The sequence below is a fragment of the Chlorocebus sabaeus genome, chromosome 2, assembly GCF_047675955.1.
Source record: "Chlorocebus sabaeus isolate Y175 chromosome 2, mChlSab1.0.hap1, whole genome shotgun sequence".
NCBI lineage: Eukaryota > Metazoa > Chordata > Mammalia > Primates > Cercopithecidae > Chlorocebus > Chlorocebus sabaeus.
This window is the reverse complement of record NC_132905.1, coordinates 97,108,880-97,178,986: the sequence shown is the minus strand read 5'-3', so window position 1 is coordinate 97,178,986 and position 70,107 is coordinate 97,108,880. Positions and strand designations below refer to the sequence as shown.

Sequence of the window (70,107 nt, the reverse complement as noted above, 5' to 3'; positions counted from 1 at the left end):
CTGCTCAGACCCCAGCCCAGACACCCGCCTCCCCCGGCCTACCCCGCACACCTCCTGTCTGCCCTGACACAAATGCACCTCCCCACTTCCCCTTCGGAGATAACAGGGATTTGACAGCATGACGACCACAGTATTCCTGAGCTTCCAGTTAAAGTCTGTTGTCGCCACTGCTGACTGCTCGATCTGCCCCTATGTCTGCAGCTGTTCCACCCGCTTTCCTTCCTTCATGCATGAAGGTCAAACCCAGGCTTGGCCCTGCGTGAACCCAGAAGAGAAGATTCCAGAGCTGTCTCCCCAGAGCCCTTCCCAGCAGAGACCCTGACTCACCCCAGGACAGGAGAGCTGAGGCCAAGAGCTCCCCTTCCAGATGCTTCCTCTGCATTCAGCTTCCAACGTCTGCCCTGCCAAGGTGCCCCTTGCAGGAGCCCATCCCGGGGGACATGTCCCCCGCTCTCCCCTGAAACCACAGGGTTGCTGATATGAAGAAGGAATGGGAACAGCACGAAGGCACAGCAGCTGCGAGCTCGAGGTCAGACACAGAGGAAGAGCCACCTACAAACAGTCACCAGAGCCAAGTCCTGGTCTCAGCCAGGAGCGGTGCCCCACATATGAACGCACCCATGGGTGGAGCGGGTGACGTGCCCCCTCCGCAGAAAGCACCTGAGCAGCAGCTAAAATAGGCTGAGCCAGGGTCCCAGACCTCAGACTCCAGCCTGCACCTGCAATCTGGCCCTCGGTTTGGCCTGACCCTGCCTCTGTTTGCAAAGGGCCAGCTGGGGCCCCTGGATGGGTTTCTGTTCTCCTTTCACCCTCTCTGTACTCCCCTGAAATTTCCCCACAGGCCATCAGCCTCAGGCTCTGAGACCAGAATGTCACCTTCCTGTCACATGCAGTGTGGCAACGTCTCTAGTTATTTCCCTCCCCAGAGCACAAAGGGTGGAGGGGGCCTGAGAAATGAGGAGGTGGGAGGTGCGTCCGGGGTGAGGCAGAGTCACTCTCGCCTCCGGGGTCCGGCTGCAGCCTGGAGGTCAAGGTCCGCAAGAACGTCCTCTTTCCCCACTGCAGCAGGCGGCCAGCACCACATAACCGTTCTGGGAAACAGCAGTTCCTGTCCCCTCCCCCTTGCTTCTAAATGCACGGGCACACATCCGTCCCCCAACTCCTTCAGGTGGCCCAGGTGATCAAATCGGCCAGTTCCAGAGAAGGGTCAACTTTGACAGCCCTGGGTAGGTGACCCAGACGCCCTTTGATGGGGGTCAAATGAAACAAATCTGCACATAGGCCAGGGGCTTTATTGGAAAGAACACTGAGAGGGAGGATGCTCCATCCGAGAGCCCCACAAGCCTCCGGAAGGCCAGACAAGGACGGCTCCTCACATGGGAGGGGAAGGAGGGAGCAGGCTTGGCAGGGTTGTTGGCGGGGATGGATAGGCCCAGGCGGCAGCAGCGTCCAGAGGTTCCTGGGGCTGAATCACCCTGTGGTTTGCTACCGGGAGGGAGGGAAGCTGATTCGATTCTGAGACATCTGGGGAAGCCCAGAGGCCCCACGACCCACACCAGGAAGCAGCCAGAGGGATGCAGAGCAGGGCCCAGAGGCCACGGCTGCAGGGCAGGTGGTCGCGTCACCAGAACCCTGCTGGCAGCCCTTCCTCCCCGGGGAGCTGTGTCTGGAGAGGGGGCTGTGGAGAAGCACTAGGGTGAGACCCAGTCATGCAGTGGTCCTGAGCCCGCGGGGTGGGTGCCCTGCTAAGGTGAGGAAGGGACAGGAGAGCCAGCCCCTGCTCTGAGGACCCTGTGGGAGCCAGGGGGAGCCTCGCCAGGCCCAAGCCTCTGCCCCGGCTGTGGGATGCCCAGCCCCAAAGCAATGAGGAATCCAAATTGCTGCTGAAGGCCTGGGCCATGGTGCTGAGTTCTGGCTGCCCCAGCTCACCAGCACTGTGGGGGTGGCGGCCAGGAGGACAGAGCTCAGACACCTGGCCCCACATGCGGCCATGCAGCCCAGGCTCACGAGGCCACCATCCTACAGGCAGGCCCCCAGACAGAGGGGCACGGGCACAGGCACAGGCCCCAGGTCCCCTGGCCATGGAGAAGGCATCATGCGAGTGTGTATGTGAGTGTGTGTGTTATGAGGTGTGTGCAGTGTGTGTGGTGTCTGTGTGATGTGTGCAGTGTGTGTGATGTGTGCAGTGTGTGTGTGTCTCTGGGTGTGTGATGTGTGCAGTGTGTGTGTGTCTGTGTGTTTCTGGGTGTGTGATGTGTGCAATGTGTGTGTGTGATGTTTGCAGAGTGTGTGTTTGTGTGTCTGGGTGTGTGTAATGTGTCCAGTGTGTGTGTGTGTGTGCGTGCATGTGTGTGTAGCCCCAGGCCCTGGGTTGTCCCCTCTTGTCCTCTGGAAAGTAAGCACAGCCCAGCCTGGCCATCCCCTCAGAGTCGCAGCTGGAACGAATGTCGCCTACAGAGCAGTTCATCCCTTTCTGGAGACTTAGCTGCAAGCGGTGGGTTAGTGGAAGCTCACGGTAGGTGGAAGCTCTGGGTTGGTGGAACCTCTGGGTTGGCGGAAGCTCTGGGTTGGTGCAAGCTCTGGGTTGGTGGAAACTCTGAGTTGGCAGCAGCTCTGGGTTGGTGCAAGCTCTGGGTTGATGGAAGCTCTGGGTTGGTGGAAGCTATAGGTTGGTGCAGGCTCTGGGTTGGCAGAAGCTCTGGGCTGGCGGAAGCTCTGGGCAGAAGCTCTGGGTTGGCAAAAGCTCTGGGTTGGTGGAAGCTCTGGTTTGATGGAAGCCCTGGGCAGAAGCTCTGGGTTGGCAGAAGCTCTAGATTGGTGGAAGCCCTGGGTTGATGGAAGCTCTGGGTTGGCAGAAGCTCTGGGTTGGTGCATGCTCTAGGTTGGCAGAAGCTTGGGGCTGGCGGAAGCTCTGGGTTGGCAGAAGCTCTGGGTTGGTGGAAGCTCTGGGTTGGCGGAAGCTCTGGGTTGGCAGAAGCTCTGGGCTGGCAGAAGATCTGGATTGGTGGAATCTCTGGGTTGGCAGAAGCTCTGGGTTGGCAGAAGCTCTGGGCTGGCAGAAGATCGGATTGGTGGAAGCTCTTGGTTGGCAGAAGCTCTGGACTGGTGGAAGCTCTGGGTTGGTGGAAGCTCTGGGTTGGCAGAAGCTCTGGATGGAAGCCCTGGATTGGTGAAAGCGCTGGGTTGACGGAAGCTCTGGGTTGGTGGAAGCTCTGGATTGGCGGAAGCTCTGGATTGGTGGAAGCGCTGGGTTGGTGGAAGCTCTGGATTGGCTGGTGGAAGCTCTGAATTGGTGGAAGCTCTGGGTTGACAGAAGCTCTGGGTTGGTGGAAGCTCTGGATTGGTGCAAGCTCTGGATTGGTGGAAGCTCTAGGTTGGCAGCAGCTCTGGATTGGTGGAAGCTCTGGGTTGGTGGAAGCTCTGGGTTGGTGGAAGCTCTGGATTGGTGCAAGCTCTGGATTGGTGCAAGCTCTGGGTCATGTAAGCTCTGGATTGGTGGAAGCTCTGGATTGTTGCACGTTCTGGATTGGTGGAAGCCCTGGCTTGGCGGAAGCTCTGGGTGGAAGCTCTGGGTTGGTGGAAGCTCTGGGTTGGTGGAAGCTCTGGGTTGGTGGAAGCTCTGGATTGGTGCAAGCTCTGGGTCATGTAAGCTCTGGATTGGTGGAAGCTCTGGATTGTTGCAAGTTCTGGATTGGTGGAAGCCCTGACTTGGTGGAAACTCTGGCTTGGTGGAAGCTCTGGGTTGGTGCAAGCTCTGGGTTGGTGCAAGCTCCGGGTTAATGGAGCTACTGGAGTCCACTCAGGTCCAAAGCTCCTGTACTGGTACACCTGAGTATCTGGTGAGAGAAGTCTCCAGCAGGAGGACTCACTCCAGAAAAAAAAGAGGAGGCTCAGGGTGAGCCTGTCTGGTTTGACTCATTTGTACCAGATCGCACTGGGCGGCAGTTTTATCTGGCACGAAACTGAGCACGTCACATCAGTACTAATTGTTGTGGGGAGGAAACAAATAGCTAATGACTAAAGGTGCCGAGGAATGCCCGAGGCACTGCTGCCATTTCACACCCATACAGTGCACCGTGCCCTGGCCAGCTGCCTTTGCTGCTAATTATGGGATGGAGCCCAGGAGGTGGGGGGGTCTCCTCTAATGGAGATGGGTCACCCCCTCCAGGCACTGGAAGTCCTCCCTTTCCTCTCCCTGTGCTGGCCACCCCCCTCCCTCCCACCGGACGCCCTGCTCCTTCTGCCCGTCCCCTTCACGCGTCACACCTCTCCTTGGAGTTGAAATGGTTGTTCCTGCCGTGTATTCTTTCTCTCATCCTTCAGTGGCCCTGAGCAGTCTACAGTAAGCAAAATGACATCAGAAAACCCATGTTTTAAAGAAAAATCCTTCCATTTACCAGAAGGCCCAGTGAGGATGCTGCTGAGTGCTGAGCCCCATGTCTTACTTCCAATAGGTTTCGATTGACAGGAATGGGTTGGGGCTGTGGCTTTCCAGGTGGCATCTCTAAATCAAGGGTTTGTGCACCCTGTCCTGGGGGCTGGGTAGCACCAGGAGTGCCTGTCGTGTTTTATGGGGCACCCACTGTGTGCATGTGAGGGGTGTGTGTGCCAGCACGGTCAAAACTCACAGCCCCTTGGGAGTGGCCTTGGCAGCCCACAGGTGTGCCAGTATTCCTGGAAGGCCAACGTGACCTTTAGTCCAAGACGCTGCCAGCCCTCTTCCAGGAGGTGGGCACGGTGGGTTGAGGTGGGGGCAGCACTGGCTTCTGGGTAGTGTGGCCTGGGTGGGCACTCACTGCCTTGAGGAAGGGAGGGAAAACACTGCAGCTCCTAGACCCAAGCAGGCTGAGCTGTTGCAGGGTAGGGGGATGACAGCGACAGGGACCCCAGAAACAAGCAGTGAACCCCAGCCCCACCTTCTGCAGTTGTGGCTAAGAGCCCAGCACACTTCCTCTATCAGGAAAGGGCAAGGAGGAGGGTTCAGACTGTGGATGACCAGGGTTAGCAGCATGACGTGGACGTACACAGGGAAGGGCTGGGGCTCACATGGCGTCCACACCTAGGGGACAATCGCTGGGCACGTGAGTGTTCACAGGGGCTGCAGCCTGAGAGCCCCGCCAGCGGGGACTGGGAGGCAAAGTCATCCCAGCAGAGAACCATCGCTATAAAAAATGTCTGCAAATAAAAAAAAGTCAAAATATGAAAGTCATGGGCAAAAGACTTCATAAAAGAAGAAACTAAAAAAACAAAAAGATACTAAACCCACGAAAGATGATCAGGTGCGATGGCTCATGCCGGTAATCCCAGCACTTTGGGAGACCAAGCCAGGAGGATCAGTTGAAGCAAGGAATTCAAGACTAGCCTGGGCAACATAGCAAGACCCCGTCTCTACAAAAGAGCAAAAAGAAAAGATGTGTAGCCTTATTAATAATCAGGGAAATGCAAATTAGTAGACAGTAACTCAGACGAACTGCAATTGGAGCTCCATGTGGAAAAACCATTTGCCATGATCTGGTAGAGCTGAGCACAGGTACACCCCATGACACCGATTCCACCCCTAGGACCCGGAGAGACTTGTGGAATAACGCTTGCAGCAGCATTTTCTGTAATAGCCAAAAATCAGAAGCAACCCTGATGTCCACCAGCAACAGAATATGGATACACAGATAAACAGTGGAACACTATATACCGGCATGAAAACAAACGACCCACGGCCACGCACAGCTGTGGGGTGAATCTCACACGTGAGGCAAGACCAAGGGAGAGAAGCAATCCCAGCCGGGTCCATGCAGTATCGTCTTGTTTACCTCAAGTTCCAAAACCACAAAACGAAGCTTGATGTTGTTTAGGGATGCATGCTCACATGGAAACCCTAAGACAAAACAAAGGAATGCACATCACGAAAAGTCACAATGTCTCTTGCCTGCAGGGTAAGATGCAGAGCCACAGAGGCAGGGGTTTTCATCTGTTTTGTCTGCAGCTATATCCCAAATGCTTAGCACAAAGCTTAGCACGTAGCAGGGATTCAATAAAGACTTGCTGCATGAATGAATGAATGAATGAATGAATGAATGAATGAATGAATGAACGAACGAATGAGATGCAACCCCAGAGGGTGCACAGGCCGCTTCTAAGGTTCTGGTTAAGGTTCTATTTCTTAATTTCTTAATCTGGGAAGAGGTTCCCCATTTTGTTTTTGAGATAGATAGGGTCTCACTCTGTCACCCAGGCTGGAGTATAGTGGGACGACCGCAGCTCACAGCCTCCACCTCCCAGGCTCAAGCAATCCTTCCACCTCAGCCTCCCAAATAGCTAGGACCACAGGCATGCACCACCATGCCCGGCTCACTTTTGTATTTTTTGTAGAGACGGGTTTCACCATATTGCCCAGGCTGGTCTCAAACTCCTGAGTTCAAGCGATCCTCCTGCTTCAGCCTCCCAAAGTGCAGGGATCACAGGCACGAGCCACTGCACCCAGGAGGCTACCCACTCTTTAAAACATGTTTCTGTATTGGATGTACTCTTCTGCAGTAGTATATTTTTCACAATAAAGATAAAATTGTTTTAAATCACAAAAATGTTTGAAAAAACAGTAGTCTGGGGACAACTTGTATTTATACACGAAAGACGTCAAATAACGAACGCCCTGTGATTTTAGAGCAAAAAATAGACAAATAGAAGAAAATAATGAGTACAGAAAGTTCAGGGAAAGGATGTGGAGTCATTATGTTTCCTTTCCTGCGTCCCCGAAGAGCCCAGGAAACTGAGTTGGGTTTTGCTCCATTTCTTGGCAAACGCAGAGAAACACCACGAGCTTGCCAAGGGAGGCTGGCATGGGCGCTCTGTAAAACCGAGATCCTCCCAGACCCGGTGGGGGCCAGGAGGGAGCTCTGCCACGCCAAAGAGCTCCTGGCCGAGCCACCTTCCCACAGGGACGCAGAAGCAAGGCTGCCAACTAGTACAATTACCAAAGGGGCGGGAGGGCATCGGGCTATTGTTTCTGCATACAGAAAAGAGAGAAGAGGAGCTAAGAAGGGGAAGGGAGGGGAAGAGAAGAGAAGAAGAGACGTTCTCAGCCCTGAAGTAGACGATTTAGAAAATCAAATCAAATCAAAAAGGAACCAGGAGAGACCACACCTTAAACATCAGGAAATGGAAGTAACTTTCCTCACACTTGTAATCCCAGCACTTTGGGAGGCCAAGGCGGGCAGATCACCTGAGGTCAGGTGTTGAAGATCAGCCTGACCAATATGACGAAACCCCATCTCTATTAAAAATACAGAAAGTTAGCTGGGCATGGTGGCAGGCCCCTGTAGTCCCAGCTACTCGGGAGGCTGGGACAGGAGAACAGATTGAACCCGGGAGGTGGAGGTTGCAGTGAGCTGAGATCACGCCGCTGCTCTCCAGCCTGGGTGACAGAGCAAGACTCTGTCTCAAAAAAGAACAAAGTAACCTTCCTATGTGTTGGGTTTCCCACCCCAAGTTGTGGGGAGAGCCACCCCACAGCCCACTGCTTAGGTCTGAGGGTGATGAGGAGTGAGGGTGACTAGCCAGCGGCCCCATCGGGGTATGTCCTGGCTCTGTGTTTTCCAGACTCAATGACCATGGGCCACAATAGGAAATAGATTTTCCACCATGATCCAGTGTGTGTCATATGTGTGTACCCGTGTGTGTAGCACTGAAGTAAAGGTTGTGAACCAATGCATACTTCCACTCCACTCTATTCTATTACTTCTTTAAAAATGCTGGTGGAGACCCACGGAATTAATTTCACGAGCCACCCATGGGCTGTGACCACAACTGGGAAAAGATCTAAAGGTTTTGATCCTGGGATCTACGCATGAGCTTGCCCCAGCCCACACACTCCCTGAGTGTATGTGAGTGTGCCTGTGTGTACACATATGTGAGTGTGTTTGTGTGTGCATTGCATGTGTGCATGTGTATGCAAGTATGTGCATTCATATATGTATCTGTGTGTGCTCATGTGTGTGCACTGTGTGTGCATGTTTGTGTTGTGTGCATGTGTGTATGTGTTTGTGCATGTGTGCCCACGTGTGTGCACTGTGTGTGCATGTTTGTGTTGTGTGCATGTGTGTATTGCTTGTGCATGTGTGCTCATGTGTTGTACATGTGCATGTGTATGTGTTCATGTATGTATGCCTGTAGGCATGCATGTGTGCATTGTGTATGCATGCTTGTGTTGTCTGTAGGTTCATGTGTGTGTGCCTAGAAACGAGTCCATGTCTTCCGATCACATTTTCAGAGGTGTCCTTGATCCTCCAAACCCACCCCAGTCCATTATGTCACAGATGAAGAAACCGAGGTCCAGGGAGGCCTCAGTGAGTCAGGGGCTAAGCAGAGGCAGAAATCCCTGTTGACTCCTGCTCCGAGCCGAGCACTTGAGCCTGTGACTCAGGGCCCAGTCCCTGCTGAGGAGCTCCAGCTGCCGCCTCGGGCCCGTCTGCTCCCCAGGAGACCTGCGCTGTATCTGCACGCCGTCTCGCAGTAAAGGTCCCCAGGCACTGATCGCATCAGCACTGCCAGGAATCCTGGGCAGCAGCCCCAGCAGACCCCAGGGCTGGCCTGAGTGTCCTGTGGAGCCAAGCCCTGGGCCCAACACCATCCATGGGGCTTCAGCTGCTCAGCTAGCTATGGTGCACGTGGCACAAGACCCACAACAGCAGGACCCACGACAGCCCTCAGAGCAATGGTCAGGGAATGGGCGGGTGGGAAAATGGAGCCGTGGAAGGATGAGACCAAGGACCAGCCCAGTCAATAAAACCAGAGGCCTGCACAGAGCCAGCACCAGCTGCACCGGAGGCCACAAGAAAAGAGCCCCCGGCACAGGGAGAATTCATGGAGCACATGAATTTTTTAATAGCGCTTCACAGAAAACAGCCCTGGGTACCTGATCCCCAGGTGTCTGATTGCTGGAGTGGCTGCGTGATGACCAGCAGGGTACGGAGACCTGGGGCAGACCCAGTCTTGAAAGAACAGTTGGCTCCTGCTTTGGAAACAGAAGCCTCTGCTGAATTCCACCCTGCCACCGGCCCAGGGGCCTCAGCCTCTGGAGCCCATCTCCTGAGTGTGGAGGGTGACAGTGACACCTGCCTCCTGCTGCTCCATACCTGGCCCCTGGGTGGCGCTCAGGATCAGTGAGTGCTGGGCCCAGTCCCCTTTCCTCTCGCTCCACCTCCTCCTCGCAAGGCACCTGTGAGTGGGGCCGCAGGACCCCTCAGGAGATAGCGGAGGGCTCGGATGCTGAGCAGGCAATCACCTGCCATGTGGCTGATCCAATGCAATCATTCTATCAGAATCACTGGACTACACAGGGCCAGGCCCTCAGCCAACCTGAGGGTGAGCCGTCACAAGCACCTGCTGTTGGGTGACCTGCAACCGGTTACGTCACTCCCGCCCCACCAGGACTAAGTGAGATATATTCAGCTGTGGGTAACAGAAAGGCCAACCCCAACTGGATTTTGCAAAACCAGAAAAATCCAGAGATAGTTGGATGTGGTTCCCTTTCTCAGGGGTTTCCCCAGCTCTGCCATCTTCCTTGCATGGGCTTTGCCTGGAGGCTGCCACAGCCCAGGTCTGTGCATGACCACGTCAGACCAGGAGGGAGAAAGGTCACCTTGCCCACGCTTTCCATGGGAGGGGAAGCCTCTTCCCAGACGTGCACTCACCCTTCCTACAGCTCAGCAGTCTGGACGGATCCCCCAACCTGAGTCAGCCTCCATCTAGGGAAACAGCAGGTGCTGACTGCGGGGAGCACCCATCCCTGAACCCATAGTCAGAACAGACTCAATCCCAAAGCAGCGCAGCTACCCCACAGTGGACAAGATGCTGGAGACAGGAGGCCAGGGACATGATCATGAAGCCCACGTCGGAACAGCGTGGATCAAACGATGGTTTTGGCCACATCCCAGTTCCCAGATGTCCCAGACAACCCTCACATGTGAGACCATCTTGCCTTTGGTGTTCAGATCTCACACATCTGGGTCTACACATTTATAGACGCCCTCCCTGGCCCTTGGGAAAGGCTGGCTCACTCCACAGTGTGCCCCTGGGGTGGTGGCCCCTCCAACCGCCTGGCTTGGGCACTGCTGTCCTCTTTTGCAGGTCGCATCTAAGCCTTTTGAGGTCAGCCTCCTTCTCCTTGCCTTGCCTCTCTGCCCTGTGCCAGGGCACGGAGCCCTCCCTCAGATCCCTCCCAGGAATGTAACAGGTACCAGGCCTTCCTGAAAGTTTGGAGCCCTTGAAGGGAACTTGATGTGAGCAACCCTGCTTTCCACAGGGGCTCAGCCTCCTGCTGCCCCAGGAGTGACCTCGCCCACAGCAGTGAGAGAGCCCCGAGCATGGCTTTCCCACTCCAAGTCCAGGCTTTAACTACTCAACAGACAGCCAACATCTGCCTCTAAGTCTTCATTCCCTGCCCAAAATATACCTCTTTGGAGCACGATTGGTTGGACAAATATTCAAGGACATTTGCAAAACATTCCCATCCACGGCCAGGTGGCCTTTCCCTTTGACCCCCATTAAGAACACAGAATTAGCCAGGCATGGTGTCACATGCCTGTAATCCCAGCTACTCGGGAGGCTGAGGCAGGAGAGTTGCTTGAACCTGAGAGGCAGGAGAGCTGAGATCACACCACTGTACTCCAGCTTGGGTGATAGAGCAAGACTCCGTCTCAAAAACACAAACAAACAAAAACAGAACACAGAACAAGAAAGGCCAGCATTCAGCATTCACACATTTCCCAAGGTCTGTCCTCTTTCTATGCCTTTATTCTCCTCTCCTATGTCACTTTGCATTGATTAAAAGTTTTGTAAAATTCCTTTATTCCATCTATCTTTTTAATATCTTTTTAAAAGTATCTCTTTAATAGTATCTTTTTAAATTTTAGCAGGCATCACTGACTTAAAGTCTAAATATCTCTCCAGAATAGCACAAAATCCTGGTCATCTTTAAATCCTACCTGACCAATGTTTTAGATTGTTTTAAAAGCCATCAAATAGAAGTCCTTTGGTGAGTGTATACTGTTGGTGAACTTCTGGTTTTCGTGTATCTGAAACATCTTTATTTTGCTATCATTCTCAAGTGATAGTTTAGCTGGGTATGTAGGGAACTGATTGTTCTCTAAGCAGTTTGAATATAGTATCCTGTCTTCTGACTATATAATTAACAATGACTTTACTTCAGCACGTAGAATAACTTACTCTATCCCAAGGTTTCTGATGAAAAGCTCAAGGTGCTTACCACTTCCCTCCTCTAATTTGGTGGGACATGAACTCCAAACTTGGTCTTCCTAACACTGGCTAGATTATGAAATGTCTGCCCAGCTCTCAGCCTTCAGCTGTTCCTACTTTCTGAGCTTTCTGGAGTCTTGGCTTGCACATGCAAACTTTAGGGATCAGCCAAGGGTTTTGGGGAAATTTGTGCTAGATTTAGGGGCTCCCCTCTCTGTAGCTCTCTTTTTTTTTTCTTTGGCAGCCCTGAACTCTGGCCTCTGACCTCTCAGCCCAACAAGACTACTGTTCCACTTCAGCTCCATCCCGTGTGGGGCAGTCTGAAGAAGGACTCAGAGCAAAACCCAGATAAGCATGGCTCCCTTTTTTGCAAGGGTCATACCTCTTTCGCTCGGGTTTTTGGTTTTTTTTTTCATGCTCTATGTCACTTTCCAATGCCCTCAAATAATGGTTGTTTCTATTTTGTCCAGAGTTTATAATCAGCAGGAAGGTTAGCAAAACTAGCATTTTCCAGGAAACTGGAAGTCCTTGGTCAAGTTGGTTTAACCTGAAATGGCATCACATGGGGGTTATAAATTCATCAGAGGGGAGACGGTGCCCGCCATGGCACAGCTTCGAGACCAATGGCAGCTTCCCTCCATGGTTTCTCTCCCAGCCTTTTCTTGCTTCCTTCTCATTAACCCATGCTTGGGAAAAACAGGTACCTTTTCCAGGAAGTGAGGAAAGAAACATCTGATTTGAAGAAAACATAACCCACGGAGACACAGATCTGCTAAAACCCATCCCCAGTTTATGCTACTAAAGGCTTCCAGCCGGGGGCGGTGGCTCACGCCTGTAATACCAGCATTTTGGGAGGCGGAGGCAGGTGGATCACCTGAGGTCAAGAGTTTGAAACCAGCCTGACCAATATGGTGAAACCCCATCTCTACTAAAAATACAAAAAATTAGCCAGGCATGGTGGCGTGTGCCTGTAATCCCAGCTACTCAAGAGTTTGAGACAAGAGAATCCCTTGAACCCGGGAGGTAAAGGTTGCAGTGAGCTGAGATTGCACTACTGTACTCCAGCCTAGGTGACGGAGTGAGACTCTGTATCAAATAAATAAATAATATAAAATAATATAACATAACATAACATAACATAACATAAGATAACATAACATAACATAACATAAATCTTCCAGGTCTTCCAAGAACAGAAACACGGCCCCCAGCTGTGCATGTGCAGAACCATGGAGGTCCCAGAGTGAGCAGACAGTCGTCCCCAAATACAAACACGAGTCTGTTCTGTGCAGAAGCTGCCTCCAGCTTTGAAGCAGTGGTTTCTTGTGTCTCCTCATCAAGGATTTGCAGCGACTTGGGGTCCAATCTCCCCCAAGTTCCCATGTTTCCTGAGTTGTCTGTTTTAGCTGTGCTGATGACGATCGACCTCTCCAACCACGGCAGTGGCCTTGGAGGACAATTCAAAACCATGAGGCCCTTAAGGACAGGACGCAGATCTCAGCAGGCCTTGTGTCATTTGTCATCACTGTTGCCATCGTTGTTTTCACCTCTACTTATGTGCTGCAGCATAGTAGACTTGGAAAACAACAGAGATTGTTCCATGTGTTCTTGTTAATCAGCTACACTGATTTTTATGCGATTTTCTTTCCACTTTCAAATTCCATCCTGGGGGAAAAAAGTTTCTTGGATCCAGTCCAGCCCTCCTCTGGCGAGATGGTTAACATCTCCACCCCCACAGCCCTGCTCGTGGCAGGTGCAGCCCAGCCCAGGAGGTCGCTATCTGATGATACCTTCTCAAAGGCCCTTTGAGCCACAGTTGTGCACACCTGCAGGGACTCGGAGAAGAGCAGCTTGTTGGCATCTCTGGAAACAAGTGTAACCACAGAGCTGAGTTCGGTTCTGAAATCAAAGGGCAAACAAATAATGACGCCGTCCCAGGGAGACCGACCATGCTTCAGCCAGGCCTCTGTGCACCAGGGGTACCTTCCTGCCACCCAGTCATTCAAAGAGAGCCTCCAATGCCCCACCCAGGAACCCACCTCCACAGAATCAGGTGAGCCCATCCCTCTAGATGCTGCTGTGTGCCAACAGCGACCTTGAGAGAAAGGGCAGAAGGGGAAGTCAAAGCACAGGATGGCGGAAGACAAAATCCTCGCGGCTGATAGAGTGAAGAAGGATGCACCAAAAACTATGAGAATCGGCAACACCAGGGCCACATCCATGCCGTGAATGAAGTGCCCTGGGCGTGCAGAGGAAGGCGTGAGACTACAGAGGCCGCGGTGGTGTGGGATGGCTCCTCACCTGCTCCAAATGACAAGCACCGCATCCGCTGCTGCCACTGGGTACCCCAGACATGCCTTTGTCTCGGTCATCGCACTCAGCCTGGCCTCATGTGACCGCTGGGTCTTCGCAGCTGGTCCATCCCCATGGTGTGGTCACTCACAACTGGTAACAACTGTAGTCCGTCCAGGTGGAATCTGTGTGTTTAAGACATCACCACGCCCGTGCCACACACAAATGGAGGCCAGTGATTGTTTCTTCAGCACGCATGACCCGAGCCAGGGCCTGACCACTCACCTCCAGCAGGTTTAGCCAAATCAACCCTCCCTCCCAGCTCAAAACAGTTTTGGTTTCTATGTTCCAGTCTACGTTCATCAAAGACTGACCGAGGAGTGTCTGTGGACTCAGCACGAAAACGCTGTCTGACTTTCGCCCATTCAACGGAGAAACAGCAGGGAAGTATCTTTTCTTGTCTTTTTTAGGCAGCCTCGGAAAGCTAGAAAACGTAGCTGAAATAATTCCCCCTTTAAAACCCGCCCTGGTGGCGAGCGCACTGTCTTCATTTGACTGCCTCAATAATTAGTCAAATGATACGGGTGCTCCCCCTTGCCAGCGAGCCTCATCTCCACCCGCTTGCATGCTAATTTGCCAAAAAGCTCCAACTGCATTTGCATATTTTTCCATCTAATTTAGCCTGATCACAATTTAGAGCAGGTGCAGCTCCAGCAGGCAGCTTGAGCAATCAGCCAGGCCCCGGTGGGCTGCGCGGGAACTCATTTAAAGGGCCCCTGCCTGTCGGGGCTGGCACAAACCGTGCTGCAAGCCCATTCCACAGAGTGAGGGGCGAGCTCACGGCCTGGGTTGGTTGTCCCCATCAACCCCGCCACTTAGTGGGCACTGAGCACCCAGGACCCCTGAAGAACTGCAAGGGTGCCAGGGAATGCCCTCTGCCCTTCATAAGCTCAGGCCTGGGACACCTGAGTGGCCACAAGGCCAGAGTATCTATGTGCTGAGCCGTCTAGGGGCCCTGGAGCCACTGCCCAGCCGTGACTAGCAGTAGAGCCTTGGTAGCAGCTGCCAGCCCACCCACATCCCCTCGGCGGCAGCCTGCGCCCAGCAGAGCCCAAGGAGGCCCTGGAGTCAGCACGGGAAGAGAACCTGGTAACTGGAAGTTCAGCAAATGCCTCGAGGCCAGACAGAGGCACAGTGGCACTCAGCACTGGCATCTGTGAGCTGCCTGTGTTCACACGTGTCTTGCATTTAGCTCACGGGCATCACCCAGCTGCCAGAAGAGCCTGCCTGCCGTGCCCCCATCCAGGACCCAGCCCTCCCACTGCTCTGCCCACCTGCCAAAGAAGACAGCCCCTGAGACCCCCTTTCCTGAGGGTATTCTGGACAAGACCCCTCACCCTGGCCACTGTGCACGTCCGGACCTGGGCTAACAGGGACCCACCATGAGCAGCCCCCGAAATACAAAGTCTCCCATCCAGCTCCAGCCACGGCCTGCCCTGGCTAACACTGGACATTTGCCACCAGGGGCCCACAAACATGGGTGAGTTCCCTGCAAAAACCAAGTACCTAGGCTCAGAGCCACTTTCTTTTCAGCAGCCCAACCCACACAGCCCACTCACAGGGACACACACACACTCACACACAGCCACTCACACCACAGTCACACACACTCACACACCTACACACAACCACTCACAGGGACACACACACACTCACACACAGCCACTCACACCACAGTCACACTCACACACCTACACACAACCACTCACAGGGACACACACACACTCACACACAGCCACTCACAGGGACACACATACACACTTACACACAGCCACTCACACCACAGTCACACACACTCACACACCTACACACAACCACTCACAGGGACACACACACACTCACACACAGCCACTCACACTACAGTCACACACACGCACACACCTATACACAACCACTCACAGGGACACACACACCCCCAAACACACCCGTACACAAACACAGAGACCCACACTCACACTCAGGGATAGCCACACACACATACACGGGGACAGACACACACACACGACCACTCAGGGACACTCACCCTCATACCAACTCACTCACAGAGACACTCATACTCGTACACACACACATGCACACATACACATTCACTCACACACACAGGGACTCACACACACATGTTCACATACACCCATTCACAGGGGACTCACAGGGACACACATACATAGGTGGACCCTCATACACACACTCATACACTCACCTCCACTCACAGGGACACCCACACTCTCACACACACACACATTCTCACACATACACACCCACGGGGACACACATACGCGCTCTGCACATATACAGTCATTTGGACACAAACCCAGATTCACAAGCTCAGGGACATGTGTACACACTCACACATCAGTGAACACACACACAAACACACCCCTCTCGCATGCACAATTGTGCATGCACACACACTACTTGAGGTGCACACTAGTCTTCCCCTCACTGTGAGGAGCCCTCGGCCCTCTGGAGGAACAGCGTGAGCGGCAGCCCACAGCAGGCGATCAGTGGGGTGCAGGAGGGTGGCTGAGGGGGACGGTGCCTGCGGCCATGGCGGGCATGAGCAGACCCTCTCGCGTTCTCCTCTGCCGGCAGCCGCCCCCATGGAGGTTCCACCCAGCCTCCTCACTCACCCACCCATGCTCCTGAATGAGCCATCTCCCCAGTCTCTAAGTCACAGGTCCCCCAGCCCCACCCCCCTACAGCTCTGCCCCCCAGGCCTCCTGGCCCCTCCATCCCAGATGAGGACCCCAGCCAGACTCTGGCCACTTCCTGGGAATCAGCCTCAGGGATGACCCACACCTTTCTGTCCTCCCGGCTGCCTCATCCTCCTGTTCTCACCCTTTGGGCTCAACGTGCCACCCCCACCCTCAAAGGCACACACACACCACACAGGTGCACACATATGCATAAATATACACACATCACACACACCACAAATACTACACACAGGTACATGGACCTACCCATGCACATGCATACACAAGCACCCATATACACACAGGCACTCACATAGACACACATGCATGCATACACCACACAAATATGCAAATACACAAACCATAAATACACACACCATACACAGTTACATAGAAATAACCATGCACATCCACACAGGCACCCACAGACACACATGCACTCACACACACCCATCATGCATACACACCATAAACACATGTACTCACCACACAGATTCACAGACACATGCATGCACATACACACGTAGGCACACACAGACACACATATGCACAGACACACACACACAAGGCCACTTCACTGTGCTCTAGGCCTGACCCTCTCTGAACCGAGAAGGTCATCGCAAAGGACTCACAGCTCTTAGAAACCCTCTGTCCCATCCAACACCCAGGGCAGCCCAGCCGCCTCAGACCCTCACTGAACTCACTGTATCCCATCTCAGGGGGTCATGACTCCACTGGGTCTGCCCACCACACTGTCGCCAACAGCCTGACCTTCACAGGGCCCACTGGTCAGCCTGCTGGTGATGTGATTCAGAACCCACCTCACAGGCTGCCTCCACTATCTCTTCCTTCCCCCTCTTCCTCACCCATCCCATGCCCCCCACTCCATGATCAATCCCTGGTCAGACTTTTTAGAGGTGACTATTTGGTCCTATTTACTCTTGCCTCCCCCTTTTTGTACCCTGGATTAGGTCACCAAATGAACAGTAAGATGTAGGGCAATCTGACCTGACAATGATGGTAATGATGGTGGTGACAATGATGGTGATGATGGTGAAGGTGATGGTGATAATGAGGAAGGTGGTGGTGATGATGATGGTAACAATGATGCTGATGATGGTGAAGGTGATGGTGATGATGATGAAGGTGATGGTGATGATGAATGTGATGATGGTGATGATAATGGTAATAATGAAGGTGATGATGGTGATGATGATGGTAATGATGATGGTGATGATGGTGAAGACGATGGTGATGATGACGAAGGTGATGGTGATGATGAATGGGATGATGGTGATGATAATGGTAATGATGAAGGTGATGATGGTGATGATAATGGTAATGATGAAGGTGATGATGGTGATGATAATGGTAATGATGATGGTGATGATATGAAGGCAATGGTGATGATGATGAAGGTGATGGTGATGATGAAGGTGGTGATGATGACTGATGACAGTGATGATGGTGAAGGCGATCATGATAATGGTGATAGTGATGATGATGATGATGGTGAAGGTGATGGTGATGATGGTGAAGGTGATGGTGATGACGATGATAATGGTGAAGGTGATCATGGTGATGGTGATGATGATGGTGAAGGTGATGATGGTGATGATGATGATGGTGAAGGTGATGATGGTGATGTTGATGATGATGATGGTGAAGGTGATGATGGTGATGGTGATGATGGTGATGGTGATGGTGATGGTGATGATGGTGAAGGTGATGGTGATGGTGATGATGGTGATGGTGATGGTGATGATGATGGTGATGGTGATGATGGTGAAGGTGATCATGGTGATTGATAGTGCTGATTGGTGATCTGGTGATCATGATGGTGATGATGTGAAGATGATGATGATGGTGAAGGTGATGATGGTGAAGGTGATGGTGATGATGATGGTGAAGGTGATGGTGATGATGGTGAAGGTGATGGTGATGATGGTGAAGGTGATGGCGATGATGATGGTGATGGTGATGATGGTGAAGGTGATCATGGTGATTGATGGTGATGGTTGGTGATCATGATGGTGATGATGTGAAGATGATGATGATAGTGAAGGTGATGATGGTGAAGGTGATGGTGATGATGATGGTGAAGGTGATGGTGATGATGATGATGGTGATGGTGATGATGGTGAAGGTGAAGGTGATGGTGATGATGGTGATGGTGATGGTGATGATGGTGAAGGTGATCATGGTGATTGATAGTGCTGATTGGTGATCTGGTGATCATGATGGTGATGATGTGAAGATGATGATGATAGTGAAGGTGATGATGGTGAAGGTGATGGTGATGATGGTGATGATGATGGTGATGATGATGATAGTGATGGTGATGATGGTGATGATGGTGAAGGTGATCATGGTGATTGATGGTGATGATTGGTGATCATGATGGTGAGGATGTGAAGATGATGATGGTGATGATAATGGTGATGATGGTGATGGTGATGATGGTGATGGTGGTGGTGATGATGATGGTGATGGTGATGATGGTGATGGTGATGATGGTGATGATGATGATGGTGATGGTGATGATGGTGAAGGTGATGGTGATGATGTTGATGGTGATGATGGTGAAGGTGATCATGGTGATTGATGGTGATGGTTGGTGATCATGATGGTGATGATGTGAAAATGATGATGATAGTGAAGGTGATGGTGGTGAAGGTGATGGTGATGATGATGGTGAAGGTGATGGTGATGATGATGATGGTGATGGTGATGATGGTGATGATGATGATGGTGATGATGTGAAGGTGATCATGGTGATTGATGGTGATGATTGGTGATCATGATGGTGAGGATGTGAAGATGATGATGGTGATGATGATGGTGATGCTGGTGATGGTGGTGATGATGGTGTGGTGATGATGGTGATGGTGATGATGGTGATGATGATGATGGTGATGGTGATGATGTGAAGGTGATCATGGTGATTGATGGTGATGGTTGGTGATCATGATGGTGATGACGTGAAGATGATGATGATGGTGAAGGTAATGATGGTGAAGGTGATGATGGTGATAGTGATGATGGTGAAGGTGATGGTGACGATGATGATGATGGTGAAAGTAATGATGTGAAGATGATGATGGTGATGATGATGGTGATGATGGTGATGGTGGTGATGACGATGATGGTGTTGGTAATGATGCTGATGAGGTTGATGATAATGTTACAATTGATGAAGAACTCACTCTGGGTCAAGTAGTAAGCATGCTAAGTGTCAAACATCTTCTCATCTTCAGAGCAATTCTATAAGATGGGTATTATTAGCTCCACTCTACAGAAAACATCAAGACTTAGTGATGAGAATCTGCCCAAGGTCCCATAACTAACAAAGGTAGGACCCAGGCCTCTCTGCCCCAAAGCACATGTACATCCAGAGCTGTGCTTGGCTGGGATGGAAAGAAGCCCAGCACTGCCTCTAGGACCTGAAGGAGGAGTCTCCCTGAAGCTCCCACCTGGAGCACAGGGGTAGACACCAGGGACTACTGTTTTCAGAGCCCTTCCAGCACCCTGGGGCTTCCAGAGTTCTCTGCAGGGAGACGCCTCGCTTCGGTGCCCAGCCGCCTGTGGAATTGTCTTATCAGGCAAAGATGTCACTGAGAGACCCTGTCCCTCCCACCTTGCCCTGTCCCCATTCTACCATGTGCACAGCTCTCAAAGCTGCTGCTCCGGGGACCCACACCCACCTCTCGGCCATTCAGCTTGCTCTGCTGTCTTCACTTGGAACTGTGGTGAGCTTGGGGCTCTCAAGATATAGCCCGACAACACCACTTTCTCCCTCAGAGGTGGACTCCTGGGCTCCCTCTTCCCTTTTTAATTTCTGTCTGTTCTTTTTATCTAAAGAAAACAGAAGCAGCTTTGAGGTTTTCTGGCCATGTGGCCACATCCCCATCATGCAGTTCTCGGGGTGTCACAGCTGAGGTGCAGAGCTCCACACTCAGCACTCCCTGCCAGGGAAGTTTGCCCACCTGGGAGCACCACGCCCTTCCCCAGGTCCTGGGTCATGAAGGGGCCTGGCTGGTTAGAAGCGGGAGAGATGGGAAGGTCCACTGGGATCTTCCAGTGGCACCTACGGTAAAGGAACCAGCAGGTTCCGGAACCCAAGGGTGCCCTCCCAGCCACACAGCCATCCTGAGCACCAAGGGCCCTCTCAGCCGCACACACAGGGGCAGCCCCACCCTCAGCCCTGCAAGACATTGCATGGGGTGGTCTACATAGTGGGGCAACTCTGGGTGTCTTAGCTAGTTTGGGGGGAGGTGTGCCCCACACCACTTCCTGTGGGGTGCCGTAAGCCCACAGCTTCCACTGGGAAGGGCAGGAACCAAGGGAGCCCATTCGCCTCTCCTCCCCACACACACTCACCTCTGGCCAGGGCAGGGCTCCCCAACAGAGGGAAAGCTGTCCCAGGGCTGCTGAGGATCCCCAAAGTGCCACAGGCCATCAGGACGATGCCCCTGCTTCCACCTCTGCATCTGACTGTGCTTTCCCCCCACCTCATACCCATGTGTGTTGTAAGCACACATCATGGTGGAGAGAATGCATGCAGACCCCTGGCCAGCGGTGACGCTGCCCTGCCAGGACCCTGGGAGCAAGCACCTTCCACCCAATGCACACGGGAGACCGAAGGGGAGACCCACCCCTGTGCTCCCCAAACACACGCACTCCCCTGCTCTCACGACAAGCATGTGCTCAAGCGTGCAGACGGCTTCTCCAGGCTGAGTCCCAGTGGCCTGCGGCAGGCAGAAGTGTCCTGCTCAGTCGGGCCATTGGCTCAGTGCAAAACCAAAGGGACGTGGAGGGGGCCAGCCAGCTCCTCCCAGAGAGAGGTGGGAAGAGCCTGGGGGTCCACCAGGTCCCAGTGTCCTGAGCCCGTCTATGCCCACGCCCTTTGCAGTGACTCTGCTGCTCCTCCACCAAGAGATGGAATCTCTCCCGCCCTTGGATCTAGGCTCATCTTGTGTCTTGTTTGGAGGCAGCTGAAGGGATGGTAGCCAGTTCCAAGCCTAGGACTCCAGAGGCCTGGGGCACTGCACTCTCCCCCAGACCCTTGCCTGGGCCGTGAACACACACCCTGGCCAGCTGCTGGAGGATGCAAGGCCACAGGGCGCAGGACAGGCACCCCAGGAGATGGCCGACCCTGAAGTAGAGAGAGACACCAGCTGACCCAAGGTGAACTCATTCACGAGGAAACCTGGTCGAGACCCGCAGAGCCACCAAGCTGCGTCCAACCTCAACTACTGAGTGCAGAGTCATTTGCTAAATAAACTCTTGTTTTAAGCCACTCAGTTTGGGGGCTGCTTGCTGCCAGCAGTAGCTAATGAAACAAGCAGCTTTCCTGCAGTCAGGGCTGGGACCAGTCACAGAGGACCCGGGAAGGGAGCACACCAGAATGCCAAGGGCTAGAGATGCCGCCTTGCCCCACCAACACTGTCTGCACTTTCCAAGGCTGGGACGTTACACGTACCCTTGCTACGATCTAGCACAGCGGCTCTCATGCCCCTTGTGGCACTGGAGGAATACACAGAGCTGCCGTGGATTGAGCTCTTCCTACGTGCTCAGACCACAAAGGAGCTCGAGGAATGTTTGGGAAGGAAAGGCTGTGAAGAGGGCACATCCGGTGGCTCAGTTCTCAGAGGAAACCCGCTGGGATTTCCAGGACTCCAGAACTGTCCCAAAGAATACTCTTCTGCTTGAATCACTGCAACAACACAATGGTGCAATCGCACAACCACGCAACAACACAGGCTGTGGCGTCTCTTCCTTTGCACCTTGAAGATGAGAAAGGGCCTAATATTTTATGAGTCTCCCATCCCACCCCCAAGTGCCCTGCCCAGTGTGGATGTGGAGCAGTCAGAGGTCCTGCCTGGCCGATTGGCAGGTGCTGACGACCCTCCTGTCACCTTGCCTGCTCTCCTCCTCCTCAGATTACTGCTGTCTCCATGAGTGACAACTTGACTGAGCAGGCCAAAGCCCCCGACAGCAAAGTCCAAGGTCCTCATGGCCGTGGGTGAGAAGAGAGGCTGCTGCTCCCACCCTGTGCTGACACCCAGGCCCTGCCCTCCTCTGAAGACGTTCAGACCACAGCAACGCTGTCCAGAGGAGAACTCCAGTTCCCTGCAGGCCTTGTGTCCTGAGAACTCCTCAATAAACTAACTCTTCTGATGCAGGGCAAGAGAGCCCTAAATTGGGGCTTAGCCTAGGAGGGTTCTTGGCTTCACCCAGGAAAGAACTCAAGGGCTGGCCGGTGGTGTTAGGCAGCAGTTTCATTGAAGCAGTCATGCACAGCCACAGAGCAACAGAGGCGCTGCTGCTTACAGAGCAGGGCTACCCTGTAGGCTGTGCACCCGGAAGAGCAGCCCAGACGCAGTTCTGCAGTCATGTTTATATCCACTTTTAATTATATGCAAATTAAGAGACTGATTATGCCATGATTTCTAGAAAGAGGGTGGTAACTTCCAGGTTGTCAGGTCATTGCCATGGAAAGAATGGTAACTCCTGGTGTTCAATAGCAATGGTAAACTGACATAGCAGCTGGTGGGCATGTCTGATGGGAAGCTGCTTCCCCTCATCCCTGTTTTAGCTGGCCCCCAATTTGGTTCAGTGTCCAAGCCCTGCCTCCAGAGTCAAGTCCCACCTCCTACCTCACTTCCTAGGCACCACTTTTCACTGATAGACTCTAAGAGCTGTCTCTGGGCTTAAGAATTACAGCAAACCAGGCCGGGCGCAGTGGCTCAAGCCTGTAATCCCAGCGCTTTGGGAGGCCGAGACGGGCGGATCACGAGGTCAGGAGATCAAGACCATCCTGGCTAACCCGGTGAAACCCCGTCTCTAGTAAAAAATACAAAAAAATAGCCGGGCGAGGTGGCGAGCATCTGTAGCCCCAGCTACTCGGGAGGCTGAGGCAGGAGAATGGCGTAAACCTGGGAGGCGAAGCTTGCAGTGAGCTGAGATCCGGCCACTGCACTCCAGCCTGGGCGACAGAGCGAGACTCTGTCTCAAAAAAAAAAAAAAAAAAAAGAATTACAGCAAACCAGGTGCTGTCTTCCGGAAGCTTCCTTCACCAGGGAAGCCCTGGCTCAGGCCACAGCCCATGAGGATGGCAGACAAGGTACAGCTGGAGAAGCTTAGCAGGCAAGGCTTAGCTCAGGCAATAGTTTGGAGTCAGGGGTACCCTTAGCCTCCTGGTGCCCACAGCCCCAAGGGCAGCACTCACAGGAACTCAGCCAGGGGACCCAGGTGATGGGAAGGCTTTACAAAGGGGGCCCACAGCCGAGGCTCATAGGAAGGGACCCCTCCAGCCTCAAGCACAACCCCTGTGTCCATCTGTAGCTGTACCATGGAGAGTCTCTGGGAAGCTGGCCAAGCCCAGAGGAGAGGATCCCAGAGGACAAGGGGCTTTCCAATGAGGCCCCAGCCTGGGAGGACAGGTCACCAGCCACAGGCTTGATTCTGCCCAGCGGCCACCCACTGCAACCTCTGAGAAAACCTCAGGGCCACCCACATGTGGAAGTTGGGTCAGATTTCCCTCCACACAGCTCACAGGGGCCCGCTCCACCTCTCAGACAGCCCTCCAAACACGTCCCTCTGCCTCACTTCCCCTCCCTAAAACCATCCCAGTGACACTCCCTCCCAGGGCTGTGTCCTGCACACCACCAGACTGGAGCAGGCACTGAACAGCGGCCAGGGTTCCCCCTTCTTCACTCCCAGAAACACAGGTGTGGCTCCAAGAAGGACCCAGGGGTGTGGACGCTGCCTGTGAAAACCAGTCCACAGCCCCTTTAGGCACGGAGTCCTGGAGGAAATCTGGGTCACTGCCGTGGAGCAAATGCGTTTCTACCTGGGGTGTGCATGGTCACACATGCACCCAAACATGCACACACGGGTGTGCATAAGCGCATAGATGCAAACGGTGCATGCTCACACACACACACAGATGTGCATCCATGCAGGCATATGTGAGTGGAGACATGCAGGCACGTGCTCACAGACACGTGCACACACACGTGCATGCACACTCAGGGCCCCAGTCACCAGGGACTGTACCTCAGTAGACACAGCACACAGCACAGCCCCTCCCTGCTGAATGTCGTGAGTGTTTATGGCCCACGGGCTCCTTCCTCCCCTGCTTTGTTGAGCCAAAAGTGGGTCTGTGACAACTTTGCTGGGCAACAATCAGCGTTGATCTTGGCCACCGGGGCTCAGATGACAGTATCAGGTGACCTGTCTTTCTCTGCGAGAGCCCTCCTCCTTTCCGTTTGCAACATGCAGTGTGCGTAGGGGTGTGTGTGTACACATGCTTGCCTGTGTCTATGGGCTGACGCACTCCCTGTCTGGGTTTTGCTGGCAGGAGGCTGAGGATGGGGCATGAATGGAGGGGTTGGGTTTGCAGGATCTGCTGGAGTGGTGTCCACCCCACTGCACAGCCTCACTGTAGAAGGGATGCCAGCTCCACCCTGGGCTGGGTGAGGGCACAGGGAGCCCCAGGAGTCTGGTCCCCAGAATTTCCTATTGCCTGTGCCTGCCCTTCCCTCCTTTCCTGGCCCTGGGAAGTCACCTCCCACACATAATCGTTAAGGTCACTGTTGACCCACTGAATTTCCCCAGCAGCCCTGTCTGGGTATTGGAGTTCCCTCCAGTCACATGGAGAAACTGAGGCCCAGAACATCTGAATGACCTGGCCTTGGAGCAGCCTGGGGACAGTGAAGGTGATTTCCAGTTTACCCATCTTTGAACCAGGGCCATTCACGTCAGTAGCACAGTGGCATTCTCTAGCACGTGTCTGAGCCACAGGCTGCGCAGGGAAGAGCTGTGGGCGTGGTGGGGGGCCCTTCCTCGGGGTGGGGTCATGACCTTACCCGGCAAGGGGATCAAGTGGAACTGGGAAGGGGCTGTTTCCGGCCTGGCGGTGATGCAGGTGGCTTCCAAAAGGAGTTTCAGGAGATCCGCCAGGGTGGGAGCAGGAACACTGGGGAGGCGCTAGACACAGGACAGGAATCCCGGATGTGGCACTTCCCACCGGGCGGGGTCCCAGCGGCGCCACTGCCATCAGTGCAGGGACCCTGCCCCTCCCCAAGCCCCAGCCCTGTAAGCCCTCCCTGCACAGCCCCACGGCCCTGCAGCCCACGGATGACGGACTTGCGTAAACCCAAGGGGCTGACTCCCTCCCGTCCGTGCAGCTGGCCAGGGAGCAGGGGACCTGGCTCCGGCTGTAGAAGGGGGGAGCGGGAGAGGAGGGTAGAAGGAGCCCCCATTTGGCTGTGCAAAATCGGACAGCAGCGCGCCATCGAGTCGGCCGCGGCAGTGTTCACAGCGCTGGAGCTCAGGCCCCGGCCACTGCCCCGTCCCCTCCAGACTTCCAGGGCTGGGCTCTGGGAAAAGCCAGGCTGAGGCGAGGTGAGAAGATGTAGTGGGCCCCCTCCCCACCCACATGCCCTTCCCACACCCCAACTCGCCTTCCCTTGACTGACACTGCCTGGTTCCCGCTTGGAGCCTCAGTTTCCTGGGCTGCAAAATGGATCCATCAACCTGGCTGCTCAGGGATGTCAAAATGTTCACTGAGATCTGGCATCAACGATCCGGGGCCAGGGGACTGCCAGCATTGTTCCCACCCCGGAACCCGCTTCCCGCTGTGGGCGCAGTCTCTTCTCCCGTCCTGGACCCCAATCTGTCCCAGGCAGGGGCAATTTTATGGCCCACCCCTCTCTGGGACTCCTCACACCCCATCCCAGTAACTGGCCATCCACCCCATCCCCAGGTCCTCCTGGACCCAGCCCTGCCTTCAGCCCTCCTGGACCCAGCCCTGCCTGGAGCCCAGCCCTGCCTTCAGCCCTCCTGGACCCAGCCCTGCCTGGAGCCCAGCCCTGCCTTCAGCCCTCCTGGACCCAGCCCTGCCTGGAGCCCAGCCCTGCCTTCAGCCCTCCTGGACCCAGCCCTGCCTGGAGCCCAGCCCTGCCTTCAGCCCTCCTGGAGCCCAGCCCTGCCTTCAGCCCTCCTGGAGCCCAGTCCTGCCTTCAGCCCTCCTGGACCCCAGCCCTGCCTTCAGCCCTCCTGAGCCCAGCCCTGCCTTCAGCCCTCCTGGACCCAGTCCTGCCGCCAGCTGTGGCGGCCTGAGCACCCTGGGGCCTGCAAGCCCAGCTGCACAGAGGAATTGTGGGCCCTTACAGTCCAGGAGCCCAGGGCCTTTGGGCCCAGAGACAGATACCCCTGCCTGGCATGGGGGACAGGCCTGGGCACTAAGTGGGCCCACGGCAGGAAACTCACTCCTGGCCAGGTCAGAATTCATGTCAGTGGCTCTGGCGAGTAGAGATTGCTTCTCATACCCAGGCCAGTACCCAGGTCAGTGCTCCCCAGTAGGCAGGCTTCTAGCCAGCCCCACCTGTCCCCGAGATAAACGCAGAGGGCCCCGAACTCTGGTAGTTACACGCCACTTGCAAGCGTCTGCTAACACCAAGATAAAGAACACATTAATTAGAGATCATTCTACTGCTTTTTATTTATTTATTTGTTTATTTTTGAGACAGAGTCTCACTCTGTCGCCCAGGCTGGAGCACAATGGTGTGATCTCAGCTCACTGCAACCTCCACCTTCCAGGTTCAAGCAATTCTCCTGCCTCAGTCTCCCAAGTAGCTGGGATTACAGGCACCCACCAGCAAGCCCAGCTAATTTTTGTATTTTTAGTAGAGACAGGGTTTCAACATGTTGGCCAGGCTGGTCTCAAACTCCTGACCACAGGTGATCTGCCCACCTCGGCCTCCCAAAGTGCTGGGATTACAGGCATGAGCCACCACCCGGCCATTGCATTTTAAAATGGTGAAATTCAGTGCACTCGCTGCTTTTGATTCGACACTTGCACAGTGGAGTTCGGCGTTGCTCCCTCGCCCTGGGAAGCATAGATCAGGGTCTGCTCGCTCCTGAGCCGGCTCTTTCCAGGTTCTCGGTGGATCTCAGCTTTGGCCTTCCAGCTGACGGTGACCTTGAGACTTTCCCAAGGTCACTGGCCTCTAAGGGATGGGATCCTGGGGCCCCGGGCTCTCAGGTGGAGGTGTGGCTCGTCGGTCCCTGGGTATCTGGGGGAGGGTTTGCCACAGCAGCAGCCCTGCAGTGACAAAGAGAGCAAGAAACGTCACCGAGCACTCAGGGACCATCGGCCGCGGGGATGTGTCATCTTGAAATCGGGGTAATAATGCCACTTCCCTGGCAGAGTTCAAGGCCACAGGCATCAGAGTCAACGAGAGGGTCTGTTAGCACCCGGCTTACTGGGCCCCACCCAGCAGTTTTGGGCTGGTTCAGATTCAGATGCTGGTGCTGCTCGCGCAGGGATCCCCTTGGAGAACCACTGCTCTAGGTCATCGGGAAGGCAAATCGTGGCCAGAGCAGGCAGTGCAGGCTGGTCGCCGGGGACCCATGGGCCAAAACGAGCCAGCGAGACCCTGTGGTCACCTGACTGTTAGCCCCATCATCAGCCTCCAGTCTCAGGTTCCAGACACGGGGCAGGTTCCAGACATCAGCCTCCAAACTTCAGGTTCCAGACACGGGGCAGGTTCCAGACATCAGCCTCCAAACTTCAGGTTCCAGACACTGGGCAGGTTCCAGACACAGGGCAGGTTCCAGACACTGGGCAGGTTCCAGACACAGGGCAGGTTCCAGGCATCAGCCTCCAAACCTCAGGTTCCAGACACCGGGCAGGACCCTGGAACATCCAGCTCTACCCTTGGTGGTCAGGGGTGGGGCGGTGTCCTAAATCTCGCCTTTCAAGTGAGACTGGCCCTGAGAAACCTCCAGGAATCAGGAGCAGACCCCCTACTTTTCACCTCCTCAGCGTTTCCTCCTTGTCTCCTAACATCCAAGTCCTCAAATCATCCTCCGTTCACTCCTTCACTCACTCACTCACTCACTCATTCACTCACTCACTCACTCATTCACTCACTTACTCATTCACTCACTCACTCACTCATTCACTCACTCATTCACTCACTCACTCACTCACTCACTCATTCACTCACTCACTCACTCACTCACACATTCACTCACTCACTCATTCACTCACTCACTCACTCATTCACTCACTCACTCACTCATTCACTCACTCACTCATTCACTCACTCCTTCACTCACTCATTCACTCACTCACTCACTCATTCACTCATTCACTCACTCACTCACTCACTCACACATTCACTCACTCACTCATTCACTCACTCACTCACTCATTCACTCACTCACTCACTCATTCACTCACTCACTCATTCACTCACTCACTCACTCATTCACTCACTCATTCACTCACTCACTCACTCACTCACTCATTCACTCACTCATTCACTCACTCCTTCACTCACTCATTCACTCACTCACTCACTCACTCACTCACTCATTCACTCACTCATTCACTCACTCACTCACTCACACATTCACTCACTCACTCATTCACTCACTCACTCATTCACTCACTCACTCATTCACTCACTCCTCATTCACTCACTCACTCACTTGCTCCACAGTATTTGTGGAATCCCTGCTTGGTGCCGGGCTCGGTTTGAGGCCCCGAGGAGGCAGGAATAAACCAGACGGAAGCAAAATCTATGCCCTTGCGGGTTTGCCTTTCTGCTGGAAGGGGACTGACAGGCGGATCCGGCTCATGTAAGATCTGTCAGAGCACATGGATGCGGTACAGATGGGGCTGTGCTGGGAGGGTGCTGCCTGAGATGAGGTGCTCCGAGAAGGCCCTTAGGGCAAGGGGGCTAGAGCCTGGCAGCAGGGAGTGAGTTGTGCAGAAAATCACTCTGAGCAGAGGAACCGTGTGCAAAGGCCCTGGGCAGGGCCAGGGTGGCCACGTGTGAATGGTGAGCCGTGGACGGAGGGGAGCGGGGCAGGTCACACTGGCCCTCAGCAGCCCAGCACCAGCTTCTGTTCTGCTCAGAATCAGAGGGGCCATCAGAAGCTGCCGGCATGGGAGAGTTAGCGGGACTTGACGGCTCCCAAAGGAACAAACACTTCTACAGCGCTTGCGTGTTGTGGGAAACCTAGGATCTGGGCTCCAACCTTCTAAGCCCATCTGCTGGGTCTGTTCCCTCCCCGAGTTCTGACAGTGAGTGAGTGGAGGACGAGTTTGGGGGGCGAGTGATACCCCAGGGCAGGCTGAGGTGCCCGAGTGTCTATTTCCCGAGCATGGCCCCTCCAGAGCGCGTGAGGATCCCTCTGGGTTGCTGCGAAGGGGTAGGCCCTGAAGGACCAGCAGACGAGGCTCTTCTAGGGCGAGTCAGTGTCCCATTTCACAGACGTGGAAACAGAGAGAAGCCAGAGCTCCACACTAGAACGTTGCCCAGACCCATGGCCCCCATGGCCAACCCTGGCTCCTCCCCAGAGTGGGGAGCCTTGGAGAAGAAGAAAGTGGTGCCCCCAGGGAGGAGGGGAGGGCGACCCCCAGCCTTGAACCTTCTCACACCTGCCAGCGAGCCTGGCTCCTTGAGTCAAGGTGCCACTATCCACAGCAACAGGGTCTCAAAGCCATCCGCAGAATACAGGCTCCCCTCCCAGGCTGCTAGGGCCAGACCAGAGGCAGGGCTGCCTGTCCCTAGTTCTGCTGCTGAGGGGGTTGTGGCCCCAGGCCCTGACGGAACGCTCTGTCTGCTGCAGCTTGGATCCGTCACCCCCTAGGTGCTCTCACCCCCGAAGCACCCCAGCCCTGCAACACCCAAGGCCTCACGCAGGGGGAGGAGGCAGGTTTCCAAGGGCACATGGGTGCCGGGCTGACAAATACCCCTTCTTCCCCCCTTAACTTCGGACTCCACGTGCATCCACGTGCATGCAGGGCCACATCAGAAACCGCACACCACACACACTGGCTCCCAAACGCCCCTCCTTCCCTGGGCCCTCCCTTCAACATTACTCCTCCTCGTGCCCAGGGCCCAGCCAAGGCCTCCTTTGCACATAGCCTTGGGGGTGCCCTGAGCAAGGTTCCAGGTCCAGGACCATCTTCCTGGAGGGGAGGGGGAGGCCTGACCCTTAATGTCAGAGCCACTGCTCCCCAGGAAGTGGCCACAGCGTTTCTTGGATCCAGGTGAGAGTGCCTAGGGACCTTCAGGTGGTATCGCCTGGGTCATCAGCTGCCCTGGGAGTCTATTAATAGGTGAACCATTGACAGACACTGGGCATCAGGTCATCTGCCAGCAGCCACCAAGGATTGCCATGGAAACATCTAAAACAGAAACACAGGCTTTTCATGTTAGGATAGAGGCTGGGCTCTCGGAGTCAGAAGAGGGGGCCCCTCCCTGACCACCCCAAATGGATGTGTCCAAACCCAACTCCTAAAAGCGGAGGATGGCCAGGCATGGTGGCTCACACCTGCAATCCCAGCACTTTGCAAGGCCAAGGCAGGCGGATTGCCTGAGCTCAGGAGTTTGAGACCAGCCTGGGCAGCATAATGAGACCCCGTCTCTACTAAAAAACAAACAAACAAAAATGAGCCAGGCATGGTGGCACGCCCCTGTAGTCCCAGCTACTCGGGAGGCCAAGGTGGGAGGATCACCTAAGCCTGGGAAGTCAAGGTTGCAGTGAGCTAAGATCGCGCCACTGCAGCCTGGGTGACACAGCAAGATCCTGTCTCAAAAAAAAAAAAAAAAGGAAGGAGCATATGGGCTTTGGGGTAATTTTTGCAGGTTTCTTCAACAAATGCAATTACAGGGCACTCACTTTACCAAAAAATCAACGATTCACAGAATTTTCCCACAAAGGACCTACCACTGACTTTGCCCTTCACTCCATGGCCCGTGGTGTCTGACCCCGGCTTGCCTGACCAGTGCATGGCTGTGGCTCCCACCCCAAACCTCCTTCCTTTTAGCCCAGCGCATTTCTGGGCCTCAGTTTCTTCATCTTCAAAATGGGCTGGTATCTGTCCTGCCAACCTCAGAGGCTTCCTGAGAGGAATGTGTACAATGGCGTATGTGAAGCGTCCCCAAATGCAAGGGCACAGGAACTCAGGGACGTCATCCATACTTGTCATGGGTGCAACAGTGTCCCCCAAAACATGCGTCTAAGTTCCAAACCCCAGAACGTGGGCTGTTGACCTTATTTGGAAACAGAGTCTTTGCAGATGTAATTCAGCGAAGCTTCAAGGTGAGATCGTTCTGGATGAGAGCGGGTCCTAAACCCAGTGACCAATGACTGATGTCCTTTAAGGAGGGGAGAGGACACAGATGGGAGGGGAAGGCGGAGGCGGAGACTGGAGCTCACAGGTTTCCACCCACCGGGAAAGCTGGAGGAGGTAAGAAGATTCACCCCAGAGCCTCCAGAGGGAACATGGCCCGGTAGATACCTTGATTTTGGACTTCGTGCCTCAGAGTGGATTTCTGTTGTTTTAAGCCAACCAGCTTGTGGTCATTTGTCACAGCAGCTGTGGGAAATTCCCCACAGCACTGCTGGATTCCAGCTGGCGCACTGCAGAAACACCCTTTCCGACAGCCACAGGCAGGGGCAGGCAGGAAGAGTGAGCGAGGGGGCTCAGGGGGAGAGCCTGGGCTCCCCGCCTGGCTCCTGGCACAGGCCACACGGCCACAGGCCACTTACTTAATTGGGTTTCTCATTACCGAGCAGGTAAGAGCACCACGGCTGCCAGCAGGACCCCTGAGCCAGCTCCTGTGTGGAGTGCAGCCCAGCCCCGCACACCCAAAGGCCCAACACTTGGCCATTACCGGCCGTCAGAAATAAGCCGCCAGCTCCTCCGAGGGCAGCCGCTGCCTTTTATCACCACCAGAAAGCCACCACCAGGGTCATCGCGGGGTCTCAGTGTTCCTGCGAAGGGCAGACGGGATTTGGGGTGTCCTGCCTTCCCACCCCCGTCCTCTAGGTCTGACGTGTCTTCCCCAGGGGGCCCTCTGTCCCCTCAACAGTCAGCCATCCGCAATTCCGCGTCAGGGCCGTCGGGAGCCCTGCTTGGAGGCCCGCACTGCTCTGGAAAGCAACGTTTTCCAGCCAGGATGCTTTTGAAATTGATTTCTCTCACTCCTGGCGGAGGTAAAGGCACAGCACTCACAGGCTCCCGGGGGGCAGACAGCTCCGCAGAATAACGAGCCACCCCCTCTCTTCACCGCTCCTCCCTCCCGGTGCCCTTGGGGTGTCCTTGAGCTGCTGCATGGCCCCTCCCTCATATCTGCCGTCTCTGACTTCAGAAGGTAATGAAGGGCTGCAGGTGGCACGAGGAATGCCGGGGCCCGGGCAGCTCGATGTCAAAGGGGCTGCTGAGCGGCACAGGAGGGGGCTCCCCTAAGCTGGAGGGCAGAAAGGGTCTCTCACGGTCAAGCACAAATCAGACACAGAGGGCAGCCGCGCACTGAAGCAACCGCCCGGGGCTGGGCCATGGCCGTGATAGTGGCGTGTGTGCGTTCCCGTGGGCTGTGTGAGTGTACGTTTGTGTAGGTGTGCATGTGGGCAGTTGTGCATGTGTAGGTGTTATGTGCTTCTGTGTGTCCGTATGTGTCCACATGTATTGTGTGACGTGCGTGTGTACATGTGTTTGTATTGTGTGTACATGTGTGTTTGTATGCTGCATGTGTTTGTGTTGTGCATTGGTGTGCACATGTGTGAGGTGTGTGAGCATGTGTTTTGGGTGTTGTGCATGAGTGTGCATGTGTGTTGTGCATGGATGCACACTGTGAACATTGTGTTTCTATATGCATGTGTTGTGCACATGTGCACACTGTGTGTGTGTGTACACGGATGCATGTGTATCTTTCCTGCTGTTCTAACGGCAGCAGCCTGCACAGCAGGTTTGGGGCCCGCCCACCTTTCCTGCCCCTGCAAACTCAGTCCTCAGCCCAGGCTCTCAGAGGAAATGCCACAGAGCAGGGCCTTCCGGCCTCCCCAGCAGCCTGGGAGCCGACACTGACGCAGCCTTCGCCCGGCCCCTGTCAGCCTGTCAGCCTTCGCCCAGCCCCTGTCGCGGGTCCCTCCCCTGAAGGGAGACTCCCTTCCCAGCTCCCATCCTGGAGGCCAAGGGCAGAGCGGGAGGCAGGCGCCTGCCCTGCAGAGAGAAGGCCGCCCTGCCCCCAGCAAGCACCTCCTTGTCCCCCAACCAACCCGCTGCCTCTTCCTCCCAAGCTGGCACTGTCTGGCACCTGTGCCTGCATCTCTGTCTCGGCCCCCCTCAGACAGCCACATGCAGCCTTGGCTGGCAGGACCTCTGACCCTGTGACCCCAACACCGCGTCAGCTGGGGCTGCCTGCCAGGGACACTTCCCGCCCTGCCCCACGCCCAGGCCTCTGCGGATGTGGGCGGGCCCGGGCTGCTCTTCGCAAGAGGCCTTCTAGGAAGCGCTGACCTGGGCCGGAAGCTGGGGGCTGACGTCATTCTGCACGGAGGAGACCCCGCCAGAGCCCCCGGGGACCCCAGCGCAGCCCTGGCCTTCCAGACGGTGACACCCCCTTTTTCAAGTGATTTTACACACAAGCAAATGAAACCCCAAAACTGCTTATGGTAAGGAAACGCCGCTGGCTTCCGGCGCGGCTTTTGTGTCTTCCCATCTCAGTCTCCCCTGCTGGACAGCAGCTCCCTGGGGGTCAGGGTGGGTCTCCCGCAGCTCAGCAGCACGCGGCCCACAGGCTCCCGGAGCCAGGCCCTCTGCGGATGTTTGCTGCCGCCGCTTCCCACTGTCTTGAAGGGTGAAGGTGACCTTTAAGGCTGATGTTCTGCAAGTCTCCTGAGGCCAAGGGCTCGGCGGCCAGGCAAGTCCTCTGCTGCCACCTGGTGGTGAGTGTGAGGCACGCTGCTGGTGATTGAAGGGAACTGGGGGCTGGAGGCTCCCTGCGGGCACTGCGGGAGTCTCCCTGCGTCAGCCAACTGGCAAAGACGGGCATCGAATACTCGGAGGGGTCGGTAGATCTGCTTAAAGTCACCCAGCAGGTCACCAGCAGAAAGGGACCAGTGCCTCAGGCTTCCTCAGCGCCTCCCAATTTTCACATTATGCGTAACTTTGCAGTAATCATCCGCCCAGCGGTGCTAAGTCCTGGCTTTGGAGTCAGACAAGGTGCACCTGGCCCAAGTCCTCACCAGCTGGGAGACACCAGGCAGGTGACTCCATTTCTAAGCCTGGGTGTCCTCAGCGAACAATAGAAGCGGGCTACAGGCTGCTGTGGAGGCTGCGTGGAGATTGCCGTTACCAGCACAGCGGGCACAGGGCCTGGCATACAGCAGGTGCTCCATTAATGCTTTTCCTGCTGCTGCTCATAATGGTGATGACAATGATACTGATGACAGTGATGCCCAAGGTGAAAACAGGAGCAGAGGAGAGCGTCCAGTGTCCGGAGCAGTGGGATGTGAGAGAGCCTCCCTGGAGATCTAGAAGCCGAGCCCCAGACCGGAGAGGTAGCTTCCGGTGAGACTTCTCTCCCCCGCTGCCCCCACCTGAGGATGCGCCGCTGTCCTGCAGCGTCTCCCACCTGCACCTGATCACAGGGCTCACCTGGAGGCACCAAAAGCCCAGCTCCCTGGACTCTGCCCCTCCAGACTCTACGTCAGCGGGTGTGAGCTGGGCCCAGGAGGCTGTATTTGCAACGCGCTGCAGGTGGTTCTCCCGGCCTGGCGGGCTTGAGAAGTACTGGCCAATCCCATCTTTGCACGACGGCCGTGTGCCCTGGAGTGAATGGGGCTGGACACTGGCACGCAGAGCTCTCTGGGGAGCTCTCAACCTGAATGCATACCAGGGAGCAGTGGGGCAGTCAGACCACAGGGGCCTTGGACGCCAGGCCACACAATGGGAAGCAGGGGAGAGGTGATCAGAGCCTCGGCCCTCAGAAGACCAGGCGAGGGGGAGCGAGGCCCAGAGGGCAGAGAGCTGGCAGTGGCGCCCACACGGAAGGCCGATGTGCATCCCAGGCCTGGCACCAGGTAGGCAGAGGTGAGCTTGGAAAGGAGGCAAGGGGAGCAGGCATCCTCCTGGCTTCAGAAGCTCTCCCAGCAGCAGCCCATGGGACCCGTGGGGGTAGGAGCAGCCACCAGGGAGACGTGGCAGCTGCTCAGACTCCAGGCGAGTGGCTGGGCACCACGGCCAGAGCTGCACCCTGCATTAAAGCTCACATCCATGTGGCCTCCTGCCCTGGGGGCTGGGGGGTGAATCTGGCTGACTCACCTGTGACTCTGAAGGGGTCTTGGGTGCAAAGCAGCCCCAGGCCCCAGCGCAGGCAGCTCCTGAGCCTGGGCCCGTTGAGATGACTTCAGGGTGGGAGCCCAGGTCTCCAGGCCTTGCCATTGGCTGGCTGGGGTCTTGCACAAGTCCCCGCTGAGCCTCTATCTCATCTGGACGAGGTGGTGATGAGGCTGCTGTCAGATGACTGTCAGCTTGGTGCCTGCAGGAGTCTATGTGACCTTGACCTCACAGTAGCCATGGTGACAGTGAAATCACCTGGGCAGCCATTGCAAGGAGGGTTGTTCCAGAATAGGCCCCAAGGCGGGAGGCGAGGAGACAAGGGCTGTGGCCAACCTGGGATGGAGCCACGCTCTGGGCCCTGTGTGGACAACCTCTCAGGGGTATCTAGCCTACCCCAGACCAGAGGCGAAGCAGCCCCAGGCCCCAGCCTTCCGTGCCCCTGAGTTTAAGAACCACCCGGGTGGGGAGTGATTGGAGATCCAAGGAAGGATGGCACCAGGTGGCCCCAGGAGGGGAGAGGGGAGGGGTCACACTGCATGTCTTGGAGGCCAGATGAGATGAGAGCCCCCCCTACCCCCTCCAAGTCCTTCCTGAGCCTGTGCTGCTGGAAGATCCAACTGGGGGAGCAGAGATCAGACAGCCCACCAGCCAGGGGGAGTTCTGCCTGGGCGGGCCCTGGTGCTCTGTACGACTCTCCAAGGAGCTTGATCGAGTGTCTGGTGAACTGCCCATGGGCCTTACAGACCCTGCCAAGGCCTAGCCAAAGGCTATTTCTCTGGGCCTGGATGCGTGGGCTCCTGCAGCTGCAACACCACAGCTGTAGCTCCAGTGGCAGACATGGCTTCTGGGTCCTGGAGGCCGGGAGTTCAAGGTCAAGGGCTGGTTCCTCTAGGGCCTCTTCCTTGGCTTGCAGACAGCGTCTCCTCCCTGTGCCCTCACGGAGTTGTCCCTCTGTATGTCTGTGTCCTCATCTCCTCTTCTTACAAGGACACCAGCCAGATTGGGCCAGGGCCCACCCCAGTGACATCACTTCAATTTAATCAAAGCCCCCACCTCCAAACACAATCGCATTCTGAGGCCCTGGGGGTAGAGCCCCATAGGATTTTCAGGGAGTCACCTTCCAGCCCCTAACAAGGTCCGGGCAGGACCTGCAGTCGAGCAAGGCTGCAGGCGTGAGTGACAGCTCCACCCACTGTGCAGGGCTGGGCCCACCCCCCTGCAATGGCTGCCAGCCTGTGCAGAACAAAGGTGTCTGCTCTGCTGGTCCGGGACAGACCCGGGAGGAGCAGGGAGCCCCAGACACCCCGATTTTCAAAAACATCCAGCCCCAGCCCCAAAGCACAGTGGGCCATTGTTGTTGCCAACCACAGGGCACCCCCTTCTGTACAAATGGGGACTCAATGGCACAACAGCCGGGCAGGTCCTGCTGGAGGGAGGGGGAGGGGAGAGTCTAGGGGAGCCACTCCCAGGACTAAGAACACTTCACACCACAGCCCGGCCGGAGGAACAGAGAGAAAAGGGCACAGTGTGCTGAAGGGTGTGTGTGTGTCTGTGGTGTGTGTGGAGTGTGTGGTGTGTGGACTGTGTGGTGGATGTGTGTGGAGTGTGTGTGGTGTGTGTGTAGTGTGTGTGTGGGTGTGTGGTGGGTGTGTGCATGGGGTGTATGGTGTGGTGTGGTGTGTGTGGAGTGTGTGGTGTGTGTGTACAGTGTGTGGTGTGTGTGTGTGGTCTGTGTGGAGTGTGGAGTGTGTGGTGTGTGTAGCATCTGTGGAGTATCAGGTGTGTGTGTGGTGTGTGTGGAGTGTGTGGTGTGTGTAGCATCTGTGGAGTATGAGGTGTGTGTGTGGAGTGTGTGGTGTATGGAGTGTGTGGTGTGTGTGGAGTGTGGGGTGTGTGGTGTGTGATGTGTGTGCAGTGTGTTGTGTATGGAGTGTGTGGTGTGTGGAGTGTGTGGGGTGTATTGTGTGTGGAGTGTGTGGTGTGTGGATTGTGTGTGGAGTGTGTGGGGTGTATTGTGTGTGGAGTGTGTGGTGTGTGGATTGTGTGGTGTGTGGAGTGTGTGGTGTGTGGTGTGTGTGGAGTATGTGTGTTGTGTGTTGTGTGTGGAATGTGTGGTGTGTGTTGTGTGTGTGGAGTGTGTGGAGTATCTGTGGTGTGTGTTGTGTGTGGAGTGTGTGGTGTGTGGAGTGTGTTGTGTGTGTGGAGTGTGTGGAGTATCTGTGGTGTGTGTTGTGTGTGGAGTGTGTGGTATGTGGTGTGTGTGGAGTGTGTAGTGTGTGTAGTTTGTGTGGTGTGAAGTGTGTGGTGTGTGGAGTGTGTGCTGTGTGCGGTATATGGAATGTGTGTTGTGTGGTGTGTGGAGTGTGTGGCATGTGGTGTGTGGATTGTGTGGAGTGTGTGGTGTGTGTGGAGTGCGTGGAGTGTGTGGTGTGTGTGGAGTGCGTGGTGTGTGTGGTGTGTGTGTGGTGTGTGTGTGTGGAGTGTGTGGTGTGTGTGGTGTGTGGATTGTGTGGAGTGTGTGGTGTGTGTGTGGAGTGTGTGGTGTGTGTGGTGTGTGTGGAGTGTGTGGAGTGTGTGGTGTGTGTGTGGAGTGTGTGGTGTGTGGTGTGTGTGTGGAGTGTGTGGATTGTGTGGAGTGTGTGGTGTGAGGTGTGTGGTGTGTGTGGAGTGTGTGGAGTGTGTGAAGTGTGGATTGTGTGGAGTGTGTGGTGTGAGGTGTGCGGTGTGTGTGTGGAGTGTGTGGTGTGTGTGGAGTGTGTGGTGTGTGTGGAGTGTGTGGTGTGTGTGAAGTGTGTGGAGTGTGTGGATTGTGTGGAGTGTGTGGATTGTGTGGAGTGTGTGGTGTGAGGTGTGTGGTGTGTGTGTGGAGTGTGTGGAGTGTGTGGAGTGTGGATTGTGTGGAGTGTGTGGAGTGTGTGGTGTGTGGAGTGTGTGGTGTGTGTGGAGTATGTGGTTTGTGTGGAGTGTGTGGAGTGTGGATTGTGTGGAGTGTGTGGAGTGTGTGGTGTGTGGAGTGTGTGGTTGTGTGGAGTGTGTGGTGTGTGTGGAGTGTGTGGATTGTGTGGAGTGTGTGGTGTGTGTGGTTTGTGTGTGGAGTGTGTGGTGTGTGTGTGGAGTGTGTGGTGTGTGGTGTGTGGAGTGTGTGGTGTGTGTGGAGTGTGTGGTGTGTGGATTGTGTGGAGTGTGTGGTGTGTGTGTGTGGAGTATGTGGTGTGTGTGGAATGTGTGGTGTGTGTGGATTGTGTGGAGTGTGTGGTGTGTGTGTGGTGTGTGTGGAGTGTGGTGTGTGTGGTGTGTGTGGTTTGTATGGAGTGTGTGGTGTGTGTGGAGTATGTGGTGTGTGTGGAATGTGTGGTGTGTGTGGTGTGTGGATTGTGTGGAGTATATGGTGTGTGTGTGTGGAGTGTGTGGATTGTGTGGATTGTGTGGAGTGTGTGCTGTGTGTGTGGAGTTTGTGCTGTGTGGATTGTGTGGAGTGTGTGATGTGTGGTGTGTGTGTGGAATGTGTGGTATGTGTAGAGTATGTGTTGAGTGTGTGGTATTTGTGGAGTGTGTGTTGTGTGTGTGGAGTGTGTGGTATGTGTGGAGTGTGTGTTGTGTGTGTGGAGTGTGTGGTATGTGTGGAGTGTGTGTGGTGTGTGTGGAGTGTGTGTTGTGTGTGTGGAGTGTGGTGTGTGGAGTGTGTGGAGTGTGTGGTGTGTGAGTGGAGTGTGTGGTGTGTGTGTGGAGTGTGTGGAGTGTGGTGTGTGGAGCGTGTGGTGTGTGTGTGGAATGTGTGGTATGTGTGGAGTGTGTGTTGTGTGTGTGGAGTGTGTGGTATGTGTGGAGTGTGTGTTGTGTGTGTGCAGTGTGTGTTGTGTGTGTGGAGTGTGTGGTGTGTGTGGAGTGTGTGTGGTGTGTGTGGAGTGTGTGTTGTGTGTGTGGAGTGTGTGGTATGTGTGGAGTGTGTGTTGTGTGTGTGGAGTGTGTGGTATGTGTGGAGTGTGTGTTGTGTGTGTGGAGTGTGTGGTATGTGTGGAGTGTGTGGTGTGTGTGTGGAGTGTGTGGTGTGTGTGTGGAGTGTGTGGTGGGTGTGTGGAGTGTGTGGTGTGTGTGGAGTGTGTGGTGTGTGTGTGGTGTGTGGAGTATTGTGGTGTATTGTGTGGAGTGTGGTGTGAGGTGTGTGGTGTGAGGTGTGTGGTGTGTGTGTGGAGTGTGTGGTGTGTGGAGTGTGTGGAGTGTGGAGTGTGTGGAGTGTGTGGTTGTGTGCGGTTCGGTGGCTGTGGCACGGGCTGTCACTGGGCGTCACAATGGCCGCCCACTCTGATGCCTGTTGCTGACTTTTGGAAAGCCCGGGGTCGGTGTAGTGTTCTCTGCAGGTTCTCGCCCCAGTGGCGGTAGGTGGTCGTCCTGCTGGTGCCCACAGGGTCCCGGTGCCTTCGGCCTCCAGGGTCGAGGGCGCTTTACTTGGCTGAGGGCGCTGGCAGGGCCCACCCGCCGTGGCATCTGCTGGCACTGGGGTCCCCTCTGGCCCCCCGGATCCCCCTCGGTGAGCGCAGCAGGCAGCCAGGGCCCCCCAGGCCAAGTCTCCCTCCCCGTGATGGGGTCTGGCGGGGTCCGGCGTGGCCGCCCAGTGTCTGGTCCCGGGAGGGGACAGAGCGAGCTTCTGCCTCCAATTCGAGGCCACGATGGGTTGCCCAGGGGAAGCCGCCCAGTTCCAGACCCTCAAGAGCACGAGTGCCCTTAAAGCCCACACCGAAGGCAGCAGGACAGCCCCGCAGACCCCCGAGAGAACAGGACGGCCCCGCAGAAGGAGGCCAGGGCAGGAGTCCGCCCCGGTGCCCGTGCGGACAGGGAAGGGAGCCCAGCCTCCCTCCATTCCCCGCAGCCCCTTCCAGGTCCCTGGCCGCCCCCAGCTCTCGGAAGCCTCCCCAGTCCCTTTCCCATCAGAGGCTCTGCCTCCAAAACCCTCTCCTTCCGGCCCAGTGTGGAGGGAGGCGCTTGAGCTCGGAAGAAGGAAGGGACGCAGGCGACCCCGTCACTCCGAGGCCGCCGGGTCCCACGCGAGCAGGAGACCCGCTGTCCTTGCCTCCGGGCGCCGCCCTCGTGCCCCTCCCGCCCCTCATGGAGACAGCACCAGCAGACGGCGGGTTGCTTGTGTCACCTGCTCTTTATTGACTGCCGCGGGCTGCGCTCTCATGGACGATCCTTGTCCCCAAGAGCGGCACTACATAGAGGGGTTGGAGGAAGATGGTCTGAGAGAAGAGGCCATGAGAGCCCAGACGCACAGAAGCCCCGGGAGGTGTGGGCAGGGCCCGCGGAGGAGGGAGGCTGCAGGTGTGTCGGGAGACACCTGGCCGGAGGTCACCCCCTCCTTCCGGACCCTCAGCAGAGTTGAGGCGCCTGCACCCCAGGGGAGCCAGGCTCTATCTAAAGGAGTGTGAGGTGCGGTCACTTCCGCCACTGGCCGGTGTCGGGGTCTGGGACACCCTGAGACCCTGAGCTCTCCTGGCTGCTCTCTCAAACCCTCATTCCATGTGAGAAGGTGGAAAGGAAAAACAGGGAAGCAAAGGAAGACAGACACCCCGCCCTCAGGGTGCTCCCCGGATGATGGGCTGGGGCTGCAGGGGAGTCAGCCCAGGCGATGCCTGCTTAGGACGAGGGAGCAGAGCTGGGCTTCTCCTCCCGCGCCACGGGAATGGCTCGCTCGTGGGTGGCGTCTAGGCCAGTCTGGATCTTGGGGCCAGAGAAGGTCAGCATGCCGTCGGCCGACAGGGAGCAAGAGAGGGCCGACTGGTCCACGTTGGACGGCAGGCGGTAGCGGCGGTGGAACTCACGGGAAATGTAGCCGTGGTCGTCCTGGAGAGGGTAGGGGGCCACAGTCAGAGGGGCCACTGTGCAGGTGGCTGCCTCGCCCCATGCCAGAGAAGCTGCTCCAGGCCCACCAACCGCAGAAGGTGGCCAGCCTGCAGGGGCTCTCACAGGGGCCGGGTGCAGCCAGCGCAGCCCACGACCAGGTCCCCTGGGATTTATGGATTCACGCCCCTGCTTCTCTGGACCTCAGCCTGGCCTTGTGGCCACTTGCCGGGCTATTCCCTGCATGGGGTTGTCTCTTCACGCTCCGTGGCTTCACTCCAAAATCGCAGGATCATTCCGTACCAGGCCCTGCACCTCAGCCAGGCTTCCCCTTCCAGACCCCGCAGGACTGCTCCAGCCCAGGTCTCTCTGCAGCCCCACCTAATGAGGTCAGACAACCCACGCGCTTCCACGTCCCCTGGACGCCCTAAGCCACAGACTCAGCTCCCTGGGCCGACCTCCTCCTCCACTGAGTGCAAAGACCAAGAGCTGGGAGCTCAGAAGCATTTTCCAGGCTGTGCTGGAGCTAAGTAGGGGCTTTACCCGGCCCAGGCGAGGGAGGGGCAGCACATGAGGAGGTCAGGGTTCACCCCCCAGCACTGCCTTCTCCAGCCATTGAAAGAGGACCCCGGCCAAAAGAAACCCAGACTTTGGCTAAGGGTTCCACCTTCCGGCTCCTCTGCTCTCCAGCCCCCGCAGGACACTGTCCATCTGTGAGAGCCTGTGAGCTCTTCCCGGCTCCGCCAGGAGATGTAGGTCACCAGGGCCTGCATGCCCCGGCTCCCTCCACACCACGGAGACCCGAGGCCTCCACCCAAGCAAGAGCGGGGCATCAGGGTGACTGTGGGGAGAAGCTCCCGTCCCACCTGCCCAGTACTAGCTGTGCGACCCAGCAGGCTGAGGACCCCCTTGTTCCCCAACCGTGTCCTGGAATAATGAAGACACTGGTCCCAAAGGGCTGCTGTGACGTGAGGGTGTCAATGCATGTAGAGCATTCCCAGCGGATGCAGCTATGCCGCTGGGGACTAACCTTCCTCAGGTGGGGCTCATGTGAAGACGTACATTGGCTAGGAGGCAGCCACCAGGGGCACTCCCACTTCCTGGGGTTCTTTCAAAGACCACCCTGGCATCCAGGTGACAGGGATGGAGCTGGTGACGGCTGGGTGCAGCAACCCGGGAAGGGACCCTATCCTAGATCCCTGAGCCACATTCACTCGGAACAGTGACCTCTGTCACTAGGAGGGGCTGGCTGTGCTCAGGTGGGATGGCCCCTCCCTCGGGGAAAAGCCAGGCCTGATTCGGGGGCCCCCGGAGAGTGTCCCTCTCCCAGGGTTGAAGGCCTCGTGCAGGTGCGCAGGCCCGGTTGTGCCTGCCGTGACCCCCTTGTCCCCACACCCACCTCGCCCCCCTCTCCCACCTCTTAGTGCCTGGGCTCACCTGGCGCTCGTTGTGCTTCCCGTGGATCTCCACAAAGTCGTCCTGCACCTTCACAGTGAGGTCCTCCGGGGAGAAGTGCTTCACATCCAGGAAGATGACGAACTTGTCCCGGTCGGATCGAACCTGAAACCCAAACGTGCTATGTGGAGCTACCCAGAGGGTGCCGTCCCTGCTGCGGCTGGCAGAGACAGGGCGGGCCCCGGTTATTGAAACAGAGACGCTTTGATCCCCTGCCGGCCTCTTCTCCCACACACCAAGTGGGGCGGAGCTTTCAGGGGCCTGTGACTGTCTCCTGGACGGACAGGCACAATCCTCGACCTGTCTCCAAACCCTCAGGCCAGCTGAGGGGCTGGGTGCTACTGGTGGGCCGGCTGGTTTGTGCCTATGGTCAGGTGGCTGGTTATAGATCGGTTGGCTGGTTATGTGCTAGTTGGCTACTGGTTATGGTAGGAGGGGTTGTTATGGATTGGTTGGCCCATTAGGGTGAATCGTCTGGTGAGTGATGCTTGGCTGGCTGGCTGGACTCAGCCTGTGGAATGAGGTCACTGCCCTTGGCATCATGCTGTCTATAGAAGCAGCTGGAGCCTGCTGATAGCCTGCACAGCTGCCTCTGCAAAAAGCACTTCCACACACTCCCTCTCACTGCCCTGGCTCAGCCTCGGCTCCCTGAGGCATTTTGCGCCCTGGCATTGATGCCTACTGCAGCAGCCCTGGGGAGGACCCTGTTTCTTAGGTGCTGGGTGGGACTCAGGCTCTCCAGAACTGCAGACTCTGCACCGCTCACCCGTGGCTCAGAGAGGAGGCTGGCGGGGGCCCATTGCCTGTCCTTTTGGCCTTGGCAGGGCACCTGAGTAAACTTGCCACAAGTTTTGCTGGCCGTGGGCAGGCCGAACTCATGGGAGGAGATACTAGGAACCTCCTGTTCTCTGGCTTTCAGGACTATGACCCCCACCTGCTCCCAGGCCTCCAGGACTCAGGAGACCAGCGGAACCCGGGAGCTGGCATTCGCCACCACACATGCCTGGATTCGCCACCACACATGCCTGGATGGGTTGCTCTTGGGGTTTCCAGTATGTGGCTAGGGCCTTACAAAGCACGTGTGGGTCATGAGCTGATGGAGGAAAACAAGGGTGGGTTCAGGCTGCTCCCTTATCCAACCTCTCCCCAGTGCCAGGGGAGGCTCTGCTGCGTGGCTGCAGTGGGGACACAGGCTCTCACCCAGCCTCTGCAAGGGGATGAAGTGGGGCGAGGCCACCTGCCTGATGGAGCAAGACCAGAGTCCAACACTCTCCACCCACCGAGGCCACCACCCTCTGAGCAGCGAGGAGAGGCCAGCGCCACGGGCCACTCTTACCTCAGAGATGCCAGAGTCCAGCACGGTGCGGAAGAGGGACTGGCGGTAGTAGGGGCTGATGGTGGACGACAGGAAGGGCAGCAGGTCGTACTCAAAAAGGCCCTCGCCGAAAAACTGGTCGAAAAGCCGACTGGGGTAGAAGGGCCCCAGAGTGCGCTTGAACCAGGGGTGCTGGATGGTCACGTCCATGTTCAGCTTTGGTACCACGGGGACCTGGAGGCTGGAAGGAGTCAGCGGGGCCTCTGGGCAGCGCAGTGTGGAGCTAGGGCTGAGCCCTCCCTATATATGCCACCAGCAGAATGGAGGCATTAAGGGATTTCTCTGGAAGGGCATGAGCTCATGAAGAAGGCTGCTCAGTCAGCAGAAATGTGGCTGGGACAAGTGCCCGCCCCCAGCCCTGGGAGGGGCTGCACGGACTGTCCCCGAGGCCTGGACTCAGCTGAGGCCCGCCTGGGCACCCTGGGGCTCCCGGGAGGGCAGACAACCCAAGGAGGAGCTCTGTGCCCCATACTCGCCTGGGGCAACAATGGAACTTCTCATCTCCCAGTTTGTGGGCAGGGGCTACGTGCCAGGGACCATGCTAGTTCTCTGCACACCTTGTCCTACCTGGTGGTCCTCATGGTCACCAGAGGAGAGAGAGCCCACACCCCTGTTAGATACAGGGGTTAGACACGTCGTCCTCAGTCTCACTGTGCCCAGGCAAGAATGCACTGTTTTCCAAAGCAGAGTGACTCTGTGAACCTCGTTACGCTCACCACTTATAAAAAGTATGCATGCTTGTAAAAACTCCTGAAGAAGAAGCTGAAAGGTGCCATAATTCCAGCGCCTGGGGGAGCCCTGTTGAGTTTCATGCTTGTCCTCCAGCGGTCTGCGGGCCTCCAGCACGAAGACGGGCTGCGCCGTGTGCAGATGAAAGCGCCAGGTGGTGAGCTTCCCTCTGTGGCCCACCCTGGACGCCCAGCCCCATGGCCATCGTCCCCTGTAATGCCTCGAGCTTCTGTGGCATGACCTGCCATGGCTGTTGGGTTGGGCTGCTCCTGTCAGGGTGGCGACATGTCCCCACGTCCCTGCCACCCATGCTGTCCCGCCACCCACATGATCCTGTTATCCGCACATCCTGGTGATTATTTTGCTCCTCAACCCATGGCCCCTGTCCAGTTCTCACTAAGTGTCCAGGCACTCCCAGTTTTGTTTGTTCGTTTTTGAGATGGAGTCTTGCTCTGTCACCCAGAGTGGCGCCCAGATCTGGCACCCAGACCATGCAGAGGTTTCAGCTCACTGCAACCTCTGCCTCCCAGGTTCAAACAATTCTCCCACCTCAGCCTCCTGAGTAGCTGGGACTACAGGTGCCTGCCACCACACCTGGCTATTTTTTTTTTTTTTTTTTTTTTTTTTTTTTTTTTTTTTTTGTATTTTTAGTAGAGATGGGGTTTCACTATGTGAAAACCCAGGCTGGTCTCAAACTCTTGACCTCAGATGATCCACCTGCCTTGGCCTCTCAAAGTGCTAGGATTACAGTCGTGAGCCACTGCGCCCAGCTCACTCCTAGTTTTAAGTCTTTTGATATTTTGGGGTAAACTTGCCCTGGGGAGCGTGGTCCCCCCCCACATCCCCCCCGCCAGGCTGGGAAGAGGCCGTGCCCCCTCTCCCGGGCTAGCTTTTCTAGTGTTCGGTCCAGGCTGTGGGAAGTTGCTTCGTCCTCTTTGGACCTCCCAGTTCCTCCTCAGCTTCTAACAGATTCATGCGTGTGGAGTAAGCACACAGGACACTCCCGGGCTTTGCAAATTCATCTCCAGCCCATGGGCTCAGAAGGCCACAAAAGGTCAGACGCCCCAGTGTATGAGGATCAGACCTGACACATCCCGGGTGGGATCAGGGCTGAAAGTGGGGCTCCAAGGTGTGCTCCACGGGGCACCTCTGTCGTAAGCAGCACCCAGCACCAGACCCTTCCTCCTACATTTACAGCACTGTCTGGGAACACAGGATCCCAAAAAATCTTGAAATGACAACTTCTGCCCTGCAAGGTTACAACTCCAGAGAAGTGATTCCCTGAGGTGCCAAATTAAGGTGCAGATAGGAAACGCTGGGGGAGTGATGGGTGCCTCCCCCAAAAGCCTACACCAGACCTCTGCCTGTGGGTCCTCAGAGCCACCCTGTGAAGCAGGTCCCAGCATCATTCCTGCTTCATAGACCAGGAAACAGCAGCTTAGAAAGTTAAGCCGCATGCCCAGGTCAGTTGGCTTGGAAGAAGGGAAGGAGGCTTAAAGACACCTTTCCAGGCTGGGGGTCAACATCCAAGCAGTGGCAGGGTCTGGGTGAGGCAGCAGGCAGCCCCGTTGTGCTGGCCGCCTATTCCTGGGGCACAGGGAGGGGGAAGAAGAGGCCGCTGGGATGGAAGCGAGCATGCAGCTTGGCCCCGGGGAGGGTCGAGCCAGGCCAGGCGTGCGGTCAGTGCTGGGCGGAGCCATGCTGGAGTTTGCAGCAAAAGGAGAAGGCCATTGTCCTCATCCTGCCTTTATGTACAATGTTGACAGTTTGTCCACCACAATTTTTTTGCATTCATTTTTATTTATTTATTTATTTATTTATTTTTGAGATGGAGTCTCACTCTGTCGCCCAGGCTGGAATGCAGTGGCACAATCTCGGCTGACTACAACCTCTGCCTCTCAGGCTCAAACAGTTCTCCTGCCTCAGCCTCCCCAGTAGCTGGGATTACAGGCGCACACCACTACGCCCAGCTAATTTGTATATTTTTAGTAGAGATAAGGTTTCACCATGTTGGCCAGGCTGGTCTCGAACTCCTGATCTCTGGTGATCCACCCACTTCGGCCTCCCAAAGTCATGGGATTACAGGCATGAGCCACCACATCCGACCCATTTTGATTTTTTTAAACATTGCATCTAAACATGATTTAAATATCAGAACACTGAGGGCAGTGTTTTTAGTGTCCCTGACATTTGGCAGGGAGGGAGGAGCTGTGCTGTCCTTCACAGCTGGCCCTGCACATGGTCAGTCAAACAGCGGGGACTGCAGGCTGACGAGGTGGCTGAGGCACCAGCCTGGGACTGGGCACCAGTCTGGTCCTACGGACTGCACAGCTCTGGGCGTCTAGGATGGGACAAGGTCCTTCAGACACGGGGCAGAGTGAGGTCCAGGCACTCACACCTGTTGTGCTCCTCACCACATGCCGTAGGGCCTGGCAACTCAGAGGCCGTGGTGGGACGTCAAGGCTTCTGCCACAAGGTTGGCCGGACCTGCAGGGGCCTTCTGAGTGAGCCAGGGCCTAAGCCTGCACAACAGAAGCAGGAAGTCCTGGACCGGGGGGACAGGGAGGGCTCTAGGGTCCTAGGGACCCTTTCAAACCCCGAGTTTAGGCATTGTATTAGTGTCTTGTGGCTGATGTACCAATCACAGATTAGTGGCTTAAAACAACACAAATGTCTTATCTCACAGTTCTGGAGGCCACAAGTCTGAAATGTATCTCATTCAACTTAAAACAAGACACTGGCAGGGCTGGCCTCTCCTGGAGACTCACAGGAATCTGTTTCCTGCCTTCTCCATCGTCTCGAGGCACCTGTGTTTCTTGGCTCGTGGCCCCTCCTCCACCTTCAAAGGCAGTGGTGGGCAGTGAGGTCTCTCCCATCACATCCATCTGGCAATTACTCTCCTGGCCCACCTGGATAATTCAGGATCACCCCCGCCACATCTCAAAGCCTGCTACTTTCAGGCTCCACTCACTGGCCCGGAGCCTGCTGTGCACACATCCTCGCTGAATGTTCCACACTGGTCCAGTCCTATCTCTTAACTCTGCGTTAAACAAAGTCCCTGCTTTTGTGGAGCTGGGTAAAGACAAACAAGAAACAAATAAACAAGTACATGCAGGCTGAGGTCAGCGCATCCGCCGGCCAGAGCCCTGCGCCATTCGCCTGGATTCTGGGCAAACAAGACCCTTTTGCTCTGGACGTGGGCTCCTCCTGAAATTTGTGTTGAAAATGCTGCCTCAAAGCCACAGTGTGCAGGCGGCGAGCAGGGGGAGGTGATGGCCAGAGCACCGAGGGATATGTCTGTGGAAAATGAAAAACCAGAATGAAACCAAAGACAAGTCAGTGTTCTCTTCCTGATTCACTGTCCGTGAAAATCACGTCAGCACAAAATACGCCTCCCCTTTTGCTGGGCTAAGTTCTAGCAATTGCTGCATTCATTGCAGTTGATTCTCGAGGCAGGGACATTCTATAAAGCTGTGGTGAGTACTGAATTAGTGATGCCTGGACTGCTGAGCCATGGCTCCCAGGGGAGACACAGGGTTAGGGTCCTGTGAGCCTCTGGTCCCAATGTTCTCATCAGCCAAGCAATGCATCATCTGTCTTATGAGTGTTTCTGTGTAAAGATGCTTTACTGAGGCCAGGCATGGTGGCTCACGCCTGTAATCCCAGCACTATGGGAGGCCAAGGCCGGTGGATCACCTGAGGTCAGGAGTTCAAGACCAGCCTGGCCAAAATGGTGAAACCCCATCTCTACTAAAAATACTAAAATTGGCCGGGCGCGGTGGCTCAAGCCTATAATCCCAGCACTTTGGGAGGCCGAGACAGGCGGATCATGAGGTCAGGCGATCAAGACCATCCTGGCTAACATGGTGAAACCCCGTCTCTACTAAAAAATACAAAAAACTAGCCGGGCGAGGTGGTAGTCGCCTATAGTCCCAGCTACTCGGGAGGCTGAGGCAGGAGAATGGCGTAAACCCGGGAGGCAGAGCTTGCAGTGAGCCGAGATCCGGCCACTGCACTCCAGCCTGGGTGACAGAGCAAGACTCTGTCTCAAAAAAAAAAAAAAAAACAAACTAAAATTAGCCAGACACGACGGTGTGTGACTGTCATCCCAGCTACTTGGGAGGCTGAGGCAGGAGAAAAGCTTGAACCTGGGAGGCAGAGGTTGCAGTGAGCTGAGCTTGTGCCATTGCACCTCAGACTGGGCAACAGAATGAGACTCCGTTCCAAAAAAAGGAAAAAAAAAAAAAAGATGCTTTACTGAATCTATAAACGTTGATTCACTAACACTGAACTCACGGCCAGCAGCCCTGTAGCTCAGCCTGAAGGAAGCTTCTCTAACACGTGTTTCCTCTGTGAGACGCGCTGCAGCTTTTCTTACTTTTTGCAGTTTTGCGTGTTTTGCTCGTGATTTTGCTGTTAAAATGTCCCCAAGCAGAGCTGGAGAGTAACCAAACAGTAACCAAAACTGTCTTTGGGTTTTCATTTGTATGGCATATTTTTAGAAACCTTTTACTTTCAACCTATTTGTGTCTTTGAATCTAAAGTGTCTGTCGTAGACAGCATATAATTAGATAATGTTTTGAATCTGTTTGGACAATTTCTGCATTTTGACTGAAGTGCTTAATCCACTGACTTAAAAATGCCTCCAAGCCCACAGCTCTTTAGCACTGGGCTTGAGGACGTTTTAAAAAGCAAAATCACAAACAAAACACACGAAATGCAAAAATCGTGGCACTCAATAGACCTCAAAAAGGACACTGGCTGACCGCAGGAGGCTGAAACAAGAGGGCATAGTGTTGCCTTATTCACCCTCAGCCAGGAACATGTGTAAGGAGACAGATGTCTCGGCACTGCATGCATCAGTGAATGACCAGGAAAACTCTGCAAGTATTGATTTGGGGGTCACAAATAAATTTTTTTGGTGATTTTTTTGTAGGGACGGGGTTTTGCTTGCTATGTTGCCCAGGTTGGTCTTGAACTCCTAGGCTCAAGCGATCCTCCCACCTTGGCCTCCAAAGGTGCTGGGATGACATGCGTGAGCCACCGTGCCCAGCCTGCAAATAAACTTGACCAAGTAGGTGTCGTGGACTGAATTGAGTTCCCCCAAAATTCCTATGTTGAAGTAGTAACCCCAGGACCTCAGAATGTGACTGTATTTGGAGATAAGATCTCTCAGGAAATTAAGTTAAAAGGAGGTCATTTGGGTGAGCCCTGATGTGTGTGACTGGCATCCTTATAAGAAGAGGAAATCGGCCGGGCACGGTGGCCCATGCCTGTAATCTCAACACTTTGGGAGGCCGAGGCAGGTGGATCATGAGGTCAGGAGTTCAAGACCAGCCTGAACAACATGGTGAAACCCCGTCTCTACTAAAGTAAATACAAAAAAATAGCCAGGCGTGGTGGCGTGCGCCTGTAGTCCCAGCTACTCGGGAGGCTGAGGCAGGGGAATCACTTGAACCTGGAAGACAGAGGTTGCAGTGAGCCGAGATCTTGCCATTGCACTCCAGCCTGGCGACAGTCTTGTTCTGTCTAAAAAAAAATGGCGGGGGGCGGGGGAGGAGTCTGGACAAATTCCAAAAAGAGACACCAAGAACATATGCACACAGAGGAAAGTCCACATGAGGGCACAGCAAGAAGAGGCCCGTCCGTCCGCAAGCAGAAGAAGGAGCCGGCCCCGCCAACCCCGCGATCTTGGACTCCCAGGCTCCAGGACTGTGAGGCAACAACTGTCCGTTGTTTAAGCCACCCGGTCTGTGGTCCCTGGCACACTGACATCGCAGGGAATTCCCAGATCTGGAACGCACGAGTCATGGGGAGAGACTATATTTCTGGAATCTTCACATTAGCACAGTTTTATTTCCTGTCCTTTTCTAAACATTTACTGAGTGGAAATTGTCCAGTGAACTGCCAGGCATGGGGCCACTCTTGACACTGCAGACGCAGCCACCTGCCTTTGCTTGGAGCGGCTTTGAAGGCCAGGTGCAGGTGCACTGGGGGAGGGGTGCTTATCTCCAGCCCCGTGGTTCAACATATTTCTGTGCCTAAACGAGAAATTTCACATAACAACAACAGCACTCATAGCTGGGCGCGGTGGCTCACGCCTGTAATCCCCGCACTTTGGGAGGCTGAGGCGGGCAGAGGTCAGGAGATTGAGACCATCCTGGCTAACATGGTGAAACTCCGTCTCTACTAAAAAAATACAAAAACTTAGCCAGGTGCAGTGGCGGGCGCCTGTAGTCCCAGCTACTCAGGAGGCTGAGGTAGAAGAATGGCGTAAATCCGGGAGGCGGAACTTGAAGTGAGCCGAGGTCGTGCCACTGCACTCTAGCCCAGGCAACAGAGCGAGACTCTGTCTCAAAAAAAAAAAAAAAAAAAAAGCAACAACAGCAGCACTCACAAAGAAACCGAGCTGGAATTATTTCAGTTCTGTCATTCTACATGACCTCTTGGTGTTTTCATTCTGTGTTTCAAATGGAAGACTGTGAAACCGGAGCACAAACGGAGGTGTAGTGCTGAAGTTGAGATGTTAGCTCATGCATGAAAGAATTGGCTGCATTTGAATATCTTTAACATTGAAATGCATTCTTTTTTCTGTTAATTGCTTTAAAGAATGAATCAAGAAAATCATGATTATCCGTGATTATTACATAACTATCCTGAAAATAATTTTTCAGTATGGAGGATGGAATATTCAAAACCGTGACTCACTCTGGTGTCAAATACCCTGGGGCACCACCGGCCTGGGGAGCCTCGAGCTCCTTGCTGGCGTCCAGCGGCCTCTGGCAGCCCTCCAAGTGTGAGTGGACCGAGGCTGTTTCGGGAGGCCTGGAGCCCTTTGGCTCTGCCCTCAGTCTGCCTCTGAGCCAAAACCTGCAGCCAGCCTTGTCACCAGCAACGCTGGGACCCCAAGGTAGAGAGGATGTAGGAAACAAGGGTCCCCGCCAGGAGGTCTGAAGAGTGAGGTGAGCTTCTTTCTGTGCCTCCCACACCACTGCCCAGTGGCACAGGGCTCCCTGGGGCCTGCCTGGGACAGCCTGCTGGAGCCCGACCCCAGTACACAGGCCCCAGGCTGGTGTGAGCTGGGTCAGGGGAAGGTCCGCCTGGGGACGGGAAGGATCGTGGAGAGAGAGGTCTGCCCAGTAGGCCCTAAGGCCCCCTCCCAGAAGACGCTGACCTCTCCAGGCAGCCTGGCACGGAAGCCAAGGGCTGCGAGTCAAGTGTCTGCCTCCCAGGCCAGGGCTGGAAAGAGTAAGAACAAGGCTGCTCCTGCAGCCTCCCACCTGGGGAGGGCACGGGGGTAGGCAAACAGCTCAGCCCCGCGGGCACACTGGGGTCTGTGCAAACACGGTCACCCTGGGCACGAGCGGCCCTTCCTCACTGGACGTCCCTGGGCATGGGCAGCCCTTCCTCACTGGATGTCTCGTGGTTTTCCTGGCCTCCTGGAGAGTCACCGTCACCCCTGCCTGTGCACTGGACCGAGACCCTGGCGAGCGTGACCAGCCCAGGGCAGGCCCAGCCAGAGCGCCCAGTGGGCCCCAAAGGACCCGCCTTGGGTTGAGGGGCTGTGGGAGGAGGTCACTGCAGTTTCCAGAGAAGGCTGAGGGTGGGGGGGTCACTGAAGAGACTGTGAGGGGACCTGGGCATCATCCAAGGTGCCAGTGCCCACCTGGGGTCTCAGTGGCCGCAGGGAGAATACGGGCCGAGTGCCACCACGCAGCTCCATCCGGCCTGACCCTCGGTCCCAGCCCCGCCCAGGGCCACTGCCGCTGGGCCCCCCACACAGATGCAGGGACTGCGCAGGCGGCAGGGTCGGAGGGACGCAGCCTCCACACGGGCCCCATCTAGGCCATCTGTACCCTGGCAAGGGAGGCGCCAGCCCAGCATGCCTGGCTCAGCGCAGTGCCAGCACAGGCCCCACCCTCGCCCCCCGGGGAAGAAAAAGTAAGACTTTGCCAGAGATCAGAGAAAGAAAAGCCACGTGCCTCCCACAGCTGAGCACGCCGATGGGCAGGGCTGGCCCCTGCGCCCACCAGTCCTCGCGGGGGCCGTCCCACCTGGGAGAGGCCTCAAGGCCATTGGCTGCCTCGGCAGGACCTGCAGCCGAGTGGGACCTGCAGCCGGGGCCTCAGGCCTTTCGCAGGTGTGGAGCCCGGCTGCCTGAGGATGCTCTGCAGGGTGGGCAGCGCTGGGGATGGCAGGGGGACCGTCCCTCCCGGCCCAGGGGCTGGGCAGGACCCAGTGTGGGCTGCACGGGGCTCCTGAGGGTAGAGAAGGGGCTGGAGGAGATGTGTGGGTGCTGGGGTGCGAGGGCAGGGCTCCAACCAGTCTGGGAGCATGTGCAGGGGTGTGGTGTATATTTGATATGTGTGGTGTGTGGGGTGTGTGTGTGTGATGTGTGTGGTATGTGGTGTGTGTGGTGTTTATGTGGTGTGTGGTGTATATATGACGTGTGATGTGAGTGGTGTGTGTGTGGTGTTTATGTGATGTGTGGGGTGTGTAGAATGTGTGTGTGGCATATGTGTGGTGTGTGATGTTTCTGTGATGAGTGTGGTGTGTGGTGTGTGGTGTGTATGGTGTGTCTGTGATGTGTGTGATGTGTGTGTGGTATATGATGTATGTGCAGTTGGTGTGTGTGTGGTTTGTCTGTGATGTGTGTCTGTGTGGTGTGTGTGACGTGTGTCATGTATCTGGTGTGATGTATGTGTGGTGTGTGTGTGGTTTATCTGTGGTGTGTGTCTGTGTGGTGTGTGTGATGTGTGTGTTGCATATGTGGTGTGGGGTGTGTGTGGGGTATGTGTGGTATATCTGTGGTGTGTGTGATGTGTGTCGTGTATCTGGTGTGTGATGTGTGTGTGGTGTGTGTGGTGTGTGTTTGTGGTTTATCTGTGGTGTGTGTCTGTGTGGTGTGTGTGTTATATATGTGGTGTGGGGTGTGTGTAGTTTATCTGTGGTGTGTGTCTGTGTGGTGTATGTGATGTGTGTGTCATGTATCTGGTGTGTGATGTGTGTGGGGTGTGGGGTGTGTGTGGTTTATCTGTGGTGTGTGTCTGTGTGGTGTATGTGATATGTGTGTGATGTATCTGGTGTGTGATGTGTGTGGGGTGTGTGTGATGTGTATGTTGTATATGTGGTGTGGGGTGTGTGTGGGGTATATCTGTGGTGTGTGGTGTGTGTGTCCGTGGTGTGTGTGCCTGGGGGTGTGTAAGCCACTGTCTAGGAGGTCGTTTTTCTCGAATGTCTCTGCAGATGGAACCTGTCGGGAGGTTTTTCCCGGCCTCTGCGATGGCTCCTCCGCTCCCCGCATTGTTTCCGCGGCCTAGCTTAAGCCTGTCCTCAGCGATTTGCCGCTCCGCTGCACCCGAGCTCAATGCCAGCCCCTCACACAAAGGCGACATTCACTTCATCTAAAGGATTCCCATAACGCCAGCAGTCTGCCCCACAAAGGCCGGCGCTGCAATTTTCCACTCCAGGGCCCCTGGGGCTCACACACAAATCCGCCTGTGTAGGGCGGATGCGGCATTGTTGCGGCTCAGCAGGGAATGTGCCTGAGCTAAGCCCTTGCCCTGCTTCCCCTCGAGGTCAGCAGGTTAGACAGGATGGTCCCCCGCAGACCCCCGAGCTGTCCTCAGAGTGGAACGTGGGGCCGGTCATGCCCCCCAGCCCCTTCCAGAACAAAGCCGGCAGGCAGAGTGTGCCACAGACCCCCGAGGCCCTCCAAGGCTAGAGTTAGGTTGGGGAGAGGATCCTCTTGGGAGGGTTGAGAGACAATTCTGTCCCACAGCACACACTGGGCGCTCACCACTGCCAGAACGTGCAGGTCATGGGTGACTGGGACAGAGCCAGTGATGCCCCGCCCTCCCCCTGCCAACCAGCCCTTAATGTGCCCATCACTGGGTGTCACTTTTACGGTGGCGGCAAATGCTACTTCATTGAGTTTATTTTTATCACGAAAATGTTTACACAGTCTCAAAAGTAGAGACCACAGAAAAATGAGCCCTTCACATACTCATCAGCCAGATCCAACAATTAGGAGAATTTTGCCCCGCTTCCCGCTTCTCTTGGTTTTTTCTTTACTGGAGTATTTTAAAGCAAAGCGCAGATGCCACGTCATTTCACCCCCACGCACTTCAGTTGCCTCTCTTACAAATCTAACGTTTCTTTATAAAATAAGCGCAAATTCCCTCTCGTGTTTGACAGGATTCCTAACAATTTCTTGATGTCATCTAAAACCTAGTCCCTCGTCAGATAACCCTGATTGTCTCAAACATGTTCTTTTACAGTTGATGTGCCTGAATCATGACCCAAAAAGAAGGTGCTCGCTGCTCTGGTTGTTACGTAGATATCATTTTCTCTGAAATTGCTTCTGCGTTACTGAAAAGGTCATACATCTTCTTCTCTTTTAATATGTTAATACAAAGAACTTTATGAATCAGTTGTCTAATGCTAAACCAATCTCACATGACTGTAACCAACCCAGCTTAGTTACTGTCTTAGCTCAGGTTTCCAAGAAGAGGGAGCCTGGGGAGACGTCTGGGTGTGGATGCTTTGTTGGGAGGTACAACCCCAGGGAAGTGAAAGGGAGGTGAAGAAGGGAGGGAGAGTACTTTGCAGAACTGGCTCTTCTCATCTCCAGGTGGCCAAATCTGCTCCAAAGGATGATGGCCTCCCTCACCCCGTCCCCAGCTTTCTGATGTGTCTTTCTGGCCCCTTCGGGGAACCATGTGGCAGAGCCCTTGGGATCGGGGCAGCTCAGCCTGAGGCTCCCACCAGGATAGGTGGGGGCACCCCAGGAGCGCTAGATGGGACGGTGGGTTCAGCTCTGTTACGGTTAGCATTTTCCACCTATGCTCTGAATGCAGCTGGCCTGTAAATCTATCTTGTATTGTCCTTATCTGGTTTTGATACCAAGGTTATAACCGCCTTATAAAACAGGGGGTGGGCCGGGCGCAGTGGCTCACCCCTGTAATCCCAGTGCTTTGGGAGGCTGAGGAGGGTGGATGGCTTGAGCACAGGAGTTTGAGACCTGCCTGGGCAACATGGCGAAACCCCACCTTTACAAAAAATACAAAAATTAAATGGATGTGATGGCACGCACCTGTAATCCCAGCTACTCAGGAGGCTGAGGTGGGACGATGACTTGAGCCCAGGAGGCAGAGGTTACAGTGAGCAGAGATTGCACCACTGCACTCCAGCCTGGGCAACGGAGCCAGACCCTGTCTCAAATAAAAATAAATGAACAAAATGGGAGGAGAGGGAAGCATGTTTTCTAATTTTCTTTTCTTTGGAAGAGTTTCTATAAAATTGAAACTGTTCTTACTTGTTGGTAAAACTCACCAGTTAACATCTGGGAATGTTATTTTCTATTTGGGGCTTTTTATTTCCTACTGATTCCATTTTTTAATGGCTATAGGACTTCTGGTTTTTAGAAAATCCTCCTTCGTGTAGATATCACACTCACAGGCATGCAGCATCCCCCGGGGTGCTCGGATCCCTTGTGATCCCCTCCGGCCTCGCGATCGTGGTGGGCAGTTTGTTCTTTTTCTCATCCCTCTTCTGGTTTATTTGTCCCCACCTTTTTCCTGATTAATTGGGGTGGTTTATCAAGTGTATTAGATTTTGGCTTCATTGATCCTCTCTACAGTATGTCGTTTTTTATTTCATTCATTTCTGCTCATATCTTTTTTTTTTTTTGACATGGAGTCTCCCTCTGTCACCCAGGCTGGAGTGCAGTGGTACAATCTCGGCTCACTGCAACCTCCACCTCCCGGGTTCAAGCAATTCTCCTGGCTCAGCCTCCTGAGTAGCTGGGATTACAGGTGCTCGCCACCACACCTGGCTAATTTTTGTATTTTTAGTAGAGACAGTGATTCACCATGTTGGCCAGGCTGGTTTCAAATCTTTCTTTTGTTCTTTCCTCTGGATTTATTCCACTGTTAACATTTGTAACTCTAACGTGGTTCCTTTGCTGTGGGTTTTACCTTTTCTTCGCTCAGTGTCAGTGTGAAGATGGGTGATTCCCTTTCTCACCGAGGCCACATCCCACAGGTTTACCCGGAGAGCTGGGGCTCTCCCGGCAGTGCCCTGGAGGAAGCCGGGGCTGGCCCTGCAGGAGCCGCCGCACAGCCCAGTGAGGGCCTTTCAGACATCCGGAGTGAAGCTGCACAGAGCCTTCGGCAGTCAGTCACCGGGCAAGATTGAACACTCACTGTGTGTTTGTTCTTAGCCCACCTGACCCAGGAATGATTGGAGGCAGGCAAAGGGGGCTCAAGCCCTGGGCATTCGCTGCGTTCAGAGAAATGAACAGTTCCTAGGCAAGTGCTGGAGGAGGGAGAGGAGCTGTTGACACATCACCCGTGACGGTGACGCTGCTGCTGTCACCACACCAGGGGTGGCCTGAGTGCTTCACCTGAGTGGACTCCGGACTCCCCACAGTCAAAACCATGGCGACCCGGGTGCCGTGGAAGCAACTTCGGCACCATCCGGAAAGTTACAGGAAGCTCCTGGAAGCTTCCAGAGGCAGAGCCCGGGCCAAGCCCGCCACAATGCTGCCCTCCTCGTGTGGTCTGAGCGCGGAACGTCTCCCTTTGCTTTTCTGCACAAAACACCGCTGCGCTGCCAGTCCTCAAGATCCAATCTGCGGTCCTAGCCCACCCCGGGCACTCGCTTCCCCTTCAAAGACCTCTGAGTGGACAATTATTTTTCAGACCCTCTGGAAGGGAACGCTCAAGCCGCCAGTGACAGGCGACATGGCTGAGGGTGTGGGACACAGTGGGTGCTTAGTGACAGATGACGCGTGGATGGTGTCTCCAGGAATCAACCCAGGCTCACCGAGGAGGCCGGACATCGCTCTGGGCCTGAGGACAAGGCTGGTTTACCTTTGGCTCCCGAGCAGGACGGCCCACCTTACCCACCCCCGGCGGTTCCGTCCTGCCTCGAAGGGAAATGACATGGTGGCCGGGCCTGCGGTCACAAGCAGGCGCTCTCAGAGCCAGGCTCTGGCTCCATGACTCCACGTGCCTGGTCAAGGCGAAGGCGCTAACAAGCCCCCCAATCCCCCGCCGCCTGTGGACACCTGGAGAGCGGTGCTTTTGAGGGAAAGCAGGGAGGTGGGCTGCCGGGGGGTGTTAGCTCCCCCAAAGGTGGGGATCGAGAGGAGAAGGCAGGTGTGGGGCCTTTGGAAGGTGACCTGGGAAGCAGGAGTGAGTGAGGGGGCGGGAGGCAGGGTGAGGAGCAAAGCCACCAAAGGCTCCTCCATGAGAGGGTTGCTGGTGCAGGCAACTGGGGCCGATCTCACTGAGGATGTCAACTGTGGCACTCCTGGCTCTCACGTGGGCCGAATGGACCAAAACCCCAAGAGCAGGGAGGCAGGTAGTGCGGCCCCTCGGAGACGGCCCCCTTAAGTTCCGTGGGCTCAGAGGCAGCTGCAGGGCCTCTGTTTTTCTTTTTATTTGTTATTTATGTACAGACAGGGTATCCCTATGTTGCCCAGGCTGGCCTCGAACTCCTGGCCTCAAGCGATCTTCCTGCCTTGGCCTCCCAAAGCGCTGAGATTACAGTTGTGAGCCACCACACCCGGCCACGGGAGTTAATTTTTTCATGTGCAAAGATTTCGGTTCTCAGTCAGTGTGGGTCTGCACTAGCTGGGAAAACTGCCCAGAAACTCATCTGTGATGAGAAGGGACACAGCACGGCCTCGGCGTCCAGAACCACCCTGATGCTCAGCGCCAGGCTTCTGCTTTCCTCCTGGACGTAAACAACCTCCTGGAACGCCAGCTGAGACAGGGGCCACGAGACCATGGCAGAAGGAGACGAAGCAAGGCCACCCGTAATCATGTCTAAGCACAAAAGCAAGGTCACCGCAAGGCCCACGAAACACTGGACGCCCCTCCTCTTGCTAAATGAGTGACTGCTGACCTGTTAGAGAATCCTACTGGGCCGCTGCGCCCTCACCACCCCAATGTAAAACAAACCCCACCCTAGGCCTTTTCCAAGCCACCCAACCCCTGTCCCATAACACCCTGTTACTGAAACACCCTCAGTTCCCCACGGGGCGAGCAGTCCGGCCTGGTCGCCTGCAGGTGTGTGTGTTCCTGTGGCCTCTGGCCAGGGGGTGCCACCAGCGGTCTGCCCAGGGTAACTGGATACCGAGTGACAGCCGGCCACACGGGGCCCTGGTCACACACGGTGAACGATGAGTCAGCCCTGGTCCTTGAGTATGCGGGAGCCCATCTGCAATTTCCCCTCCTGTTCTCACCAGTCAAGCCCCATGACTCCACCAAAAACGCCTCTCCACGTTGCCAAGTGCGGCCCTCGGCTTGCGGCCTCCCCCGGCCTCCTGGGCGGCTGTCGGCGGGCCACGCCCCTTCTGGGCGCACTGGCCCCACCTGGCCTCCAGGATGCGCCCTGCTTCTCCCGCCCCGCGAGCTCCTCCGCGGGCTCCTTCCCACCAATGCTGGGGGCCCCTGGGCCTCGGTGCTTGCATCCTCTACTTCCGTCCACACTTGGACCAGCCGGTTGACCTCATCACTTCCTATTTCCCGTGCGCTGGCTCCGCCCTACGCACCCAGCTGGCTTCTCCACGGCTCCCCTTGGATGCGGAGCAGTGTCAGATGCAGTGTCTTAGACCTAGCGTGTCTGAAACCGGCTCTTCCCACAGGCTTTCTTATCCCAGCTATCAGAACTTCATTCTTGGCCAGGCGCAGTGGCTTACGCTTGTAATCCCAGCACTTTGGAAGGCCGAGATGGGTGGATCACATGAGGTCAGGAGTTTGAGACCAGCCTGGCCAACATGGCGAAACCCTGTCTCTACTAAAAACACAAAAATTAGGCGGGTGTGGTGGCAGCACCTGTAATCCTAGCTACTCAGGAGGCTGAGGCAAGAGGATCGCTTGAACCCAGGAGGCAGAAGTTGCATTGAGCCAAGATCAAGCCACTGCACTCCAGCCTGGGCAACAGAGCAAGACTTCCTTTTTTTTTTTTTTTTTTTTTTTTTTTAAAGAAACGGCCTCTCACTATGTTGCCCAGGCTGGACTCGAACTCCTGGGCTGAAGTGATCCTCGTGCCTGGGGCCTCCCTAGCAGCTGGGATTACAGGCATGAACCACCACAGCCCTAACCCCAGGGTGACTGTATTTGGAGATAAGAGGAGGTAATCAACATTACATTAGGTCACAAGCAGGGGGCCCTAATCCAGTAGGACTGGTGTCCTTATAAGAAAAGAGAGAGAGACACCAGGGATGTGTGTGCCCAGAGGAAAGGCCCTGTGAGGACACAGGGAGAAAGCGGCTGTCCGCAAACCACGGAGAGAGGACTCAGGAAGAGCCAGCCCTTCTGATACTTTCATCTCAGACTTTCAGCCTCCAGAACCGAGATAAAAAATTTCTGTAATTTAAATCACTCAGTCTGTGGTATTCTGTATGGCAGCCCAAGCAGACTGAGACACACCCCACCCCGATTTATCAGCTAATTCTGTCACCTCTACCTGCACACAGTGTCCAGACTTCACCCATTCCTCACCACCCCACCAGCTTGCCCACAACACCACTGTCCCCTGGCTGGATGGTTGCCGTTCGTGCCTCCCTGGGTTCCTATGTATGGTCTTGCCTCCAAGTCTATTCTCCTCCCAGCAGCTGGGGCAATCCCTAAAACCAGGATTGCATCGGGCCCCTCCTGGGCTCCACATTTTGCCTGATTTCCCTTCTTACCCAGGGGAAAAGCCAAATTCTTTACGGTGACCTGCAGTGCCTTACAGACCCAGCCCCAGCCTCCCCTTGTTCCCAATGCTCCTGCCATGCTGGCCACTTGGGGTTCTCCGAGGCGCATGTGCCCTTCTACCTCAGGGCCTTTGCACGGCCTGTTTCCACTGCAGAGAGCTCTCGCTGCAGTTCTCTGCATGGCTGGTGCACTAATTTCCTTGAGGTCTGTACCGCAAACCTGTTGTCATAATCCATTTTGTGCTGCTATAACAGAATACCACAGACTACACACTTTAGAAAGAACAGAACTTTATTTCCTCCCAGTTCTGGAGGCTGAGAAGTTGGCAGGTGGGCCTTCCTGCTGTGTCATCCTGTAGCAGAAGGTGGAAGAGCAAAGAGAGGGCAAAAGAGCGGGGGGACCCGATGCACCCTTTCGTAAGGAACCCAGCTTCGTGATAACAAACCTACTCTCGCGATTATAGCACTCATCCCTTCATGAGGGCCCTGCCTCTCACCAAGTCACCCCAGGGCTGAATCACTCCCATTAGGCCCACCTCCCAACACTGTGGCCTTGGGGAATAAGTTTCCAACACAGGCTTCTTGAGAGAAGCATTCGAACAACAGCACCCACCTTGTGAGCGACGCTGCCATGGCTCACTATGGGCAGAGTGTGTATCCCCACCCTTGTGACTTGTTGCTTGACTTGTGACTTGCATTGAGCAATGGAGTGTGAGCAGATGTGGCCATGTCCAGCTGAAGGCGTTCAATGTGTGTGCACGGTTGAGCCCTGCACCTCGAGAAGGCTGTGCCCATGTAGACACTGTTCCCTCTGTCTGAACCTCAGAAGGGTAACACATGGAGTGGGCCTAACCCAACCCAATGCCTGAGGTGGAGCCACCCAAACAAACTACAGACCCAAAAGAGTGGGTGGAAGCCACTGGAACTTAGGGATGTTTGTTATGTAGCATTATCACAACAAGAGCTGACCAATGCATGAGGACTTCCACACATCTCACACCCTCCTCTCCTCTGGCAGTTCTTTTCCTCCTGAACACACGTTATTCTCTAACATTCAGTATAGTCAGTCCCCTTATTTATCTTGTGTATGGTCTGCCTTCCCTACTAGAAGGTAAGTTCCATGAGGGCAGGAATTGTCATCTCTTTTGTTCACCACTGTATCCCCAGTGCTAAATGGGAAGACGCATTGAACATAGATTGTTGAATGGATGGATCGATGAATGAATGAATGAATGTGGTGGGTCTGAGACTAGAGCGGATTCCTAGGAGCAATGGGAACACTTAAGAGGAGCCATCCACCCAGGGCTGGAGATTGGGGCGGATGTGTCAGGAACACATCCAAGCAGAAACCCTAGGTGGCCACATTGATTCAGCAAATGAAGGTTCCCAGAGAACTTACTCCCTTCACCAGAGTGAATGCAGTCACCTAGAATAGGTAGGGCTGGGTGATATTAACAAGGAGAGGGCGAAGGTAAGATAGTGTGTGAATTACCCGAGATGCACACCAGGCCATCAGGATGCCAGGAATAACTCTCTCCCATGCGTCTACTGTTCAAGCCACTTCCATGTGAGTGCCGGAGAAATTAGAAAGTAGCTGTGTTTTTATTAAGTACCTACCGTGTGCCACACTAGCTGACTGGATACAGCTATAAAAAAGACAAGTCCTGACTTCAGGGGGCTCCATTCCCGTAGGAGAGTCTGGCAAGCAGACAGACTCTGTGACAGGCAGGGAGGAGCAGAGCCAAGAAGGGATATAAATACAGATATTAAGAAATACATATAGATATCGATATCAATAGTGGTGGCTGGCAAATCCAACATTTGTAGATGAGCCAGCAGGCTGAAAACTCAGGCAGGAGTTGAAGTTGCAGTTTTGAGGCAGAATTTCTTCTTCTCAAGAAACCTCATTTTTGTTCTTCAGGCCTTTGATTGATTAGACAAGTCCCACCCACGTCATTCAGGATCTCCTCCTTTACTCAAGGTGGACGGATTGTAGATGTCAATCACACGCACAGGACACCTTCACGGCAACACTTTGCCTCGTGTTTGAGTCCCTGGGGACTGGCGCCTAACCAAGATGACACAAAACTGACCGTGACGTGGCAGTGATGGTGGCAAACAGCGTGAATACACTTTATGCCGCAGAACTATACACTTAGAAATGGTTAAAATGGTAACCTTTACATTACATATATTTAACCGCCTTTTTTTTTTTTTCTCTTGAGACAGTTCCACTCTGTTGCCCAAGCTGGAGTGCATTGGTGTGATCTCAGCTCACCGCAACCTCTGCCTCCCGGATTCCAGCAATTCTTCCACCTCAGCCTCCTGAGTAGCTGGGATTACAGATGTGCACCACCATGCCCAGCTAATTTATTTTTGTTTGAGACGTCCTGGGAAAGGACCTTGGCCACTTTTTTTTTTTTTGAGACAGGGTCTCACTGTGTTGCCCAGGCTGGAGTGCAGTGGCACAATCAGAGCTCACTGCAGCCTCGACCTCCTGTTCCCAAGTGATCCTCCCATTTCAGCCTCTGGTGTAGCTAGGACTACAAGCACACTTGGCTAATTTTTATTTGTTTTTTGTAGAGACGGGGTGTTGCTATGTTGCCCAGGCTGTTCTCAAACTCCTGGCCTCAAGCAGTCCTCTGGCCTCGGCCTCCCAAAGTGCTGGGATTACAGGTATGAGCCACCGTGCCCGGCCAGACCTTGGCTACATAAAGAGCTCTGTCCCCAGAGCTCATAGTCAAGAGGGGTCTGCACCTGCCTCCCAGAGATACATCGGCCAGAAGGCAGACTCATCAGGAGAAGCACAGAATGAGGTGACACTGTTTAAACTGGTGCCAAAATCACAGGTGGATCCAGTGCATCCTGGCGTGACCTGGTGGACACCTCACGGTTCTGTTCTGTTTAATTCCATGATCACCTCATTGTACCGGGCCCTGGAACACAGAGAAGGGGTCAGTGGCACAGTGTCTGTCCTAAGGGGCTTCCGAGTTTTACAGAGTTGGAAGGGCCGACTTGAGGCTGGCCCAGCAGGCAACAGGAGGATCCACCGGAGAGCCAGGAGCTGCCTAGAATGCCAGACATAGCACCAGCTGCTCACAGGCCTTCGCCTGCCAAGGGGACTACAGTCACTGCCGCTGGCCCCCACATGCATTAGGATTTGCTAAGTCCCAGGTGCAAGAGGAAACCACTGGGAAGCAGAGGGACAAAGAGGGCTCGGTATCACTAGTGAGCCGAGATCACACCACTGCACTCCAGCCTAGGTGACAGAGCAAAAACTCTGTCTTTAAAAAAAAAAAAAAAACACTTCCTTGAGACTGGGTAATTTCTAAAGGAAAGTTTTCACTGACGCAGAGTTCTGCATGGCTGGGGAGGCCTCAGGAAACTTACAGTCATGGCTGAAGGGGAAGTAGGCACCTTCTTCACATGGCGGCAGGAGAGAGAGAGCAAGAGCGAGCGAAGGGCGAAGAGCCCCTTATAAAACCATCAGATCCCATGAGAACTCACTCACTATCATGAGAACCGCATGGAGGAAACCGCCCCCAGGATCCAATCACCTCCCTCCTTCGACACGTGGGGATTACAATTCGATGTGAGATTTGGGTGGGGACACAGAGCCTCACCACATCACAGCCATTCTGCCCTCCCTGCCCTGCTTCAAACCCAGTTTCTGAGAGTGGGCCCAGCACAAGGAGGAGGTGGGTCAGGACACTCAAGTCCTGGTCCGCCTCCCACTCACAGCTGGGGTCCTGGCCAGTGACTCCATCTCCCTTTCTGCTGTCTCCCTGTCTATAAGACAAGGGGCTGGTCCAGCCACCTCAAGGTCCCCTCCAGTTCCATGTTCCCGGGGCTGAGCAGGTCCTGGGCCTTGTTCCGTGTTCCCAGGGCTGAGCAGGTCCTGGGCCTTGGTGTCACAGAGCCCAGCATCACAGACGTGCCCACCCTGGAGAGGCACCAGGACGTGTCTTTGCCACATCATACGTTAGGCAGAAAGATGTGTGGGACGTGGCCCTGCCCCCGGTCAGGACAGCGGACACATGCGAACACCGCACAGACACACCCTGCCCCAACACTGCCCAGAGCACCTGGGTGGCTTCCTGAATGGCGAGGCGTGGTGGGCACTCACGGGTCTGCCATGCACCCCACCTGCAGGGCAGGTGCCCAGCAGACAGCAAGGGCTGAGTGACAGGTGACAGGACGGCCGCCAGGCAGGCCAAGGCGGGGCCAAAGGCAAGGGTGGCTGCTCGGCTGTGGGGCATGGACACTCAGCCTCTACTTCCTCCTGGGGTGGCGAGGGAGGGGTGAGGGAGGGTCAGACCGGATGTGATCATGCTTCAGACCGCACGGGAAGTCCTGGGAAGGAGTGGAGCCCGCTTCAGCTGAAGGGACAGAGGGAGAGGCAGGGGCCAGACAGAGCACCGACCACCTGAGACCCAGGCAAGAGACAGTATGGCGGGTGGGGGTACTGCCTGATAAGGGCTGGGGGAGAGGACTGAGGAAAACCTTCCTCCATCAACATGCCTAGGAGCCCTGCCAGGTGAGAGCCCTGTGGTTCCTGGATGACTGTGGACCCCTCACTGCGGCCCCTCAGCCCCTACCCAGCCTGCCCCCAGGAGCAGCACGGCTCGGCACCAGCATCTCTCCAGCTGGCAGCTGCCCCACTGGGATCCCCCAAATGCCCTGCAAGCCAAGGTGCACAAGCCCTGTACACCGAGGGCTGGAGGGCAGCCCCCGTGCTGTGTTCCAGATGGAGGGAAGGATGGGGAGGGGGAGCTGCACTGGGGAGGGCTGGCTGGTCACTGCCAGGAGGGAAGGATGGGGAGGGAGGAGCTGCACTGGGGAGGGCTGGCTGGTCACTGCCAGGAGGGAAGGATGGGGAGGGGGGAGCTGCACTGGGGAGGGCTGGCTGGTCACTGCCAGGAGGGAAGGATGGGGAGGGGGGAGCTGCACTGGGGAGGGCTGGCTGGTCACTGCCAGGGAGCGAAAGCCTCAGCACCACCCCTCTTATCCCCCCATCCCCCATCCCCTGCAGCCTCCCAGCAAGGTTGTGGCCCACAGCAGACGCTCCCCACGAGGTAGAGCCGGGTTTCCACACCTGGAGCAGCTGCACCTGGAGGTGGGGCTCATCTCCAGACCTAAGCAGCTGCCTGCCCCAGGACAGAAGCCACCGCCCACAGCCAGGTGAGGCCATGTGGCCAGTCCTGGTCAATGGACTGAGCGTGAGGGGATGTGCGCCCAGCAGCAGCGACTACCGTGCACTGAAGGCCAGGGCCACTGGGTTGGGACAAATAAATACAGCAGGTCCTCAAATCCCATCGTTTCATCGTAGGGAGCGTTGAGGAGGTCTCCCCACGTCCACGTGGGTTTTCTCCAGGTGCTCTAGTTTCCTCCCACATCCCAAGTGCACACCTCAGGCTCACGGCGTGTCTACATGGGCCCAGTCTGAGTGAGTGTGGGTGTCCCACAGAGGCCCATCCTATCCAGGGCGGGTGCCCGCCTTGGCCCTGAGCTGCCGGGATGGGCCCTGGCCACCTGCCACCCTGAACTGGAGAAAGCAAGTTGGAAAATGAGTGAATAAATGAAAACAAATTATTATCAAATACAAATTATAAAGCCTACGGTAATCACACAAACACATGACAACAAACGCCGCGTATGCGGGTGCTCTGGGAGCTGCCATACTCACGGTCGCTTGTCTTTTAGCTGTGTGGTGGGAGGAGGTGCTCCCAACAGCTTGTGCTTTGGAGACATTGATTTCTTGATTTCACCACCACCACTACCACCGCCATCACTCGCAGGCTTCCCAAACATTGGGTAGATAATTATCTCCCTTGTTTGTATTAATCCTTCCTATGTAGGTATAGCTACCTCTACATGTAGGGATAGTTTACATTTGTTTCAATGTTTAATATCAGAAGTGTTTGGGTCTTTAGAAATTTGGTGGTGTTTTTTGATTTATTTGTGGGGTTTTTTTGGAAATACGGTTTCGCTCTGTCGCCCAGGCTGAAGTGTGGTGGTGTGATCACAGGTCACCACAAACTTGGCCTCTGAGGCTCACGCGATCCTCTGACCTCAGCCTCCAAAGTAGCTGGGACCATAGGCACACAACACCTTTCCTGGCTAATTTGGGGGTATTTTTTGTAGAGATGGGGTTTCATCATGTCGCCCAGGCTGGTTTTGAACTCCTGGCCTCAAAAGATCTGCCCACCTCAGCCTCCCAAAGTGCTGGGATTATAGGTTTGAGCCAGCATGCCTATTCTGGTGATGTTTTGATAACAGAAATATGCCTTAGGAATGTTTTTTTTCAGAGTTCCACTCTTATTGTCCAGGCTGGAGTGCAACGGTGCGATCTCGGCTCACCCGCCTCCCGGGTTCAAGTGATTCTTCTGCCTCAGCCTCCTGAGTAGCTGGGATTACAGGCACGCGCCACCACGCCCAGCTAATTTTGTATTTTTAGTAGAGACGGTGTTTCTCCATGTTGGTCAGGCTGGTCTTGAACTTCCAGCCTCAGGTGATCTGCCCACTTTGGCTTCCCAAAGTGCTAGGATTACTGGTGTGAGCCACTGTGCCTGGCCTACGCCATAGGAATTTAACTCTTGTTTATATCAACTAGCCTGGGGTAAAACTGGTTTCATTATATGTTGTCTTGCTTAAAGTCAGTTTCCAGGAACCTGTGATGAAATTGAGGACTTACTGTATGCCGTTATCTGTTTGAAAGAAATGGTAAGCAGCAACCCAGGGCCCCTGTTTCCATGGGACCTAAGATGAAATGCCCAAGGTAAAGGCGATGGCTTCCATCTCCCAATCCCCCGAGCCTGTCTGATCTCCAATACTGGTTCTCTGTCCTGTGCAGTACCCCTTGGGAAGCACCGACTTTCTTCTCCCCATCCAGTGGTCCCAAATAATCATCTCTGTAGTTGCAGAAGCAGAGAATTGGACTGAGCCTTCACATTGCCTAAAAGCTGGAGAACTCCGCCCTCTAGTGTCCGTCACCACAGCAAGTGGGGCACCATGTTCCATTTCCAAAGTGGAAAGACGGTGCCTTTAAAGATGTAACCCCAACGGAGATCAAGGTCTGAAAGGGGCAAATTCTTTCCACAGCTCCAGCCTGATAAAGACACCCACAACCCTCTCGCCATTTGCAAGATTTGATCCGAAACCAGCTTCTAACAGCTGCCAAACAAAAATGCCTTAGAGACTTGGGGTAACCAAGTTACAAACGCACGTTCCATTTGATGCAGCCATTCCACCTCTAGAACTGTTCCTACAATTACAGAGTCGCACATGTGCAGTCACCTGCGCACAAGACTACTGTTGCAGCTGTTGGTGTTAGTGAAAAACTGACACTCCCTAAATGTGCACCGTGGAGAGTAGGTATACCAGCCTCTGCTGCGTGGAACAGCCTGCCATGGTAAATGTGCACCGTGGAGAGTATACGTACCAGGCTCTGCTGCGTGGAACAGCCTGCCATGGTAAATGTGCACCGTGGAGAGTATACGTACCAGGCTCTGCTGCGTGGAACAGCCTGCCATGGTAAATGTGCACCGTGGAGAGTATACGTACCAGGCTCTGCTGCGTGGAACAGCCTGCCATGGTAAATGTGCACCGTGGAGAGTATACGTACCAGATTCTGCTGTGTGGAACCCCCTGCCGTGGTTGAAAAATGAGGAAATCTGCACACTTGTGTTCACAGCAGCATCATTCACAACAGCCCAAAGATGGAAACAACCCAAACGTCCACCAACAGGTCAATGGATAAATACAATGCGGTCTCTACATGCAATGAAATATTATTCACCTTTAGAAAGGAAGGAGTTCTGGCACATGCTACCGCATGGATGAACCTTGAAGACAATATGCTCAGTAAAATAAAACAGTCACAGGCCGGGCACAGTGAGCCCAGCCTGACCAACACGGTGAAACTCTATTTCTACTAAAAATACAAACAAACAAACAAACAAACAAAAAATTAGCTGGGCGCAGTGGTGCATGCCTGTGATCCCAGCTACTCAGGAAGTTGAAGCAGGAGAATCACTTGAGCCCAGGAGGCGCAAGTTGCAGTGAGCTGAGATCGCACCACTGCACTCCAGACTGGGCGATAGAACAAGATTCTGTCTCAAAAAAAAAAAAAAAAAGACAGTCACAAAAGGACAAATGATTGTACTTGTCTGAGTTTCTTAGAGTAGTCATACGCATAGAGACGGACAATAGAATGGTGGGTGTCGGGGCTGAGGGAAAAAGGAGAACAGGCAGTTAGTGTTTAACGGGGACGGAGTTTTGATTTTGCAAGACAAAAAAAGCTCTGGAGGTTGGTGGTGGTGATGGTTGTGCAACAATGCAAATGTGCTGAATATCACTGAACTGTACGCTTATTAGTAAAATGGTTAAGATGGTGAATTTTAACCATTGGTTAAGATGGTGAATTTTACGTTATGTGTATTCTACCATTAAAAAAATCAGGAAATGTCTTTGCTATGTGGCACACACACAAAAAGAAATTGTTTTCGTATCTCCTTCCTCCTGGAGATACGGAAATATCTCCAACTTATTACATAAAAATAAGGTAGAGAACAATGTACGTATGGTGTGCTAACATTTATGCCAAAACAGGAAATAGATATGCAATTGCTTGTAACTACATAAAATATCTCCAGGACCCGCATGAAACGGGTCACACTGGCTGCTCCTGGTGAGGTTGTAGGAAGCCAGGCACCAAGCCAGCAGGGGACTTTTTGGTTATTTTTATTTTGACCTGTGAGAATGTATTAATCACACATACAGTAAGTAAAATAAAAATGCCATTTTGGGAAAGAATAAAGCCATTATGGAAAGCCATAAATATGGGCTGCCTGCATACAGGCAGTTGTAACGGTAGTACAGCTCACCATTATTCTGCTGGAAATAAAACTGACCTATATGGACCGCAGGTGCAGACCCCTTATGAACTGAGTATTTATCAACATTAAAATGTTGAAACCCTAACCTCCTATGGTGTTAGGAGGTGAGGACTCAGAGGTAATAAGGTTATCAGAGTGGGCCCTATAATGAGGTTAGTGCCTTTATAAGAAGAAAGAAGAGAGCTAGCTCACTCTCTCTCTCCTCGCCACCTGAGGATACAATGAGAAGGCAGCTATCCGCAAACCAGGAAGACAGACCTCACTAGGAACACGACTGACCAGCAGCTTGGTCTTGAACTTCCAGCCTCCAGAACTGTGAGACCTGTTGTTTAATCTGTGGCATTTGTCACAGAAGTCCCAGCTGAGGGAGACAAGACCTTAAGTCTTCTTAGGGGTTTAACTACATGGTCTGATCAATTACAGATGCTAATAAAACACAAACACCTTCCTTTTAAAAACTGAGACTCGCTTGCTAAATGATTTCCCTGTGAGATCTTGTGATAACCATTCATGTGTGATTACATGGAAAGAACATGAAAGTGAGAGCCACGCCGGGCACAGTGGCTCACACCTGTAATCCCAGCACTTTGAGAGGCTGAGGTGGACGGATCACCTGAGGTCAGGAGTTTGAGACCAGCCTGACCAATATG

General features: G+C 54.9%; 1 protein-coding gene and 2 long non-coding RNA genes across 5 annotated transcripts in view; 1 reads left to right on the top strand and 2 right to left on the bottom strand.

Annotated features, from left to right (window-relative positions):
- Nucleotides 1–954, bottom strand: part of LOC140710498 (uncharacterized) — a 3,467-nt gene extending 2,513 nt beyond the window's left edge. Inside the window, exon 1 of one of the 2 annotated variants that reach the window (XR_012091564.1) lies at nt 328–954. This is a non-coding gene — a long non-coding RNA (uncharacterized lncRNA). The remainder of the gene's footprint in view (nt 1–327) is intronic. The other variant, XR_012091565.1, reaches the window with a different exon arrangement.
- A 31,688-nt stretch (nt 955–32,642) lies between these two features.
- LOC119619314 (uncharacterized) lies at nt 32,643–68,785 on the top strand. Of its 2 annotated transcripts, XR_012090926.1 has the most exons (4): nt 32,643–35,195; nt 56,894–65,252; nt 65,593–65,741; nt 66,869–68,785. It is a non-coding gene; the product is annotated as an uncharacterized lncRNA (long non-coding RNA). The 2 variants fall into 2 exon arrangements; XR_012090925.1 differs by having other exon boundaries at nt 65,593–68,785.
- CRYAA (crystallin alpha A) lies at nt 40,585–45,466 on the bottom strand. The gene is made up of 3 exons (XM_007969408.3): nt 44,081–45,466; nt 42,727–42,849; nt 40,585–41,292 (listed from the first exon to the last, which is right to left on the bottom strand). Exons 1-3 carry the CDS (start codon nt 44,267–44,269, stop codon nt 41,086–41,088), a joined length of 519 nt encoding a protein of 172 aa, XP_007967599.1. The 5' UTR covers nt 44,270–45,466; the 3' UTR covers nt 40,585–41,085.
- Nucleotides 68,786–70,107: the final 1,322 nt, after the last annotated feature.

What these genes read in the sequence shown, in the direction of transcription:
- CRYAA (XM_007969408.3), bottom strand. Translation starts at nt 44,269, where the DNA reads ATGGACGTGACCATCCAGCACCCCTGGTTCAAGCGCACTCTGGGGCCC. An exon ending in TGGACTCTGGCATCTCTGAG is followed by an intron (nt 42,850 to 44,080) that starts GTAAGAGTGGCC and finishes TTTGGGTTTCAG; the next exon opens with GTTCGATCCGACCGGGACAA. An exon ending in GGAAGCACAACGAGCGCCAG is followed by an intron (nt 41,293 to 42,726) that starts GTGAGCCCAGGC and finishes TACCCTCTCCAG; the next exon opens with GACGACCACGGCTACATTTC.